Raw genomic sequence first — 72,089 nt, 5'->3', positions numbered from 1 at the left:
TTCCCAAACTTTGCAATTTGCAAATTGAAAACTTTGCTCCCTACAAATAATATTGCTAACATACACAATACTAGCATAACAATTATTCTCCCACTAGCATAACAATTATGCTTCCACTAGCTTAACAATTACCCAGAAATCAACTGGACTTCTAGAAATCAATACTTTTGACTTTCTTACTAAAGTGCAGATTTCGGATACATGATGCTTCAATAAGTCTCCAACAAGACTTCTTAAGCTTATACACCTTCATTGGATAGCTTACATGTGTGTTTAAACCCTTTCAAAACTTATAGATATATGTCTTGAAAGTTCAAACAACTCCTTGCCATTTCTCACAATTCAAAATACGAAGAAGGATGTCGTAATCATATTATGAATTTGAGAATGCAATTAACATAACCACTAACCATGTTGATCTTTATCAGATCTTTAAAATCTACTAGGGAAAGTGTTTTCTCATAATTATTCTCATAAATTAGAGCGAAACCTTTTGTCACCTAGATTTTATGGTGTATACGTTCCCATCCATGTGAATCTATCATTTCCAACCTATAATCACAAGATAAGGTTAAGGACAAAACCAAATTCAAATTTAGCTTTCCTTCATGTACTGAACTTCATTATTCTAAACTTATTGCCCTATAGTAGCACAAGGTCCTACATGTGCTTCCATGTTCTTAACCAGCTCACCCATATTGATCAATGTACTTTCATTGACCAACGTGCTTTGCTTTTTGCAGTCAAATAAGAACCATAGAACCCATAAGCATTTCCAACTCAACTGGAAGGTGCACATAAACAATAATGTGTCAACTTAACACGATAGGTTGTCAACCTCAGGTCGTGTGCTACTGATAACTAAATGGTTTATTGTCGACTGACTCTTGTAACTCTCAAGATCAACAAGACTCCCACTAACTTCTTGACATATAATTTTCTTTCTCAAGGAACATTCATTGACGAGCTAAAATAAATATTCAAAAGTTAGTGTGGATTCCCGACAAGAAACACTTCATGGAATTGGTCTTAGTTCATCCTTTGTTTTAACCAAAACATCACAACTTCCAATTCCAAATGTGCTAGAGTAAGAAAAAATTATTACTCCATATGTCATGAGGTGTTATAAACCTACTTAGTATCAGAGCCTTGGTTTGAGTGAATTGGAGGAACACTTGTGTGAATCCAGTATCAAACTAAGGAAAGGATTTTCAAAATGGTTTTCAAACGATTTTCAAAATACTACAAGAGGATGCGATGTGTACGAGCAGCCGAAGCCAGTAAGTAGACCCCAAAATACCATGCTATTACTTGATATTGTGATATGTTAGAACATCATGCTAGTGATAGGCTAGGGATCTTCAGGAATTGCCTGATTATATGATGCCTGATAGCGTAGGGTCTTTCTTTTATGAAATTGACATCATTAAGGGAAAGTCCCATGATGGATCCTCTTCTAGTGGGACCAAAGTTGGTTCTGACAAACCCTCTTCCAATCTAAAGGAAGCAGAGTGCTTCCATTGTCATGAAAAGGGGCACTGGAAACGAAGCTTTCCCAAATACTTGCAGGACATAAAGGATGGGAAGATCAAGCCCACCTTCGCAGGTATTTACACTATTCTGTCTAATAACTCATCACATGCTAATTCTTGGGTCCTTGATACAGGATGTGGTTTTCACATTTGTTCTGATTTGCAGGGTCTAAAAAGAAGTAGGGATGTAGAGCACGGGAAGATGAACTTGATCATGGGGAATAGGAAAAAGTCGTCTGTCACCAAGATTTGAGTTTATTCTTTATTGCTTAGTAGTAGTTTAAATTTAGAATTGAAGAATTGTTGCTACTCGTCTGATATGGCGAGAAATATTATTTCTTTTCATGGTTTGTATGAACAAGGTTTTACTTTTTCATTTAATAATGAGATTGGTAGTATTAATGCTTATTATAATGGTAAATTTTATTTTAAAGCATTGCCTTGTAATGGTATATATGAAACTGTGATGGTTGTAGATAACTTAGGAAATAATGTGTTGCATATCGATTCGTCCAATGGTTTGGACAAAGCATGCTTATGGCATTGTCGTCTTGGACATGTCAACAAGAAGCGCATATCCCAACTCCAAAAGGATGGAGTCTTGGAGTCATTCGACTTAAAGTCGGATGACACTTGCGAATCTTGTTTGCTTGGAAAGATGACCAAGTCACCCTTCACTGGTACTTGTGAAAGGGGTGAGGGTCTGTTGGATTTTATACACACCGATGTGTGTGGACCCTTCAGATCCGCCACAAGGGATGCTAACCGCTTCTATGTGACTTTTACTAATGATTACAGCAGATATGGGTATGTCTACTTAATCAAGCATAAGTCAGAAACCTTTGAAAAGTTCAAAGAGTTTAAACAAGAAGTGGAGAATAAATTGGGCAGGAAGATAAAGATGCTCCAATCCGATCGAGGTGGTGAGTATCTTAGTATCGAGTTACAAGACTATCTTAAGGAATGTGGAATTGTTTCACAATTGACGCCACCTAGGACACCACAGCTTAATGGTGTGGCTGAGAGGCGCAATCGAACCTTGTTGGACATGGTTCATTCCATGATGAGTCAAGCTTCGTTACCTATCTCATTCTGGGGGTATGCCTTAGAGACTTCCGCCCATATCCTTAATCTAGTCCCAACTAAAAAGGTTGCCAAAACACCTCACGAAATGTGGACATGGAAGGTTCCCTCGTTAGAACATATCAAGGTTTGGGATTGTGAGGCTTTCATAAGACGAGAGACTCACGACAAACTCGAACCTCGTAGTGAGCAATGTATTTTCATCGGCTACCCACAGAAATCATTTGGATATCTCTTCTATAGACCGAGTGACAATGTTGTTTTCGTTGCGAGGAGAGGGGTTTTCCGCGAAAGAGAACTCATATTCCAAGAGGACAGTGGGAGGCAAATTGACCTTGAAGAGCTTCAAGAGTTAAGTGATGAAGCAACCTCAAACACTAGCGCTCAACTCGAGGAGGAAACCCCTGTTGAACCTATTGACGAATCCTTACCTATGAGACGTTCCAGTAGAGTTAGAATGGCACCTGAGTTTTATGGTTACCGTATTACTACTGAAGGTGATACATTTATCAGTGATAGTACACTGGTAAATTTGGATGAACCTAACAACTACAAGGAAGCCATGGCAGGCCCCGAGTCTGCAAAATGGAAAGAGGTGATCGACAGCGGGATTCAGTCCATGTATGACAATCAAGTTTGGAATTTGGTTGACAATGTACCAGGTCGTAAGACGGGCGGGTGCAAATGGATCTTCGAGAAGAAGACCGACATGGATGGGAAGGTACACACTTATAAGGCGCGATTGGTTGTAAAGAGCTTTACTCAAACTCCTAGACTTGACTATGATGAGACCTTCTCACCAGTGGCTAAGATTAAATCTATGAGGGTTATGCTAGCCATAGCTGCATTTCATGATTATGAAATATGACAAATGGATGTCAAAACCGCTTTCCTTAATGGGAAGTTGGCTGAAGATGTTTACATGAGTCAGCCAGAGGGTTTTGTCAATGCAAAGTACCCTAATAGAGTGTGTAATCTTGAGAAATCCATTTATGGATTGAAACAAGCATCTCACAGATGGAATCTTTGTTTCGATGAGAAAGTCAAAGAGTTTGGTTTTTCAAGAAGCGAGGATGAGTCCTGTGTATATGTCAAAGCTAGTGGGAGTATAGTCAGCTTTCTTGTATTGTATGTAGATGACATACTACTCATAGGAAACGACATCCCAACCTTGCAAGAGTTTAAGTCCTGGCTTGGGAAGTGTTTCGCTATGAAGGACCTCGGAGAAGCTGCTTATATTATGGGGATAAGGATATTGATAAATAGGAGTAAAAGACTAATAGGACTTAGTCAAAGTACCTACCTGGACAAGGTGTTGAAACGTTTCAGCATGGAGGATTCCAAGAAAGGAGAATTACCTATCCAGAGCAATACCAAACTGAGTAAGACTCAGAGTCCGAGTACCGATGCTAAGATAGCAGAAATTAGTCGAATACCATATGCTTCTATAGTTGGCTCGATCATGTATGCTATGACATGTACTCGCCCTGATGTAGCCTTAGCTTTGAGCATGGTTAGTAGATATCAAGGGAACCCTGGTAAAGCTCACTGGACCGCAGTAAAGAACATTCTTAAGTACCTGCGAAGGACTAAGGACTAGGTCCTTACCCTCGGTGGGAGTGATAACTTGAGAGTGACAGGGTATAGTGACGCCAGCTTTCAGACCGACAGAGATAATTTCCGCTCTCAGTCAGGCTGGATATTTACCTTAAATAGAGGAGCAGTAGCTTGGAAAAGTTCCAAACAGGAGACTGTAGCTGATTCAACGTGCGAATCAGAGTATATAGCAGCAAGTGAAGCGTCAAAGGAGACGATATGGCTAAAGAACTTCATCGGAGACCTTGGAGTTGTACCAGCTGTAAAGGAAAATATGGAGATTTTCTGTGACAACGAGGGTGCGGTCGCCTTAGCCAAGGAACCAAGGGATCATGGCAGATCCAGGCATACTGACAGAAAATATCACTTCATAAGACATCGAGTAGAAGAATGACTCCTCGTAATGAACGGGTATCGTTAGAGGAGAACCCAGCAGATCCCCTTACGAAGGGATTGAGTATGGTTAAGCACTTGCAGCACGCTAGGAGTATCGGGCTGAAGGACGATATTAGTTTTAGTGATTAGATAGATATTTATAAACTTGTAATAGTTTAAATGTAATTGACATTTGATGATTGAATAAAATGAGTTTTTTATTAATAAGTAAAGTTACTATCTTGTGTCAATTGTTTTGCTATTGTTTCATTTTGCATGTTTTGACTTCCAGAATAATAAGATTATTCAAACCATCCACAGTCGATCATACTTTGGAAGTAGGTTATGAAAGTAGATTGTTATGAATGGGTTTTTGTAAGATTGTCTAATGTGTTAGACATAGCAAAGTTTGCTACAAACATTCATGAATGCTCTTGAAATAAGATTTGAGTATTGTACTAAACCCACACTCACATGAATCACTTCATGGAATTTATCACGAGTTATTGTGAGATGATAATATCGTATAGTCTTCAAACCAAGATATATGAGTTGTTGATTACGAGTTGATTGTGCATTGATAGTACGAAACGGCATCAGTAACTTGATGTTATAAAACGTGCTATTGTGTATGATTTAAAGAGTAGTTAGTACAAGCATATAAGTCTAAGTTTATCTGTTCCTTTTATCCTAAGAGAATTAAAAGCGATATCTTGGGCCCCTCGATGATTTTGTTTTGACTTATGTGTCGGGCCCGGTCAGGACTCAATTGTGTGTTCAGTTAAGTTATATGTCATACAAATCAGAAATCAGGAAATAAACTGTTGGACAATGAGTATGACTTTATTCCATGTCTTTGTCCACACGATATCTTGAAGAACAGAGGATTATATGATCCCTTATCTAATGGACGCGTCAGAGTTCGACAACAGCTTTTTGAGAGCTACGATTGCTAATTGGATTTTGAAGTTACATTGGCAGTTATAGTTATTAGACTGTTGGATTAGGTGTCTAAGCCATAACTATAATTGGTATGTACTTGACCCGATAGTAGCATGGTCCATTTCGGGTTGCCTTCACCAGAACAATTTGATAGCTGGATATTTGAGAAAGAGGTTATCTGTGATTTATTAATATATTATAAGAATAATATATTAACTGAGGAATCATATTATTTAATTAGTATTGATCAAGAATTAATTTGGAATTAATTTAGTGATCAAAAGAGACTAATTAAATTAACGGGTACTGATTATGTAAATCAGTGATACATATGGTTTGGGCTAATGATCCATGATTGATTTGTGATGGGCTAAGCTTATGAGTTAATCTATGAAGTGTTAGTCCAAATCAATTGTTGGATCATAAGCTTAAGTGTAAGAATTAGGGTTACATATGACTCTTGGAATTCTACACTATAAATGTATACCCTAATCCCTAAAATCGGATACACTTGTATTCCAAGAAGAGCTAGCCGATTTTAGAGTCTCATAAACCTCTCTCATATTCATCTAATTGTTTATTGGTGTTTGTGAATTGTTTGAGGCATCACACTTGGGTAGCTAAGCTCTCTTAAGGCCAAGATTCTACAAGCTACTACACAAGGTAATCTTCTAATTAGTTTTTATGATTCAAATATCACCTTTGCATGCTATTTAGGCTTCATGCTTTGGAAAATGAATATTGCATGTATAATTAGAGAAAACTTAGATCCAAAGCATTAGGGTTGTATGTGCTCCATAGGGATGTTAGAGTACATAAAACCCATCATTTTCAACCAAAGGTAGATCTTGTCCCGAAATAACATCTTAAGTCTTAAAGTCTCCAACTTTATGACTTTGCATGGCTAGGAAGTGCTCAATACCAAAAACCCTAACTTCTTAACTCATTAAGACATCCTAGAACATGCATGGACAAAAACTAAGGACCAAGATGACATTTTTATGGTTCCTAATAGCTTCATAATGGATAAAGTTTCCAACTTTATCCATTAGAATGGTCCAAACCACCAAGATCTAGTCTATAAGTCTCAAAGGGACCAAAAGAGCATCTTTTTCAACTTAATCCATTAAGTCCAAGACTCAAACCTTTATATCTGAATCAATATGATGTTTAGATGGATAAAGTTTCCAACTTTATCCATAACAAGGTCACAAAATATCAAGATCTAAACTTTATGCACTAAAGTGACCAAAAGCTCATAACACCCAATACTAGCTAGATCTAACAAATACATCATCAAGATTCAAACTTTATACCTCTAGAATAAAGATCAAGGTGAACAAAGTCTGGATCTATAAGCTCCATTACAACCAACATTTCTCCAGTAAGCTCCTTCTTCTCCAAGATGCACCAAGAACACTCCAAAGCACTTACAAACACCTTCTTTTTGCTCACGAGGCTCAAACTAGGGTTAAGGTTTCAAGGGAGGGTGTTGGAGAGGTGGAGGCTGATAATGGAATGGATTTGGGGAAGTTAAGGAGATTAAATAGGGCACAAACCATGAAAATAGGGTTTGGACACTAAGCGCTTACGCCCAGCGTACTCAAGAATACCCTAGTACGCCCAGCGTACGCGGCTTAACCCACAATCGTCCTAACTTCAAACGGTCATAACTTTTTCGTTTCAAGTCCGAATTCGATGACCTTTATATCCACAAAAAGGTATTGAGGAGATCTACAATCCTATATAATTACTTTTAACTTAAAACATATCAAACTAAAATCCCTAATTCATAAAAGAAGTATGGAACACCACTTTTCCCATTATACCCTTGGGCTGCAAAGCACAAACTAAACTCTTGGACCACATAATCTACATTACCCACATCCAAATGGGTCTAAACCTCTCATTCCCCAAGGCCTGAACCCTTATGATAATTGATCTTTGGGTCACGGCCCCAAAATGTGGAACGACTCGAAACAGGGTGTTACATGTGTCATCAAGGCTATGTGCACACACCTATATATTTTATAGTTGCAAATCATATTTGTGGGTGAGGTCGTCTTTATGTGAATAAATTTAAAGAAATATCGTTTTTTCTAGTTTTTTGTGATCTTCATAAAGGACTAGCACATAATTGTTTTATATTGGTGTTTTTAGTGTCACCAGGCATTTTGTGTAATTAGAGCTAATATGTAAGCTAAGGGGTTTACTATTTGTACTTTATATTATATCTTTGGTGAATACGGAGTGCATGCATATATAAGATCGAATTGTAAGTCGGTACGACAGAATGGAAGGGGTCAAGGGGGTCACACCCTCTTCTAGTGGAGATGGTTGAATCAATCTTAGAGTTGACCACAAAGTTCAGCAAACTGGACAAGTTTAAAGGCAATGATTTTAAGCGTTGGCAGAAGAATATGCTTTTCATGCTAACCATGTTGAAGGTTGCATATGTGTTGAGTACTCTGAGTCCAGAAGTAGTTGAGAACGAGACAATAGAAGAAACCAGGAAGAGGAGCTAAAAGGAAAACACTAACTAAAAATGAAGCATTGGAAAAGTTCAAAATATATAAAATCGAGGTGGAATTGCAGGTGGGTAATCTAGTTAAATGTCCTAGAACTGATTGGGGAGGTGGATATATGGATCCCATATACTACCAATCAGTGGGTATCATTCATGAAACCACATCACCATACTCGCCCCAACAAAACGGAATTATCGAACGCAAAAATCGAGTTTTAAAAGAAATGGTAAACTCTATGATTTCTTACTCAGGATTGAGTGAGGGATTCTGAGGAGAGGCCTTGTTAACGAACTACTATTTGCTTAATAGGGTTCCAAATAAAAAGAACAAAATGGTCCCATATGAACTTTGGTTCAAGAAAAATCCAAATTTGAGCTATTTCCGGGTTTGGGGATGTCGGGGAGTTGTAAAACTCACCGAGCCCAAAAGAAAAACTTTGGGATAACGTGGAATATATTTTATATCAATTGGATATGATGAACATTCCAAGTCATATAGGATCTATGTAATATAATCTAATGATTCGATATCGATTGACACCGTTATCGAGTCATGGGATGCAATTTTTTAAGAGATGTGTTTTTCATCAATTCAAAGGCCTAAGTATCTGACTTTTGGTACTAATGAAGTGCAAAATTCATAAATTCAAGATGGTGTTGTTATACCAGAAACACAAGAGCTTCATAAAAGCAAAAGAGGCTGAATTGCGAAAGATTTCGGTTCTAACTTCCAGCTGTATTTGGTGGAAGATTCAAGGGATGAAATTGGCCTTGAATACTCTTATTTTTATAGTATTGAGGATGATCATAAGACATTTTAAGAGGTCATGGAGTCTCAAGATGTTGTCTTTTGGTAGGAAGCGATTAATGATTAAATATCGTCAACTCTTGAGAACAACACTTAAGTCTTGTCTTATTTGCCTCCAGGTTCTAAACCACTTGGTTGCAAATAAATTTCCAAAATAAAAATGAATTTTTAATGGGACTATTTGCAAGTACAAAGCCTGATTGTTCATTCAAGGTTTTAGGCAAAAACCCGGTGTTGGCTATTTTGATACGTACGCTCCGGTTGTGTGTATTTCTATTATTAGAATGTTAATTGCTTTGGAAAGTATCCACAATCTGAGTATCCATCAAATGGATGTTAAAACAGCATTTTTAAATGGTGAACTTGATGAAGAAGTTTACATGAAACAACCATAAGTTTACGTTATTCCCAATAAAGAGTATACAGTATGTAAACTAGTGAAATCTTGATGAAGTTATTTTATCCTTCGGTTTTCAAGTTAAACCAATGTGATAAATGTGTTTATAGTAGATTTGATGATGTTATTGGTGCATGAGTGATCATTTTCCTATATGTGGATGACATGCTGATTTTTGGTATTAACCTATATCAAATAGATGAAACAAAGAAATTGTTGCCGTCTAAATTCTCCATGGAAGACTTGGGAGAGGTTGGTTAATTCTTTGTATAAGGATTAAGAGGTTGAACAAGGGAATAGTAATGATTCAAATTCATTATGTTAAGAAAATTCTCAAACAGTTCAATTTTAGTGATTGTTCTCCCGTGAGCACTCTCATAGATTCTAGTGTGAAATTAATGCCTAACATTGGCATTCCTATTTCACAATTAGAATACTTTAAGGCTATTGGTAGCTTGATGTATGTTATGACAAGTACTAGGCCTGACATTGCTTTTGTTGTGGGAAAGTTGAGCAGTTACATTAGTAATCTTAGTGCTCAACATTGGCAAGCAGTTAATAGAGTGTTTAAATATATCAAGGGAACCATGGGTTATTGGTTGAGTTACTTGGGAAGTCCTTCTGTTTTAGAGGGTTATTCGGATGCAAGTTGGATAACCAACATGGAGGATCATTACTCAACTAATGTTTGGGTATTCTTGCTTGGGGGATGTGTCATTTCCTGGGCTACCAAGAAGCAAACTTCCATTACAAACTCGACAATGGAATCTGACTTTGTTGCGTTAGATGTTGTTGGTAAAGAAGCATATTGGCTAATAAATTTAGTCTATGAGATTCCTTTGTGGTCAAAGCCGATAGCACTCATATCTATCCTTTGTGATAATGCAACTGCCTTGGTTAAGACGTACAGCCAGGTTTATAATGGCGAGTCTAGACACTAAGGTGTTAGATATAGTATGATTAGAGAACTAATCATGAATGGTGTGATTTTGGTTGAGTTTGTGAAATCACAACAAAATTTGGCATATCACTTGACTAAAGGTCTGACAAGAGACTTAGTGCATAAGTCTGTTATTGGGATGGGATTAAAGTCCATCTAATTTTGTAATTGTGAGAAACATAATTCCCTTCTAATATGATATCAGGAGTTGAATTCAATGTAGAAATCTCACACTTGTAGATTAGAACACATAAAGTATACATCCTAAGTATGTGTTCAGTTTTATAGTTGACCAGGTTGAAGTTTAACTTCTTAATAATTCCTTTTGATGAAATGTATGTGCAGATATATGAAGTAAAGGAATTACATATGTGATTGTGAAGTGTAGCCGCATTTCAAGAGGTTAGAGCTTGGCCTTGATAATTCAATCGTCTCGAAATTTTCATTTATGTACTGGTTTGGTTTGTTTAGATAATTTTATGTTATTTCATGGGTTACACTAAAATGGGGGTGGGGGGGATTGTTGGTGATTTTGGTGTCACCAGGCATTTTATGTAATTGGAACTAATATGTGAGCTAAGGGGTTATTATTTGTACACTATATTATATGTTTGGTGCATGCATATATAAGATCGAATTATAAGCCAATACGACAGAATGGCGGGGGTCAAGGGAGTCACGCTCCTTTGCAAGGTTCGAGAGGCAGCACCTCAAAAGGTCTTCGGGAAATTGAATTAGTTTCTTTATGGAAAATCAGAATTCTAAAGGGTGATTATGGTAGATCGACAAATCTCGTTAGTTTTGGAAACCATTAATTAAGCCATTAAATTTGTGATTCTCTTAACTAATTTAGAACATGGAAACCCTAATCTATCAAAGTATAAATACGACTCCTCTATTGAGCCGTCACTAGAAGTCTAGAACCTAACGAAGCTCTCTCTCTCTCTCTCTCTCTCTCTCTCTCTCTCTCTCTCTCTCTCTTCTAGAACAATCTTAGAACTCACTAGCAATTTTGGCTCACGTTTTCTATGCCTAGATTCGTGAGTGTCCCTTTGAATTATCGTAGAATGAATTTCTTGTAACTCGGATATAAGGTAGAAATATCAGTTCACCATAACCCTACTATACGTCTATACCTCCAACATCTTCTTGGATCCCATTTGTTTACATATACCATTAAAGTGGAGCAGATCAGTAAAATTCATCTACATCCTATGGTTGTTTAACTTTAACTTATATCGGTCTAATGATCTCGAACGGAGAGGCTTATTTATCTTAATATATGTTATGTATTATTATGTGCTTATCCCAAATAAATCCCAACACTTGTAACATGTTTCTTTAAGGGCTTTGACATAGAAAGAACCAACGTGCCTTGTTTCAAAAGATTTGTTGAATTGATGTCTTTTATGGATAGTGATGTCAATCATAACTCAAAACACGATAGTTGTTCCTCGTCGTGCAAAGTCTTGTGTGGTTTTAAAATGGCAAATTCTTATGCCATCCTTTTATGCATTTGCACATATTATTCTAGGAGATTAAAAAATATATAAAAAAACAAAACACTAGTAAATTATTCCTTTCACCATTCAAATCAAGATAATTAATAAGCCTTTTTACGTGGAGCTCAAAAGTAGCTCACATGACTGTTTTTCACTTGTGAGAGTAAAAAGTTATAATAAACAGAAACCATAAACCCTCCAAGATAATTAGTGTCAGATATCAAACCATTTTGATCGCAAAGTTAAGGGTCCATCTTTTACTTACAAGAGTAGAACTAATAAAGTACGCACCTCATATTTATAAAGAAAATACTGATTGTATTGGTCCACAAAAAAATCTACATTGTAAAATACACACACAAATTCAACTTGAAGATTAAAGTATAATAATAGACAAGAAAGAAATACCACATTAATGTGGTGTAGCTTTGCTAATTAAATACCCATGTTGAGTTGATAGGAAAAGAGCATATATAATTAATTCTTTTAAAGGCTTGACATGAAGAACTAAAAGTTGGGGAACATATTGAATCTTTCTCTATGACTTTGGGCTACGAATAGCTCTATTTAGTGCCCTACAAATCCTTGGAAAGAAGTGAGTGAGCAGATCTTGACAAGAACCCATTAACAGATTTCGCTTTTGTTTAATCAAATCATTCTTTACTCCAATATACTTTGTTCCATTCTCACTAACCATTTATGTCGTGTTTTCTCTTGCGTTCGCTTTTCTCTCAATTCCCTAGTTCTATTCCAATTTTCGAAGAGAAGAAAAAGTAGGGGTGACATTGTGTAGCTACAGGTAGATAAGAGAGACCCTACCAATTTATATGATAGTCCAATCATACATATAGCTAACATAATGGTTCTCTTTGTCATCTAAGTCAAAGTAAAAAAGGTCATTCATATAATTGGATGCCATGTGGTATTGTGTACATATAGTTTACAACACAAAAGTCTATATCAAACAAGTTTCAACAAATTTTACTATTTTATTTTACTGGGTGTTTAGATTGTTCTGTTTTTTATTTCATATAGATTGTCCCATATTATAAGATCCGAGAAGTAAAGGGTTTGGTGAAACATCCCTACTAGTTTACTTGGCAATGTGAAAGTATGAAATCGGTGCTTTTAAATTATAATAGATCTTGGTGGAAAATAAACCTGAAATTGTTATGTTCAAAGAATGTGATCCTTACAAGATAATAAGAACTAAAAGTGTAAATATATGTGAGGAGCCAAAGATTGTCTCTACAAAAAAAAACATATAGAGAAGACTCCAACATATATATAGCCACTTATAAGACCATGTCGCACCAATATGAGATATACTAACAAAAAACTAACTACCGATAAGCTAGCTTGATCAGGCAGCTCAAGTCATTCAAGTCTCACTTGAGACATAGACGGTAGTTAGAGTAGATTAGTTTGTTGTTTACAAAAATAAGGTTAGGAATATTATACATTGTAATTCAAATGATACCTAACGTGTATGAATAAGAGAAATATATAGGCACTACCATATTGTGTATAACTTTAGCCATTCGAAAGCATATCTTTGTGCCTTTGTGTGAAAACTGTAAAGTTGGTGTCAATGGCTTTATTTATGTGTTTCCTTTGTTTTTGCTTTAGTTGGACCCTTGGAATCCAAACCAACTGTAGTAGTAGCATACAAGCCAATAATCAAATAATCGGGAACAATACTAGAAAGTGGGCTCATACTGTAATTTGTCACATGTTTTTTTACGGGCTATGGTAGCAGACTAATAATAGCATCCTCAACATAAAATGTCAATGTATTATGTTGATCCCTTGGATTTTTGTGAAGCTGAAAATATCAGTTGTCAGAAAACGCGTATTCTTGATATTGTTGCATATTTAGATTACAGTCGATGCTATTTTTGAATTGTAACGAAACATGTAAGGTTACCTAAAAATGTTTTACTTTATATGTATAAAGATTTAGATTTCAAAAATAGGTCTATATTCCAACATTAGCTTTTAAGTATTTCCGACTTTCTATTTTCTTGATCTATTCTTATATTTTATATATTAAGATCGATTTAGATTTGTGTCGATAGTTTTCATAATTCAAATGTTTATAATTTTGGTTTCAAACATTGTGTAGAGTGGTATATAACTATATATAGTACAAAATTCTAGTACTTAAATTTGTCATATAAGGTAGAATGTTGAGAAACATTTTGTACTTTTTTTCCTTAATGTTATTACATTGTGTTGGAAAACTTGTATTTTCTTAATCACCAAATACGGGTTTATTATGCAATGGATCACATAACATCTAGTTAGAAGTTTGAACTTTGAAGGATGTTTTCTGGTTACTGTGACTTTTGAGAAAAGTTTGGAATAAATCTCAGTATAATATGTTTGTGGTGTTGTTTCCTCGAAAACAGACATGCTGTGTAGTACTTGTATTTCTGCCTTTTTGGTTTGATCATATTTTCTTTATAATCTTAATTGTAAGCAGTCTAGAAGAAATGTGGCAAAAAAACATTTTAGCAAAACATATTATATATAATTAAAAACGATTTCATTGGATTTTTTTCAATATGGAACAACAACAAACGAATGTTAAACAGGTATTTGCAGCACAAGAAGTAGGAACTACATGTGGTTATAATTATGTCAAGAGACCATAAAATTTCTAGTGTAAATGTGTGATTTAAAATTGTATCCGACAATATGTGGCAACAGATACTTCCGTCACATTTAATTTATTGTCAACATCCTGATTTTTTCAACCCATATCGCCAGTTTAATGTTGAAGCATAATAGCTGAAGAGATACAAAGCTTATACTCGATGGCACATTTAATGTAATGTACCTAAAAAGGAGGGAGTTATATATGCTGTATATTCTTATAGAACATCAAAAATTATAAGCTAATATTCTAAAAAGTTTAAACCAAAAATAAAATTCAAAAACAAATCTAACTACACAAATCCAAACCCATATTTTCAAAGTTCAAACCTCACAAAAGACATCAAGATTTTCGCCACCTTCAATTCCCCTCACTCACTCACTTATTTTACTTCTGCTTATGATGGCTGCAAAAGCATAAATAAACAATGAGATCTTAAACACTCGAAAATATTATTTTATTATTTATATAAAATCCCAAAGTATTAAGACTAACCGAGGAAGGAGCTGAATGAGTTAAGCCTTGGACTGGAGACTGGATATTGTAGACCTTAATATCTCGTCCCCAACTATTGATCTCAACTTCTTAATAAACTCTTCACGGCTTGTTTTCTTTCCCTACATATAAAAAATCATTTATGAATTCAAAATGATTTGATACAACAGATGATGATGAGTGTATTTGTACATGTATGTACATACCCTAAGAGATTCATACAAGATACGGACTAGCTTCATGTCAGCTGGAGCTACTTTATCTGAAATAGCTTCAAAAAGCTTTGAGAATGGCATCCATGGGGAATTAGGAGCCCTAGAGGTGCTTGATCCAACACTAGCCCCCTTTTCTAAAGACATAGGAGACGCTTTCCCACTTTGAAATTGCATTTCATTCTTTCCCTAAAAAAAATTTAAAAAATAAAAAATAATAACACAAAAGAATAGATACAATCTTGAAAATATGATAATATCACCTTCCAGTCACACAGATTTTTAAAGGCTAAATAAGCTTCCAGTCAAAAATGTTTAATGTTATCTTGTTACCCTTTAGCAAGTCAAAATACTCACCAATTTAAGTGGGGAGGAATCTATCTTTAAGGGTCCATGGGGAGGTTGAGTTGTTAACTTTGACATGTCAACCCTACTTCGCTCTATAATCAGATTCCCTGTTGTATTATCATTCAGGAATATAATTAATTATAAGGTCTCGCCTCTCGGATGATATACTGATGGGTTATTTTGTATTCATATTCATAATTTAATTATAAAAAATAAAAAAAAATAAAAAAAAAAAATACTACCTTGAGCAGTAAGACTAGGAGACATCTTAAAAGTGAGTGTGTATTCCGGATAGATATGTGTATTCATATTCATATTCCAAACAACAAAATGATTTGGATTTTCCAGATTATCAACTCCACTGTCAAAGCACTCATCACTCGGGTAAAATTGTTTAGACCCCGGTAAAACAACTTCCATATTTCCCAATATTACACGGCATAAAACCATGCACTGTATTTGTATTTCTACCCCTTTTTCGTCAACATCACAAATAATATCTTCACTGAAACACCACCAAAACATTAGATCTTTTTCTTTCTCTTTTTCTTTTTCTTTTCTTTTTTTTTAAATAAATATCCCAAATAACATAAAGCTTATAATTATATAACACCCGTACCTGTTGTGGGCAGAATGGACAGCTGTAAAGTGGACCCCATAGCCATACCTTCCAAGTTTTAGCCCATCATGTCCTAGCCCATAAACCCCAGTGGTGGAGGTGGAGGTGGACCCCACAGGGCTTGCAAACCAACCGTATCTGACATTCGCGTTTCCACGTACTTTTTTAGTAATTTCAGCCTGTGCATGGAAAAGATCTAGCTTCGATTCCATAATACCACCACTACATTTCTTCACTTCAATTATATCAACCTTCAAGCCTTGACTTTGACTTTGACTTTTCATAAACATATTTCTCACTGTTTCTTGATCCAAAGTAGGGGATGCAGCATCTTCTTCATCAATCTGTATTTTCTCAACACATTGGTCAGCTTTTGCATCTAGATGGTTTTTTGTTTGACCTTCCTGGTCAATTTTGACCCTCTTAACGTTTGACTCTTCCACACATTCTTCCAAACTATTGTTACTTATTTCGTTTAGTTCGATCTCAACATGCAACTTAATTTCAGGGTCTATTTCAATTTCACTATCTTTCTGAATTTCATAACTTTCAGGGAAAAAACAGCTACCTTTTTCATCAATCCATGCTATCGGTTTTCGGGCCCCGTTTTTCAAATCTACTTCATTCATATGTAAAATATCTAACATTAGCTGACGCCCATTAAACTTCACCTCAAAAGCTGTTGTTTTTGCCATGAAGTGTTCTTTAACCAAGTCAATAACATCTTGGGAGAAATCATTCCATTCACCACCTTCAGAGAAAAGGACACGTTGAGGGAGTCCACTTTTCATAAAATTTGAGTAGTTTTTTAGTAAAATTTTTGAGGAAGAGGAGCATGTGGACTTGAAGCTATTATTATTGTCTCTCTTTCTCTTTAGATTCTTGTTCAATATTGATGCAAAACCAGGCCTCACAACACCTAAAGCCCAGTTGCTAGATCTGGCTATTTGAGATAAGTGCTTCCTCTTTGAAGTAACAATGACCCGACTACCAGTGTTGTTGTCTGATACTTTAACCCATTTTGATGCCATTTTACCTACACGCTTAGTAGTTGTAGTAGTAGTAGTAGTAGTAGTATTTACACAAGTCAACCTAAAGTCACCTATCTAGAGCAATTTACTATACTCAAAATGAGGTGGAGAAGGAATTGCAAGTCCTGCATAAACAGAACCCATTACAATGAGTTACTTTTTAAACTATAGTGATATAAAGAAAAAACAGTGTCAATGAATGATGTACAATTGTCTGAAGAATGATAAGACAAAGTGAAAGCATAAAAGAGAAAGATGAAGCTAAACTTTGCCTAAACAAAGAAGTTGGCAGTGAAATTTCATTTTTTTTTTCATGTTATAAAAATGCTACACCTCCCAGTAGAGAAGAAAATTTATTTTAGTTATTTATTTTTTTAAAAAGTGGCAACTGAAATAATATGTGTATGTATCCACAAAGTAATCCTGCACATAAAAGATACTCGGTTAGAGCATATACAGAGCAAAAGTTGAGCTTCTGAGAGTTTAATCACTAGCAATAAAAACTCTTTATACAGGAACAATTGCTTTGAAGAACACCTCAATAAAGACAAAAGTGATTAATTACTATTATAACCAAAAGATGATCAAAGGAAAACATTAAATTAAGCAGATTGAAGTTAAGAGAGCATACCATTTCTTAAAATTGGCTTCAGTTCCGCATAATGCGGCCATTTCCCTTCCATTGCTTGAGATCCACAAATTCTTAATCCTACCATAAAGTAATTACAGCTCTAACAAGTACTACACTAAAACACAAAACTTTCATCAGCACATATATGTAGGAAAATGTTAAATTGAACCATGGCTCCTTATGTTGAAGTTAGGAAGTCTTGGTGTGAAGAATATTTTGCAGATTAAATTGTCTATGTCACTGGGATTACAAAGGAATCATGTTAAACAGTTGTTTCAATGTGTACACTTCTTTTGAGAAATATTATTTTAATGAAAACAAGCATAAAACAGTTGTTTCTTTTTGATGTGATGTCTGTAATCCTCCATTTAATTCCATCTATGTCAAATTAAAGCCACACATATGTGGATCCAACTCACAAATAAGTGGCATCGCTAAATTTTACACTATGACTCGCAAAAACAAAACAGCAAACAATAATAAAATAATTGGAAACATCAAATTTTCATCTTCCTAACCCTAGAAAAATCTTGGACAACAGTTTACCCACATAATTTTTAGTCAAACTCAAGGATAAGCTGATACTAAACAAAAACGAAAGAAAACAATAGTTTAAATAATTGTTCAACAAAAAATACTGAAGGATTCATTTGATTTAATCTGGGAAGAGTTTGATAAAAAAAATTATATAAGCTGCCGGTTTTAGTGACGGATCAAACCATATCTTCCCACAAAACACTCAGATATCACATTAAAACACAGTTCAGTACGGATCTGTCAAAGATCCTAAGCAATACCATCGAATCCGGAAAAAAGGCATCAATTCGATCAAAAGAACTTACCAACAAAAGAACTATATAGCCTCAAGCATAAATCACCTACTTCCGATGGGTATCGATGAACAAGATCAATCTACAAATCGATCGTTAACTAGGTCGTCGTTTCTGCAAACGACTAAAAAGCCCAAAGTTGAATTTTGGGAAGCAGAACGCCAAGATAACAAGACAGCGACGTTAGAGCGGAGATGACTTGGAATTGATTGGGGTTTATGTATGTATGTTTTGTGTGAAATTATTGAAAGGGTTTTGCTTGGCGGAAAAGAAAACAGAGGAGAGAGAAACGTCGGCGAGGTCGCAATTCGGCCTTCGGGTTCCGGGGAAAATTATGTGAGATGATTTAGGGGTAGTTGTGGAAGAGACGTGACACGACGACGTTTCAATGTGTACTAATTACCAAACAGGCCGTTTCTGACTTTGTAAAGATTACCTTTCACAAAATATGGAGTAAACTACAAGTTTTGTCCTTTTTTGTAGAGTTTATATTTTATGTGCCATGTGATACAAAAATAAATTGTGTTACTATACTTATGATTATGGTTTTTTTTATTTTAGATTTGATTCCATGAGACTTATTCCATCTACCTTCTCTTTATTACTTATGAAATGATCATTTTTTTATTATATTTTTTATAGTTTTTAGACTAGATTACAACTTTTGTTTTTATGGAATATGGAAGTGAATAAGGTTCATATGGAACCAAATTTATAATACCTAACTAAAAAAGGGGTTGATTCTTTCACAAATCAATCCACCGAAAAATTAATGTGTATGCCCTTGTTTAAATTATATAGATTTTATGCATATGTTACCTCTTTAGGTTTGTTTGAAAACGAAGATGCTCCATGAGTCCATTCTTCCTCCTTTGTCCACGGATTTGTTTCCTAACATGACTCTATCAACTCTTTTGTCTTCTACTCCATTGGTGATGCCCCATACACGTCGATCTTCTTCCTAAAATACGTTATTGATCACCATTCTACCATATCCTCTTCTGCTCTCGCTTATTTACTAGATTTCCAACAAAGGATGGGGAATAGATGGGCTCATTTGAAGCTTCAGTAGCAACACATGCACTCAATCACGTTATCAAAAGTATGTATTACGGATCCCTTATACCCTTATGTTTCTGGTACATCAATTATGATTTTCGATTTAGATTTCTTTCGATCTTAGGTTTTCCTTTGCTTTTTTATTTTATTCTTCAGGGAATTTTTATGTTTTTGTTACCTTTATATTTCTTCAACACCAACTACAGGATTAGAGTGTTGATAAGGAAGTGTGAGTTGAAAAGTGGGTTGATCATGGATAAGAAAGAAGTTAAAAGGCAAAATAATAGATTGATGGTATTAGGAGGATGTGTTTTGTGAAATTATTGGGATAATAGAGGGTTAAACTCTTAAGAATAATCACATAAACGACCGAGGATTTCACCCACACCTTGAATGTGCATTAAAGGCTAATACCAAAATCTCACACCAAAATAGTGGATCTTCATGGTGCAATATAAATTTAAATTAATAAGGGGCATAATTGTTATTTTATTGAAAACTTCGGTGAAAGAAGCAAAAGTTGTTATGGAAGAATCAGCTTCCCTAAAAAAATCATATAAAATATTGAATGTTTATTATGAACATGGGTATGTTCATAACTGATGTATATATGTTTAAATATGAACATGTTTGTTCAGTTTTCAACATGAGTCAATTTTATGTGGTTTTTATGATTATGTTGTTATATGTTGAACCCTCTCCTACTAAAGGTTATGTATTTCGTCTAAATATTCCATTTCTTGCACATATAGTTTCTAAAGTGATTCATATCACAAGGTTTTTCGTGGCATTAATCACATTTAAAATGGACGTCAAGTCCAAAGTAAAATATTATATTACCTTCATTTTTTCCATTTCAGCATATTCATTTTCTTCAATTGAAACCCCCAAAGTATCTTCATCTACCACCACCAAGTACAAAAAAATTGGTCATCTGACCCCACTCCTCCGTATAATTGAAATCACACTTTTATGTATAGTTGAAACTAGACACTTCCCTTACTACATCACCATGTATCTTTATCATTGCACCATTTGTTGGAGTTTGTTAAGTGGTCAATTATATTTGCATATTGAACTACATCATCTCAACCACATCATTTCAGCATATTCATTTTCTATTACACATAAGGATGTTGTAATAGAAAATACTTCCATAGAAATTCATCATAAGCTCTTGAAGTTCTTCAAAATAAACCAAACATTCAAAGATTTCTCCTAATATCAACCAAGATTAATTTAGCCTAACATAGTGTGACATCCCCAAATTTCACGGCCAGAAAAGACTGATTTGTTTATGCTTTATTTGAAAATCATAGTATATTTTAAATAAATATATTGCAGAATTTGTTCCCAGAAAAACATGATAAATATATTATCAAAGCATTTCCGAAGAAATATATTTTGTTCATATTAAAACTTTGGGATGTCATCGTCAATACTGAAACATAAGCATAAACAGACCTTACATTTATTTACACTAGTGATCTACATCTCCTTTAAATCTCTCAGTGTAAAGTAGTTTCGTATCGACACCTGTGATACAAATAAACTTGAGTGAGTCAGGTTGGGAAACCTGGTGAGTACATAGGGTTTTCAACCCACAATAATATAATTATTATATTTAATCATCAAACAATCAACTCAATTACTCATCCCCATTAACTTCTTTAATCTTAAGGATCTACCCTAAGAATCATTTATCCTTCATTCCTATGGATTATCCTAAGGAATAGGCACGAAGTCCATCACTGCCCGAGGTTTATACTACAAGCACTAACGAACGTCGATCCCCACGTACTGATCTTATACAATGATCTTACAAGATCTAGCCTAAAGGATCGATATGAACAACAAACTGACGAAGCTGCTTCGGAAATTCCCTAGCAGCAAACGAGGATCAATAAAGACATCAAATGAGGGGAATGGAATAAGTTTTACCACGAACCTTTGTTCGTAAAAGAAAGAACCACAAGACAATTAAGTCAGGGGTAGTTATCTAGATAACAATGCCTAGCCGTGGTCCGAATATCGTGAGGTATTTTACCCCCAGACTCACCCTATCCAGCATCGAACTTTGCCTAGCAGTGGTCTGAATATCGTGAGGTATTTTACCCCCAGACTCACCTTATCCAGCATCGAACTTTGCCTAGCAGTGGTCTAAATATCGTGAGGTATTTTACCCCCAGACTCACCCTATCCAACATCATAACATCAGACATACCTAGTAGTGGTCTATTACCGACACACTTCATTAGGCAGTCTACGAAGTTCCCTCAATTACTTCGTGAAAGGAAACGCTAACATATGAAGCTCGTCCGATCACTTCATAAAAGAAACAAAGACTCCAAAGCTCTTCAAAATAAAAAGTATAGGGAAAATACTAATAAAGTACTCCCGTACGCTCCCGTACCCCGACACGTAATAGTGTCAAAAAGAAGAACTTTGTACATGATACTTATCGGATGAACACATAGTTCAAAAACACCTAATGAACACATAGTTCAAAAACACCTAATGAACACTTAGTTCAAAAACACCTACAGGTTACGAGTCTGCTAACGTTCCACTGGACTATCTAGAATAGTCTGTGGTCGTTTTCTATACTCTGCTAGATGATTAAATCATCTTAAACATCGATACCTCTCATCAATTTTTATTTCATCACAAATCATCTAATTCATCTACTCATGTTTTACCCAACATATTTGTAGATATAAAATATATATACAGTTTAAATAAATTAAAACATGTATAAAATTGTTCATCCATCATAGATAGCAAGTATACAGATAATATGCACACATATCACGTAATTTATATAAAATACTTCATATCTATGTGTAAGATGAAAATAATATGCACTCACAAGATAAGACGATGATTGGACAGCACTTCGTCCCTTAAAACAATATTATTCGATGAAACCGGGATGTTTTCTCAAAAACCGGGCTTCACGCGGGCAGAGTTTCGACTCGAAAACTCTTTTTCTCGGGATCTTCGGGGGGTCGGGACTTGCTTCGGGTGTCGAGGATGATACCGGGGCTTCGGGAGGGTTAAAAGTGGGCTAAAGAAGGTTTAGAGAGTGAGAGATATCAGAATTAGCAAACAAATCCTGAAGGCTTCGTTTTCTATTTATAGGGTGAAATTTGAGATTCACGACGTGAACCATGTATGTTCACGTCGTGAATTCGATCCTGGTCACCCCTAGGCTTGCCATGTGTCTTCTAGGATCGAAACGTGTCGTTCACTGAGTTCACGTCGTGAACATTGTGTTCACGTCGTGAATGCAGTCAAATTCTCGAAGTTTGTGCTCCGAACTTCAGAAATTCATATCTTTCGCATACGAACTCCGTTTTTGACGTTCTTTATATCCACGCGTAGGTGAAGTTATGCTTTACAGCTTTCGTTTAGACTCCATCGGCTAATTTTGATTTTATTTTTAATATTATATTAATATTATATTTTTAACGGGCCGGGACAGGAAAAGTCCGTTAAAATTTCATAACTTCTTCATCCGATGTCCGTTTTCGTCTGTCTTTTTATCGTTACGCTACTATTAACGAGATCTTCGATTCTCGTTTAGGTTGTGTCGGCTAAAACCGCTCGATCTATTATTCGAATTTCGGGCTGCATACTGCTAAGCCGAAACTTCGAAAAATCATAACTTCCTCATACGAAGTCAGATTTGGGCGTTCTTTTTATGCACACTCTCGGTTTAACGTATTCTACGACTTTCTTTTAGATCTCTAAGGCCAAATATCGCTCTATCGTAAATTCACTATTTACGTCGCGCTGTGTCGTGCCGGTTCTGTCGCGAAACTTCGACGGGTCATAACTTCTTCGTTATAACTCGGATTTCAGCGTTCTTTATATGTACGGAATCCTTGTAACATATACTATAGATTAGTTAACATTACTCCTTCTAAATAATCTTCTATCAAAAAGTCATTTTCGACGCTTATCGTCTCTAAATTGACTAGCCCGAATCTGCGGGCGTTACACATAGCTAAGTTTAAGCAAAGTAAACACATTACTCTAAGAAAACAAGATGAAAATCCTAATCTTTAAGTGTTCTTCAAGGGTCTTCAAAGCTCCAACAACTCCATGAGAAATGCCCTAACATATGATCCAAGATTTCCCAAAAGCACCCACCAAACTACCTTCAAATAGCCATAAAAGTTGAAAACCTGAAATTGCCCCTGCAGGAGCCACGCGGTGTCTTGACCTGCAGTGCAAAATCTCACACGGCCTCGTGAGGTGTGTCGATCGAGAAAGCTTTTGTTATCCCCCTTTCCTCTTTGGTCCAATTTTTTCCTCTTGCTTTGACTTTTTTGACTGATCCAAAAGGTCCAAATGTCGATACCAAGGAGCCCAAAACACATAAATATAGCCCAAGAGTTCATAACCCAAAAATTATTCAAAGACCCATCAATTTCTTAGCTTATAAATTCCATCTTCCAATCCATCAAGCTCAGGTTTCTTCTATACAATCTTCAAAGTAAGCTCCAACGATATCAATCTTTAATCCAACTTTCTTTGATAACCACCAACAATCCCGATCATTCGCTCGAACTTCGTTTGTCTTCCGAATCTTCCTCCACGCTCCGCTCCATTTCTCCAAAATATATGCAATAAATCTCAAAAAAAAACTCGAAAGTGCCCGATATAGATATAAAAATAACGAAAAGGAAAAAATATGGATGAGGATTAACTGAAAATAAAATAAAATATGATAAAATAAACTATAAAAATAAGTAAATAAAATGACACTATCAAATCACCCCAAACTTAAACCTTACTTGTCCTCAAGTAAGACAAGACTAAAATGAACTCGGGATGAACTAACCTAAAAAGGAAAAAAAAAAAAAAGAATGAACATCCTAGGCAGAAATTCACGACAACGCCCTTAAAATAAAAATATATAATCCATTTTTAGAGATAAGAATCGCTTTAAGGGACGAGCCTTTGTTACACTCGTAGCAAGGGATACATGTTGAACGAGATACAAAACGAGCATGCATACTTCACTAATATGGGTTATGTAACATTTTGTTGTGTTCCAATCTAGCCCACAAACCATAAGAATGTGTTCCTCGGTTAGAATGTTCCTTACTTCCCACAACCTCCACCCCACGCCAAGGAATAAAACCTAGAAAAAGATATATCGGGCCAAAAATGGCAAGGAACGAGCTATGTACAAAGGTTTGAAAAACTACTGTTAGACTAGATTATTATTTATATATTGTTTTGTATTTATCTGGCCCATGATTCTGATTTGGGCCTAGTCCATGTATTTGCTATATATATTGTTCCTATTAATGAAAGGCTTTGGGGTGGGAATTATACCAATCAACTTGGTATCAGAGCTCTCCAAAATTCTCTCACCCTAGCCACATTCTTCTTTTTCCCTCCTGTTCTTCTCTTCCAAGTATATTCTCTGTTCTCTCGTTCTCATTCAATCTCCTCTTCTTTTTCTGTTATTTATCAACCATGGGTGAAGGACCATCAAACACTACACCATCAGAAAAACCATATGGCATATCCAACATCAAGGCTTCAATACCCATTATTCTTGATCTCGAAAAGCTGAATTATGACGCCTGGCGTCACCTCTTCCAAACCCACTGTAAGGGTTTTGGTGTTGCTGATCACCTCGAACCACCCAACGAAAAAGCTATTGCTGCTACAAACAAGGAAGAATGGGAACGTATCGACTCTATTGTCAAGATGTGGATGTTTGGCACTATCTCTGAGTCCTTGCTCCAGATGATCTTAAAGAAAGAGTGCTCGACATTCGAGATGTGGCAAGATTTTGAAGTGTTGTTCCGCTCCAACAAAGATGCTAAGGCGCTACAACTCGACCTGGAGCTCCGTAACATTACTCTCGGTGATTCTACCATTGAAGCCTATCTCACCCGTATCAAGACTATTGCTGATTTGCTTTCTAACATAGAAGCTCACGTGCCCGAAAAAAACCTGGTTATGTATGCTGTGAACGGGCTGTCTCGCAAATATGATCATGTTGCGAGTATTATCCGCCACAGTAGGCCTCTCCCGACCTTTCTTGAAACTCGTTCCATGCTTCTACTTGAATAACATCAACTGTTGAAACAAACCCCCTCTAATGGTGCCACTTCATTTTCTCCAACTATTCTTGTCTCGGAACAACAGCCAAATAACTTCTCCAATAATTTTCCTACCAATCGGGGAGGTTTCCATAATCGAGGAGCTCGTAATGGGGGGCGAAACGGAGGACGTGGCGGTAGAGGCAGAGGTCGTGGGGGCGGACGATGGTCTCATCAGCAACCGGCGGGAACATCTTCAACTGTTTAAACACCCCCTGGTTGGGGTTTCGGGTGGTTTCCGTTTAATTCCGTTGGCCGGGGCTTACTTTCATCTCCTGTTCCACAATCATTCCAGTCAGCCCCACAACAACAGTGGGCTGTGTCGCCTCAATTCCGCCCTCAAGTTCAACAAAGTTCATTGGTCCAACCAGATCATCAAGCATACTTTGTTCATCATACTGGCAACACTCCTGCTCCATGGGGTTGGTTCCAAACATCACCTCATACAGGCGCTCCTCAACCTACAGCTCTTCCACAGATGTTCAATGTCATGTCTCTTAATGATCCATCTCAAGATGGTTGGGTAATGGACACCGGTGCTACCTCTCACATTCATTCCAATGAGGTATACTTCGTTCTATTAGCAATAAAAGATATAATTTACCTTCGGTTTTGGTTGGTAATGGAACTAAAATTCCTGTAAGTAAGACGGGACACACTTTTTTATCTAACCCAAACCCATATCGTCCTCTCGTCCTAAAAAATGTTCTTATGACACCCGAAATTATTAAAAATTTGATTTCTGTTCGCAAGTTTACTCGTGATAATCTTTGTTCCATTGAATTTGATGCTTACGGTTTTTCTGTGAAGGATTTTCAAACCAAGCAAACACTCCTCCGATGTGATAGCACTGGTGATCTGTATCCGGTTACGCCTCATACACCTCAAGCTTTTGTTTCTGTTGACTCTACCGTTTGGCATCAACGTCTTGGTTATCCCGGTCAAGATGTTTTTAATCATTTATTTTCTTAAAAGTTAATTCCATGTAAAGACAATAAAAGTAGTAGCTTATGTCATTCATGTCAGTTAGGCAAGCATACTCGTTTACCTTTTCAATTATCAACTTCTGTTACATCTGTTGCTTTTGAAATTGCTCACTCTGATATGTGGACTTCTCCCATTCTTAGTAATTCTGGTCTCAAATATTATGTGTTATTTCTAGATCAATATTCTCATCATGTCTGGGTTTATCCCCTTAAAACAAAATCTGAGGTGTTTGACAAATTTTTGCATTTTCGAAATTATATTAACAATCATTTTAAAAGTGACATAAAATATTTCCAGTGTGATAATGGAAGTGAGTACAATAACGCTCAATTTCACACCCTTTGTAATTCTCAAGGCATTTAAATGCGTTTCTCTTATCCGTATACCTCCCAACAAAATGGGAAGTCTGAACGAATGATTCGATCCATCAATAACACCATTCATACTCTTCTTTTTCAAGTTCGTCTTCCTCCTACATTTTGGACGGAAGTTGTCTTCATGGTTGTCTATCTTCTCAACATAACACCATCTACCACCCTCCAAAATATATTTATATATCAAAAATTGTTCAACAAACAACCTTCATATAAACATCTTCGGGTCTTCGGGTGTCTGTGTTATCCTCACATTCCCACTTCACATAAACTTTCTCCTCGGTCCACCCCATGTATCTTCCTTGGTTATCCATCTCAACACAAAGGATATCGTTGCCTTAACCTTCACACCAACACGATTATCATTTCCCGACATGTCACTTTTGATGAATCAATTTTTCCATATGGGTCCTTCACACCAAATTCCGCTCCATCATACACTTTTCTTGACACTTTTGACTATCCTAATCCTGTTGCATCTCAATTTTTATCAAAGCCCATAACTTCTGCTCCGATCACCTCTCTTGACCCTACTCCACCGAGTTCGCCTCCTCCAGTGATTAACGAACCCTTATCGTCTGCTGATTCTTCTTCGTTCAATAGCCCCTACTTTACCACTGTATCATCTCCGTTGTCACCCAATAATTTTACTTCCTCCGCCACTTCCACTCATCCTATGGTTACCCGTGCTCGTGCCGGTGTAACGCCCCGTTCGAAAAGTACTTATTTATGAACTTCCGAGATCAAGAGTAAGGGCGCTTCGGTCTTTTATGGGCAATGGGTTTTATTCGAGAAGGTTTCGGGTCGGGGTGTGTTGCTAGAAGCATAGGGCTTCTCGCCACCTTTTCGTGGATATAAAGTTCGTCGGAAGCGGACTTAGAATAAAGGAGTTATGATACTTTGAAGATATTGACATTTATAGCCCTTAATGGGAAAAGTTGGCGAGGAAGGTCATGCATGCCTTTGGGACACGCGTGGGTACGCCCAGCGTAGGCTGGGTTACGCCCAGCGTAATAGGGTGAATGACCGCGGGTGCAAGGACGCGTACGTCCAGCGTACTAGAGTTACGCCCAACGTACGCTCAGAGTCTTAAAACCCTAATTTTAGGGCCAGCCACTATATAAGGAACATTATGGTTCCAACCCTAGCCTCCATATCTGCCCTCTTACTCTCAGAAACCCTAAGTAGCCGTTCTTCTTCCATTGTTGTGGATATTTGACCTTGTGGAGCTTAGTTTGGCAAAGGAAAGCTTAGAAGAAGAAAGAAGAGGTTGGCAAGAAGGAAACTTGGTGGCTGGAGCTTGTAGATCCGAGATAGCATCACCCTTTGCAACCACTTGAAGGTATAAAGCTTCTTTCTTGACATTCATTTTGTGTAGATCTATGTATGGTGAAGTTTTGACACCATTCTTGTCCCAAAAACCCCCATCTTGATGTATGATGTGGTTTGGTTAAGATGAGTTGTCCTTTCAGACCATTAGAGAGGTCTTGAGTAAGAAAAATGAGGTCCCAATGGCTTTGGTTGTCCCATATAAGAAGTAGGAAGGTCTTAATGGGTTAAAACCTTGAGTTAAGAGCTTTATGGACGTCCAAAAGGATAAAGATTGAGACTTTATGAGTCCTAGGCCCTTTTTGTCACTGGATCTAGCATATGGGCTTAAGTGCTTAAGCCATTAAGCACTTGGAAAGATTTTTGGGTACAGACGAGCGTACGCCCCGCGTACCAGAGGAGTGCGCCCAACGTACGCCCTCTGTTGGGTTTTTGATTTTGGGCCTTAGGTGATTGGGTTGTTTATGGGCTAGTGGGGCTTGGGCCGTGACTGAACATTATGGATGGAATGATTTAGACCCAATAATTATTATGGACCTTGGATCTAGGCCCATTTGGTGAGGTGGGCCCAATTTAGTAAATTGGGCCAATATTGGGCTTTGCATGAGAATTTGGTTTTGGGTCTTGGCCCAATAAGAGGATGATGGACTTAATGAGTGTTGTGGGCCCTTGGCCTAGAAAGTCATGATGGATTCTAATGTGATGATTTGCATGTGATAGTTGGGATTCCCGGCGGGTCAGCAGTCAGAGATTTGCAGGATTTCGGCAGCCACAAGGTGAGTTATCCTCACTTTATCGACAGGGTCTACGACACCAAGGACGGCCCTTTATCGGATGGGAATCCGGGTAGTTGTTGTTATGTTATTGCTTTGCTATGTTTGCATCCTGGTAGTTAGGATGGTATGCGTTAGAGACCTGGTTAAGGTCGGTACCCGAGATATAGGGTAATGTTATGCTAGTGACCGGTTTGGTCGGAATCATGGTTAGGATATTGATATGCTATGTGATCTGTTAGACTGCTTGTCTGGTTAGAGATTTGTTATGTGATTGATTGTTTTATGTGCACATGGTTGTTTGACGGGGGTTGGGTTGAGGTGGGTCCTGCTTAGTGCTGTAGGCCAACATACCCAGGGCGGATCGGATATTCCGAAGGCCCAGCGAGCGGTCCGGATAGGCTGAAGGCCCCGAGAGGGCGGACCAGACGTGCCGAGGCTCGGAGAGTGGACCAGGCCGACTGAAGGCCCGGTGTGGGCGGACCAGTCATACTGTAGACTCAGAGAGTGGACCAGGTGGATTGAAGGCCCAGTGCGGGCGGACCAATCACACTGTAGACTCGATGTACATGGCTAGACTCGGAGGGTGGACCAGGTGGACTGAAGGCCCGGTGCGGGCGGACCAGTCACACAGTAGACCCGATGTGCGTGGCTGTTCTATTTGTGATATGATATGAGTATGTTATGTGTGGTTGGTATTTTGGGGGTAACTCACTAAGCTTTCGGGCTTACAGTTGTAGTGTTATGTTTCAGGTACTTCAGGAGATCGTGGCAAGGCGAAGGTGTGATCGTACCGCTCCTCATGTTTTACGATTTTTATGATATGGTTCTGGGGGATACTCTGATAATAAACTATTTTGAAAACGAGATGTATGAAGTTAATGGTTTTTGAATGAATGAAAATGTTTTAATTTGACTCAATTTTTATGGCTGTTACAGCCGGTATCCACAAACCGGTTGTCAAATTAAATCTTTATACTCAGTCCGTCTCCTCTGTCCCTCGCACTTACTTACAGGCGTTTAATGATCCGAACTGGCTCAATGCCATGAAAGATGAATTTAATGCTCTTATTTCTAATAAAACATGGGTATTGGTTCCTAAACCTGTTGGCGCAAAATATTGTTAATTGCATCTGGTTATTTAAAAAGAAAGAAAATGTTGATGGTTCTTTAGCTCGCTATAAAGCACGTCTTGTAGCAAATGGTCGCAGCCAGCGACCAGGAATCGACTGTGACGATACTTTCAGCCCTGTAGTCAAACCGGCCACGATTCGCACAGTTCTCAGTCTTGTCGTGTCTCAGCATTGGCCGATTCGTCAACTTGATGTAAAAAATGCCTTTTTACACGGGCATTTACAGGAGACAGTATATATGCATCAGCCTCCGGGGTTTCGTGATCCATGTTATCCTGACCATGTTTGTCTTTTGCAGCGCTCTCTATACGGTCTTAAACATGCCCCACGTGCTTGGTTTCAGCGGTTTTCTCACTTTTTGCTTCAACTCGGGTTCACTAACAGCCATTGTGACAATTCCTTGTTTATTTTTAATCAGGGATCTCAGATTGCTTATTTACTTCTGTATGTGGATGATATTATTCTTACTGCCTCGTCTACAAAGTTTCTACATCAGATAATTGTTACTCTTGGGACAGAGTTTGCTATGACGGATCTTGGAGATCTCAACTATTTTTTGGGAGTGTTCGTGGTTAGAGATTCAAAGGGCATGTTCTTATCTCAGCACAAGTATGCTATCGAAATTTTATCTCGAGCCAACATGCTTAACTGCAAACCAGCTAAAACTCCTTCAGATACTTTAGCCAAATTGGATGACTCCGGTCAACCTGTCTCTGACCCTTCCATGTATCGTAGTCTTGCTGGAGCTTCTTCAATATCTTACGTTTACCAGGCCTGATCTTACATACGTTGTTCAACAAATATGTCTATATATGCATGATCCTCGAGAAACATTTTTTATAGCTCTTAAACGAATCTTGAGGTATGTTCGAGGCACTGTTGATCACGGCTTGCAACTATACTCTATGCCCTCTCATGGTCTTATTGCATATTCTGATGCTGATTGGGCTGGCTGCCCTAAGACGAGACGTTCCACCTCCGGTTACTGTGTCTTTCTTAGACAAAATCTTTTATCATGGTCATCTAAACGTCAAGGTACTATTTCTCGTTCAAGTGCTGAGGCTGAATATAGATGTGTTGCTAATGTTGTGGCAAAAGTTTCCTGGCTCCGTAATTTATTGTTGGAACGTCACTGTCCTAGTACTCGAGCCACTACAATGTCAGTACCGTCTATATGTCCAATAATCCGGTTCAACATCAACGCACGAAACATATTGAAATCGATATTCATTTTGTTCGTGACAAAGTTGCTCTCGGTGAGATTAGAGTTTTGCATGTTCCTTCCGCTTCGCAGTATGCATATATCTTCACTAAAGGTCTTCCATCATCTATGTTTCTAGATTTTAGATCCAGTTTGAATGTTCGGCAGTTGCCTCCCGTTCCAACTGCGGGGGGCTGTTAGACTAGATTATTATTTATATACTAGGCGAATGCCCGCGCGTTGCGTGGGATATAAAAAATATTTTATATTAAAAATAAGTAAATCATTGTTATTAACAATTAAATAATAATTTCATAAAAAATATAAAAAATGATTTTTAGTATTGTTATTATGTTGAACTATATTATAAGAGATAAGGTTGGAACTTGAAGTTGTTTTGCATATACAAAGTTATATGATTAAAATAGAAAAAAATAAATTTTTAAAAATAAATAAATCGTTATTGTTATCTATTAAATAATAATTTCATATTAAATTAAAACGTTTATATTAAATATTATCATTATGTAGAAAATACGATAATAGAGACATCTTTTTATCTATCTTAAATTTTATCATTCTGTACAACATATGATAATAGATACAACTTTTTATCCTAAATAGTAAAAAAAATGTTTTGTATCATAAATATTACCATAATTATATAGAATATATGATAATAATGACGTCTTTTATAAGGTTAAAACTTTAAATTGTATTACATACAGGGTTGTAAAACTTGGCTAACACAACCAAATACTCGGCATGTTACTTAAACTCGGCCTCCAATGGAAGCGAGTTTGCCTAACTCAGCCAGAAGACACTCGGATCCTTATTAAACTCGATCCAAATCTAAAAGATACGGTCCAAAATCATTTTCAAAATTCTGAAATTTAATTGGTCACTTGTCGACAAAGACAATCTCCCCAAAGAATACACTCAACGTCCTACAAGGTTAGATGCAAGGAAGATCTCATGGCTTAGTCCCTTTGAAATATTTCACAACCTTTCCTATTTATAGAGGAGAATACATTCTCTTGTTTACTCTCACGATCAATGTGGGATGAAGACATTTTAATTAATATCATTTCTTTATTTGCCAATAATTTCATTTTGTTAAATAAAATATTAAATAATAAAAATAAAACGTTATCCATAAAATTTATTGTTCAGTAGTTCCATTTTTCAGTAATCTCGTAAGTTGCTATAAAAAATTAAGTTTTTATTGAATAACTTTTTGTTAAATCCTAAAATCATAAATTCAGTTAGGTACTTAATACAGAAAGTTTGTTTATATGTATTTTCATGATTCAAAATGTCATTATAAAATGAATTCATTTATAAAATATAATCGAGTATATATTCCGTGCTTTTGAATCAAAGTGATTTTTCAAACAATTATAATTTTATGTTTAGGTAGATTTTTTTATATTTATATAACATTATGTAACTTATAATATTATTATAAACAATTTGAATAATCATGAGAGTTTCAAATGTATGTGGTGAAAGGAAAATGCTTCATTTATCGGTCCAAATTGATCAAACTCGGACCGATTCAACTTAATATACCAAACTACATAACACTTTTTCTATTGAAACCTGGTTTGTATATATTTTGTGTTTTTGAATCAAATTTATTTTTCAAACAATTATAATTTTATGTTTAGGTAACTTATTTATAATATTATTAGAAACAATATGAAAAATCTGTTGGATTAGTGTCTAAGTCCATAACTATTTTGGTATGTACTTGACCCGATTATGAGCATGGTCCTTTTGGTTTGCCTTCACCATAGCAATATGTAGGATGAATTAAGGAGAGAAAGGTTTAATTATGATTTATTAATATATTATAAGAATAATATATTAAAGGAGAAATCATATTGTTTAATTAATATTAGTCAAGAATTAATTTAGTGGCTAAAAGAGATTAATTAAACTTAGGGGACTGGATTTGTAATTATATGATAATTGCAATTGGGCTATGGATTACCTAAATAATATAGGTTGGACGAATTCTATGGGAAGCCCATAAGGAATTCGTCCAAGAGATATGTTAAAGGAGTCAATGGGCTGCTTAGGGCTTAAGCAGCCAGATTAGGGGTTCCTAGTTGTAAACCCTAATAGCCTACATGTATATAAAGGACCCTTAAGCCCCAAAAACATGGACAAGTAATCCTTTAGGGTTTCCAGCCGTTTTTGGTGCCTCCTCTCTCCTCCCTCTTCATCCAAGTTGCTTAGTGGTGTTTGTGACTCCATTAGAGGTGCAACACTTGAGGCACTAAGTTTTCTGAAGCCAATCAAAGCAAGGATTGATTGTTATTGCTATATAACAATCAAAGGTAATTACTAAACCCTTATTTCAGTTCTTATTTGATAGATCTAGGGTTTATAGCTTTGGATATTCAATTGCATGTTCATTAGACAAACTAGATCCAAAAGCTATTAGGGTTTGCATGTACACCATAGGAATGATGTATTGCTCGAAACCCATCAGTGGTATCAGAGCCTAGGGCTGTTTGTTACTGAATTTGATGCTTACTTGATCGAAAATTGGCTGAAAAACGATTTTTTTTGAATTTTGGGGCTGGACTCGCCGAGTTCATGACTGAACTCGCCGAGTCCAGTGCTGACTCGACGAGTCAACGAGTCTGGCAGCGTTTTTTTTGGCGATTTTGTTGCTGTTTTGGCTTGGGATACTTACTATAAACGTTTTTTATTAATAAAATCCGATTTTTATCAATATTTGGAGATTATCCTTGCCAAAATAGAAGATAATTGTCAAAATTTAGATAATCTTTTGTTTTTATTAGATAAAGATTGATTATTTGTAATTTAGATTTGAATTATCTTGTGAAAAAGTTTCAATTTTCCCCTTTAGGTTTCATAGTTTAAATTTGAACTTAAAAGTTTTGTTTTTGAAATTTGAATAGTTGAACCCTAATGTTTTGAAAGGTTTCAAAACTTGTCCTCAAGTTTTGGAATTTAAATTTAAGATTAAAAGTTAATTTTTGAAATATTTAAATTCTAAACCCTAATGTTTTGAAAAGTTCAAAACTTGCCCTCAAGTTTTGGAATTTAAAAGTTGATTAAAAGATTAATTTTGAAATGTTAAATTCTAAAACGCTTGTATTTTGAAAAAGTTCAAATTGCACCCTTATGGTTTTATTTATTAATTAAGGTGTATAATTAAATGAGATTTTATAAACCCATAAAGTTTTGGTTTACGTTTAATTAAATTAAAAGTATAATTTATTAAATTAGACCACCTAGTATTTTAAAAGTGTAAAATACACCCTATACTATATATAACATTAAAAGTCTAATATTATATATATGTATGAGTAAACAGTCAGTCTTACCGTTAGTAGGCCTCATTCACGAAGCTGGTCTATAAGGGGTGTTTAAGGAAATTGTCTATAAAATGGCGATTTAATGGGTATCCACTCTTACCCAACGCACTCTTGACTGGTGGAGGGTCGTTATCCGAATGGGTAGGATAGGACGAAACCTTTCATTATAAGTATAATGAAGTACAAAGTAACTAAATGCTTTTACAAATTCCCAAATCATAGTTACTTTAGGCAAAATATGAAATTATATGCTAATCCATGGAATTACACTTCGTACCCTTGTCAAACGTTAGTGGAGCGTGCGTGGTTAACCGACACACTAATTTGGGGTTGACATTGGTAGTGAAGGGTGGCTCGATGTTTATCATAGATCAATGGAGCGTGTGTGGTTAACCGGCACATTGATTAGGTGGTAGTAGCATTGAGTGCACCACGTAGATTCGCATGGTTATTCACACCTTATTTGTGATCCTCGGCATCCCAGTCACAAATAGAAGGGCATAATCGAGATTTAACATGCCATTGAAAAGTTCAATGAATCTCAAAAGATCTAGGCGTTTCAATTCATTTAAAACTTAAACTTCATTTTGTTTTTCATGGTGGGAATTGGTAAATCGTCATTTACCTACCTTCAAATATTCTGCAACTAGATTACGCATCCATCTTCTAGGTTGTAGAATGTTGTGTTGGATCCTAGCCTTGATGTTTCATTTGGGTGTTACATCAAGGATTCTTATCAACTAACTTGAATTTTCTCCCGTTTTGTAGATGTCTAAATCTTAAAATGGTCTTCCCAAGTCCCTTGGAACAAGCTTTCCAAATAAAGATGACGTTCCACGATACGATCAAGGAAATGAGAGTCATGCTTCACTTCCTCCACCTCCTCCAATTATTCTCCCTAACCCACAAGTTCAAAGGCTTGAAAAGTTCAAGCTCACTCAAGCCCTATTGGCAAGTAAACACGAAGATGGGAAACCTGTGTGTGCACACGTCTTGGAGATAAAGTCACACATTGACAGGTTAAGGATGTTGGGTGTCGAGATTTCAGGTGAGTTGGCTGTTGACTGGGTTCTTCAGTCGCTTCCTGAATCATATAGTGAGTTCGTTAGAGAGTACTATATGATGAACCATGACGTGACCCTCATTGATTTGATCTATTTGCTTATAGCTGCTGAATCAGCAATGATTTGGCGTGCTGATCAAGCAAATTTGTCTGGTGAATCAAACTCCCAAACTTCAATGGACATTGAAAATGGTGACATTGGAAATCCAGAAAAGGTAAATTCTGAGATAGTTCCTTGTGCCATTCCAAAAGAGTCCATTTGCTTCTATTGCCAAGAGAAGGGACATTGGAGACGAAGCTGCCCTATTTACCTGAGAGATCTGAGAGATGAGAGAGTCAAGACGTATGGCTCTACTTCAGGTAAAATCTATTAACTAACTCTATAAGTTCCTATTCTTTGATTATTAATACATGATGTGATAAGATTACATTTTGATGTTTTTGCAGGATCGAAGAAAAGAGAGGAAGTTTAAGGAAGAAGCATGCTGAATCTGATCATGAAGAAATGATTTCGATCGCATGGACTCGAAGATCAGATTTTTGAGCTGCTACTCTAGAGTTAGGATAAATTGATAAGAAATATGTAATAGCATAGTTTTTCAGTTGAATTGCATTGTAAGGACAAAAATTTTTCCGCAATAAAATAAATTTTGATTTTGTCTTATTTATTTATCCTTGCAATGGTGTGTATGAAAAATTGATGTTTGATTGTTTCTATTGTTAGCAATAATGGATTCTTTATTATGTTATTTGTGGAAATGTCGAGAATTTGCCAAATAAGGGAAGATTCTCATCGCCCAAGTTTCAGTTGGACAGAAACTTGGAGTCATGCAACTTGGTTGCGTGATGAATGAGAAACTTCATAATTGGAAATTAGACTAATTCTTTGACAAAGTGTCAAGAGAAGGACTAGGAGATCAAGTACACTAGGTTGTGCATTGATCAAGTCCACCGCAAGAGTGATAAAGATATTCGTCATGATTTACTAAAGTTTAGTAAATATGGTTATACTTATAAGATTAAGTATAATTCTGAGTTGATTCAAAGAGTTCCAATCATTAGCAGAACGAATAAGAAGAATCAAGTAGGCAGAAAGATAAAAGTTTCTCTATTCTAAGAAGAAGGGAGAGTACCTTTTATTGTGTTTTATGATAAGTCTTAATGATTAAGAACCATATCTCAATTGATCCTCCAAGTGAGTCTTAGTGCATTTGTATGTCTAAGAAGAGGAATCGAGAATTGTAGAAATGGTTAAAATCAAGAAGTCAATCATACTTCGTTCCAATATCAAGTCTTAGAGTTATATTCCAAGATTGTGAATTGAGTGACAAGTCTTAAGTAGGTTTATAACACTCAACAAATATGGAATTGGAAAAAGTCTTCTTATTCCTGCACATTTGAGATTGGTAAGTTGTGATGTCTTGGATAAGACAAAGACCAACTAGAACCAATTATGTGAAGTGATAGTCTTGATAAAAACTACACTAACTCTTGAATATTTGTTTTGTCAAGGAATGTTTCTTGACAAGAGAATCTTATATGTGAAGGAGTCAGTGGGAGTCTTAATGGTCTTGAAAGGTTTCAAGAACAGATCAAGAGTTAAACCTAGTTGATCATCACTAGCACACAACTTGAGGTTTAAAGCCTATCGTGGATGACATACTCTTTTTCTATGCCATTCCAATTGAGTTAATATGCATGTGAGTTCTATGAGTTCTCATTTGAATACATAAAGACAAAGCACCTTGATCAATGGAAAGTACATTGATATGAAAGGGTGAGTTGCTTGGAAGACATGGTGGGCATTCATGTTACCATGAGGCAAGAAATCGAGATTGAGCACGTTCGGTCCATATGAGTTTGGATTTGTCGCAAACTTTGGTTTTGACAAATTCACATGGATAGGAACACATACGCTTTAAAATCTAAGTGTCATGAGGTTTCCCTTCTTCATGAAAATGATTGTAAGGAAATGCTTTCACTAAGAGAGGTTTTAAGAAGATTGCAATTGTGAAAATTATATTCTCAAATTCGATTATGATTACGGCATCCCTCTTCATAGTTCGAATTGTGAGATTTGGCAATTAGTCTGAACATTTGGGACTTAGTAACATAAGTTCTGAATTTCTTTAGACACACATGTGAGCTATCTAAGGCAAAGGTGTATGAGCTTACAAAGCTTAGATAAAGGCTTATCAAAGCATTAGGTATTAGAAATATGAACTTAAGGAATTCAATAAGCATTGTTTTCTGGAAGGTTAATTGTTTTCTAAATACATGTCAAAGCTAGTGGGAGCATAACTGTTATGCTGGTAAGAAAATAATCATCATGTTAGTGGGAGCAAGATTATTATGGTAAGTATTGCAAGTTAGCAATATTAATTATAGAAAACAAAGATTCATTTTGCAAAGTTGCAATGGTTGAAAAGTTGTTTTGCTATAATTAAGGGAGAGAATATTATACTTCGTTTCAAAATTCTAAAGCTTAGATCGAGAAATGTTAATAAATTTAGTCAAGGATACATAGTGCATTCTCGAAATTCGATTATGATTACGGCATCCCTCTTCATAGTTCGAATTGTGGGAACAGAGCACATAAAATATTATGGCAGAAGGATGATAAAGTATCATGTCTTTATGTGAGACATTATGTATCGTGTCCAATACGCTTCGGGTATAGGATCGATTGCATATGCTATAATATTTGACCATTCTAAAATTTTCCAAATGCCTAGGGCATTAAGAGGGAAAAGGGACTAGAACTGGTTTTGACTAAAATAATTAAACAACTATCAAAGGACGATCTGAGGTTCACTGAGGATTTGTCGCTTGTGAGTAGTTGGAAGTATAGTACTGGATGGACTATATTGACATTATTATGAATAGATAAGATTCTATTAAGAATGAGTTGTCATATGGAAAATATGGAAATGTTTCCATTAATGGGAGTTGGATATTAAGAAATATGTCTACATTAGAAACTTTTATGCGAGAAGGATGTTCAAAGGAATGTACTTTGAATGTGAGACTTCACGTCTATGGAATTGTCTTGTAACAATTTCCGATAGAATACCTTGTAATTTCATTAGCCGGATCTTGGTGACTTTTGTGCTATGACATTACGAAAGAATCATTGCATAAAATGTTAGAATCTGACATATTCTAGAAGTGGCAAGAATTTGGTATTCTTATACTAATAATAAGGATTGGGGATTGTGAAATGAGCTTCATTGGAAAAGTTTTTCAATTGATCTATTTCACAAAGTATGGACCATAGGAAACCAAAGTGTGCATGCTTGGAGCATGGGACAATTGTGGTTATAATTCGAGTAATAAGTTGATTTTCTGAAACAGTAAGCAATGAATAATGAGTAATCAATATGGTGTTTAAATAAAAGTGTTTTTATTTACGCTCAAAAGTTTTGGGGCCATATAGCATTAATATTATTATTGTGTTTCACTTTGCATGTTTTGACTTCCAGAATAACTGGGTTATTCGAACCTCCACAGTCAGTCATACGTTGGAAGTAGGTATGAAGGAAGACTGTCATGAATTTGTCTGTAGATTGTCTAAAGTGTTTAGACATAGCACAAGTTTGTTGCAGAGTTCATGAGTGCTTTGATAAGATTAAAGTATTGGATTAAACTCACGCTCACTTGAATCACTTCATGGATTTATCACGGGTGATTAGTGAGACGATAACATTGTATATTCTTGAAACCGAGACGTGTAAGTTGTTATTTGCTGGTCGGTTGCACATTGATGATAAGTAAACGCACCGGTAAATTGGTGTTATAAAACTTATTGTTGTATGTGATTTGATTAGTAGGTGCAAGCAAGCATTTGAGTCGAAGTTTATCCATTCCTTTTACCCAAAGTGGGATAAAAGCGATATCTGTGGGCCCCTCGATGATTTAGTGATGACACGCTAAGCGCTTGGCCAAGCCGGGACTAATTTGATGTGTTCAATTTTAGTCTATTGTCAGTCGTCATAAATCGGAAGTCGGGAAATTGTATAGAGAGAATGATCAAATTCATGTCTTGTGTCTATATGATATCTTGAGAATGGAGGAATATATAATCCCTTATCTAAAGGACACACGTATCTGATAAGATCAGAGTTGACAGCGGATTTTGAAAGCTACGATTGCTGATCAGGTTCTGAAGTTATACAGAATAGTTATTAGACTTATCCAAGTGGGAGACTGTTGGATTAGTGTCTAAGTCCATAACTATTTTGGTATGTACTTGACCCGATTATGAGCATGGTCCTTTTGGGTTGCCTTCACCATAGCAATATGTAGGATGAATTAAGGAAAGAAAGGTTTAATTATGATTTATTAATATATTATAAGAATAATATATTAAAGGAGAAATCATATTGTTTAATTAATATTAGTCAAGAATTAATTAAGAATTAATTTAGTGGCTAAAAGAGATTAATTAAACTTAGGGGACTGGATTTGTAATTATATGATAATTGCAATTGGGCTATGGATTACCTAAATAATATAGGTTGGACGAATTCTATGGGAAGCCCATAAGGAATTCGTCCAAGAGATATGTTAAAGGAGTCAATGGGCTGCTTAGGGCTTAAGCAGCCAGATTAGGGGTTCCTAGTTGTAAACCCTAATAGCCTACATGTATATAAAGGACCCTTAAGCCCCAAAAACATGGACAAGTAATCCTTTAGGGTTTCCAGCCGTTTTTGGTGCCTCCTCTCTCCTCCCTCTTCATCCAAGTTGCTTAGTGGTGTTTGTGACTCCATTAGAGGTGCAACACTTGAGGCACTAAGTTTTCTGAAGCCAATCAAAGCAAGGATTGATTGTTATTGCTATATAACAATCAAAGGTAATTACTAAACCCTTATTTCAGTTCTTATTTGATAGATCTAGGGTTTATAGCTTTGGATATTCAATTGCATGTTCATTAGACAAACTAGATCCAAAAGCTATTAGGGTTTGCATGTACACCATAGGAATGATGTATTGCTCGAAACCCATCAAAATCTTGGGAGTTTCAAATGTATGTGCTGAAAGGAAAATGCTTCCTTTATCGGTCCAAATTGATCAAACTCAGACCTATTCAACTCAATATACCAAACTACATAACGGTTTTTCAACTGAAACTCTGTTTGAACCTAAAAAAATCTTGTTCAAAACCATTTTCGGGATTCTAAAACTTAAATGGACAGTTTCCAATAAAGACAATTTCACCAAAGAATACACTCAATATCCTAAAAAGGTAGGCATAAGGAAATTCTCATGGTTTGGTCCCTTTGAAACATTTCACAACCTTTCCTATTTATAGAAGAGGAAACGTTCTCTTGTTTACTCTCACCATCGATGTGGGATGAAGACATTATAATAAAACATGCTTTCTTGTTAATAAAACATTATTCAACTTATTTAGTAAAACACCCTTTCTCTTCTTTATTGTTCAATAGTTCCATTTTTCTATAATCTCGTAAGTTGCTATCCAAAAAAGTAAGTTTTTATTGAATAACATTTTGTTCAATTCTAAAATCATAAATTCAGTTAGGTACTTAATATATAAAGTTTGTTTATATGTATTTTCAAGATTCAAAAGTTCATTATAAAAAGAATTCATTTATAAAATATAATATGCGTATATATTTCGTACTTTTGATCAAATCGAATTTTCAAACAATTATAATTTTATGTTTAGGTAGATGTTTTTTTATATTTATATAACATTATGTAACTTTTTTAAAATATTATTGGAAACAATTTGAAAAATCATGGGAGTTTCAAATGTATGTAGTGAAAGGAAAATGCTTCTTTTATGGTCCAAATAGATCAAACTCGGACCGATTCAATTAAATATACCAAACTATATTTTTTTTTCTAGTGAAACCCGGTTTGTATATATTTTGTGCTTTTGAATCAAAGTGATTTTTCAAACAGTTATAATTTTAGGTTTAGGTAGATGCTTTTTTATATTTATATAAAATTATGTAACTTATTTATAATATTATTATAAATAATTTGAAAAATCATGGGAGTTTCAAATGTTTGTTGTGAAAGGAAAATGATTCATTTATCGGTCCAAATTGATCCAGCTCCGGTTTAACTCAATATACCCAACTACATAATTTTTTTCTAACTGAAACACGGTTTAAACCTGAAAAAATTCGGTTCAAAACCATTTTTAGAATTCTAAAAGTTAACTGGACACTTGTCAATATAGACAATCTCACCAAATAATACCTTCAAAATCCTACAAAGGTAGGCATGAGGAAGTTCTCATGGTTTGGTCCCTTTGAAACATTTCACAACCTTTCCTATTTATAAAAGAGGAAACATTCTCTTGTTTACTCTCACCATCGATGTGGGATGAAGACATTGTAATAAAACACTCTTTCTTATTTATAGAACATTATTTAACTTATTTATAATATTATTGTAAAGAAATTGAAAAGTCATGGGAGTTTCAAATGAATGTGGTGAAAGGAAGTTAAAAAAGGGGGTTTCAAATGCATGAGATTCAAGAAAAAATGCTAGCTTTATAAGTATGTATGATTGTTTTGTATTTATCTGGCCCATGTTTCTGATTTGGGCCTAGTCCATGTATTTGCTATATATATTGTTCCTATTAATGAAAGGCTTTGGGATGGGAATTATACCAATCAACTACTACAATCATCTACAAGTATAAGTGTTCCCACCAAAATGAGATTTATGTAGAGTGAAGAATCGAACACGTGATGAATAATGGGCGTCATTGTAGTTGCCAACAAAAGATGAAATCTAAACTAGAAATACATCAGAAAATAAAAACGAGCTACATAAAATAGAATCCAAAATAATCTAAACATCTAACGAATGAAAAGTGGATGCAACTCCTCGACCCAACCTTTTTAATATATATATATATATATATATATATATATGTTTTTTTTGTTTTTTTTTTAAACCCCAAGATACAATTACAATTACAAAAATAAAGACATAAACTATTGCCATAAAAACTTTTAACACAAAATGAGAAAAATACAAAAAACTTCTATCTATATTCACATTTTATGATTGCGAATCCAAGAAAAAGGCTTTAAAAACCAAAACCAAGAAAAATAAAACTTCAACTTTTCCAATGATCAAAATTTTGACTTTTCTAACATAAAAGAAAAAGTGACACTTTACATAACACATAACAAAATTTAGGCTTTTACCTATAATTGTTGAAAATTGGTGCAAAACTTTTTAAACAATGTTTTAAACAAAAAAACCTATGATTTATGAGACACCAAATAACTACAAAAAGGGACAATACTAGAAAGGGGTGTTTTTTTGGCTCACTTTTTTGGTTTACCAATGAGTTTTACATAGGTTGCATCACGTAAAAAAAAAGCACAACTATATACAAACTACAAGTGACATCTAAATCCAACCCAAATAAGAAACTAGACAACTAAATCGAGCAAAGCTAAGTGCAAAAGCTAAACATAACTAAACTAAGGCTAATTTGAGATCAAATAGGAAAATGTGTCTATATCATAAGATGATGAGATATGATATGAAATGTAGCGGATAGACACTAAGGATCTCAAAATAGCAAAGTCTAGTTCTTATTCCTTTCTTTAAGGTTTGATTGTGGCTTGTAAGGAACACACAAGTGGGGAACTAGTCGACTTGAGGCTAAGTTGTCCCTCTACTTATACCACACTTGCCATAAGTCGATTCATCGACATAACTACTTGCACTCTTTCCCCACATATATATAAAAGAAGATGTGACAACTAAAAGTCCCTATGAGTGATTCTTATTTGTTATGTGAGTTTCCAAAAGAATTGTGATTAAGGTGTGTCGAGTCTTTCAAGTAAAGATGTTCGAGGATGAGAATAAAGAGATAACAAAAATGCATGCATGCTAATGTCCTAAACTAAATGTTATGCAAAAATAAAAAGTGGAAAAGAAGAAAAAAAAATATTTTTGGAGCTTTTATAAAAAAAAATGAATGCAAATTAGAGGCTAAAATGCTATGCAACCTAACTAAAATGCATGAGAAAGCAAAAAGAAAAAGGGAATACCTCACCCCAAGCTTAAGAACAAGTATTTGTCCTCAATGCTTAAGGTAAGGGTAGAAATAACCTATATCATAGAGTCGGGAGGAGAAGAGGGGTGTTGATCCATTTTTAGCCGATTATAACTTTGAAGCGTAAATCTGAACTCCAATTTTGAACTGCACCATAAGCTTAGGCTTTTTCACTTTTCAATGACCTTCAACAATGTAAAGAATCGAGCCCAAAAACAATCTGGATTTTCTTTTCGGTGGGCCAACTGGTTTAGATGAAAGGAGGTGCTTCTTGATTTAATTTACTTGCTAAATGAAGCCCGATCAAGGTAGTCAAACGATGTAGTCAAGCGGTCAAGGACTTGGATTAAACATGGGCATGGTTGGGTCAATGCGGCCTCGTGAATTTCTGCGCGACCTCATGAGTTGTTGCGCGGCCTCGAGAGTTTTTTGCTTTTATTTTTGCACGGCCTTGTGAACTCAATTGAAGACTTGTTTAGTTCTTTGATCGATTTACGCAGGCTGAAAAAGAACCCGAGGCGCGGCCTCGCTAGGGACCCTACGCGGCCTCGTGAACTTCTACGCGGCCTTTAGAGCTACTTGTTTTCTTTCTTCTTGACTCCCTGGTTGTTTCACGCGGATTTAAGGAAAAATTTAAGTGTGGCCTCGTGAACTGAAGACATAAAACTCAAAAATTAGATTTTCCAAAAAAATATTTTAATCCCAGGAGGAATCCCGACAAGTCCCGGTTTGAAATTTTCAACAAAAATGGGACCCCGAACATTGGAAAAACTTGATTTTTCAAAAACAAACGCTTTTAAATTTTCAAAAATATTTAAAAAAAATAATTTTATTTGGTTTTTAAAAACGTGAAAGCATAATGCTCTCCAAAAATGCCCATCTTTAACGTATTTGGCAAGACGTCCTCCAAACTTTGCTTTAACACTTTGGTGCGTCCAAATGGACGATGTTTTGGATATTTAAATCGAATCCTTCATAGAACGTCTTCAATCGATGTCCATTAACCTTGAAAACTTGTCTCGTGTCATGGATTTCCAGCACTCCATGCTTGAAAATTTTCACTACAATAAAGGGACCATTCCATCGAGATCTCCCTTTTCTTGGGAAAAGTTTTAGTCGGGAACGATAAAGATGAACTTTTTATCCCGACTTGAAGTGTTTTCGGGTGATGGACTTGTTGTGAAAAGTTTTCACTTCCTTCTTGTAAATCTTGACATTTTGATATGCTTCGTTTATCGATTCCTCGAGATCTTCGATTTGTAACTTCTCATGCCTCCTTAATTGTCCTGTGTCCAACTTGTCAGCTTCTTCATCAATTTCCGGTTTTCAAGGGTGGTGTTCTACCTCCCCTATTATGTTTCTTTGATTATAACCTTTACTCAAACTCGTCTCTAGCAAATCATGGCTAGTCAATTCAAATAAACTTTGAGTTAAAGGTTCAACGACATCAACAAAGTACAAAGAAGATATATCTCTAGGGTATCTCATGGCATCATTAATATTGAATTTAGTTACCTCAACATCAAATTCCATTGTGAGGTTACCCGCATACACATCAATTTTTGTTCTAGCCGTTTTCAAAAATGGTATTCCAAGCAAGATTAGAACCGATTTGGAGGAAACTTGTTCCTCTAAATCAATCACATAAAAATCTATGGGAAAGATTAGTTTATTGACTTGAACTAAAACATCTTCTAAGACACCCCTAGGGATAACACTCGATTTGTTCGCAAGTTGAATAGTAACACCCATTCGATTTAAATGTGCGATATTTAACGATTCATATACCGAATAGGGCATGACATAAACAGAAGCACCAAGATCAAGCATGCCACTGCTAATAGTAACATCCCCTATCTTGCAAGGAATCGTAAACATTTTGGGGTCTTTGCATTTTTGTGAGAGTTTTCTTTTTAAAATAGCGGAAACATTTTCACTCATTGAAATCTTTTCATGTTCTTGAAGTTTTCTTTTGTTAGTGCAAAGTTCTTTAAAAAATTTAGCATACCTTGGGATTTGCATAATTGCATCTAACAACAGAATGTTTACCTCAACCTTTCGAAGGGTGTATAAGATTCCTCTTTCATCCTCCTTCTTCTTTGACTATGAGTGTGACCATCCTTGGAGCTTCGCCTTAAACTTTACTTTTCACAATCGTCTCTTGACTTGGGACGACCTCACCCTCATTTTCTTTAGAATCTTCCTTTTTGCTACCTTCTCCAGTTTCTCTTCAACTTCTCAATGTAACCATATTTACATTTGGGTTCTTTTCTGTTTGTGAATGTAATTTGCCACGAGACTCCAACTTGCTTATGTTGGGATATTTATGGTGTTGTGTCAATATTGATTATGCATGTATTTAGTCTTTATTATTATCGGATTGGGCATGTCCATCCGTCTTTATGGTGCTAGGGTTAGACTATAAATATACCATGCATGTATCGTTTTAGGGTTAATGTTTTTGTAGCCCTACATATCTTTACAGAGAAGTTCTTATCGAACTCTTCTAAGATATTGATAATTAAGCATTCGACACTCTTTCAATCACATTCAATCTTTGTTCTTATTGTTTGATTCAACTAAACTGTTTTGAATCCATCGACCATTATTTTATTGTTTCAACAAGTGGTATTAGAGCCAGTGGCGAGGGTTCGATTCTCTCAGGGAGCAGTTTTTGAGCGGGGGGGGGGGGGGGAATTGTTGGGGTCATAAATGGCATCGAACAAGTCCTCACACGATGGCTTGGAGTGCCGCAATCGAATGTCTGGTCCTGGAGGGCTGAATGCGTTATATGGTTAAGGTTTATCCCTTTCTAACACCAATTGGTTTTAGATCAACCGGTAGCACTGATGCTCAACAAGAAACCCTAGATTCGTGTATTTCCTTGAAAGATTGAGTGTGCGAGCTTGTATGAGCTTGGAAAGTTGATTTTGGTGATTCTTTGGAAGGAACTTTGAAGTTGGAAGTGCCTAGCTTGGAAGGAGGACCTTGGATCCAGAAATTCTTCTTCAATAGCAGTCTTTCTGAGGTATAAAGTCGACATCTTGCTTTCTTATCATCTAGATCTCTTTAACGGAAGTTTTAGCATGATTTTGGGTTTTTGGTTGGGCTAGCCAAGATGTTAAAGGTTCCAGGGGTTATTATGTTAGATCTAACCCCTTCATGACTTCTCATGGCTGAAAGTTGCAAACTTTATTAGTTCCAACTCCCATTCATGAAATAAGTCCCTCATTAAGTTCTTATTAAGCTCTAGAGTGTATTTCTAGCTTGCATGTACCTAAAGTTGGAAACTTTACGTGATTATCCAACCTTTGGACCCTAGATCTGTTTTGGGACTATATTGGGAGAGTTCAAGGGCTTAATGGATTAAGACTCACTCTAAAGAGCCTAGGGTTTGGGTTTGCCTCTTATTGGATGGTTCTTAAGGGTAAAGTTGGAAACTTTACCCTTATAGACATCATTTTGGATGAGATCTGAGATTTGGAGTCCTTAGATTCGATGGTATCAGCTTAATGCATTAAGAGGTTGGATTTCTGGCCAACTCGACGAGTTCATTAGTGAACTTGACGAGTTGATGGGATTTCCCCGATCTGTACGGATCATGGAGAAACTCGACGAGTTGAGGGATAACTCAGCGAGTTGGGTCAACTCAGGCCGTTGACTTTGACTTTTGACCTTAGTCTTTGACTAAGTTTGACCTTTAATGGATTTTGGGACATTTTGAGTTGTATTTAAGGGATTGTTTCTATTATAGGGTTTGTGTAGAGCGGATTTTTGGAGTCTCGATCTAGTCAGCTACCATTTAGTATTGAGGTGAGTCTTTTCACCACACTCATGGGTCGAAGGCACCAATGCCGGCCCATTACTGATTATGAAATGTTTCGTATGAGAATATGTGATTGTTTGTTAGTGGAATTATATGTGGACTATGTGCAGACCATGGGGGGAGCCCATGACACTTGGCAAGACCATAGGAGGAGCCCATGGCACGGGGATATAAGACCATGGGGGTAGCCCATGACATTCCATTGAAGACCATGGAGGGAGTCCATGGCAAACTTGTATGTATATGTATGAGCATGACATTATGTGATTATATGATTTGTTTGATTGGGAAACTCACTAAGCTTATGCTTACAGTTTTATTGAATGTTTCAGGTACTTCTATTAATAAGGGAAAGGGTTCGGCTTGATGGCGTGGCGTGCATTCTCCAGTGTTTTCACATTTAGCTTTTTGTACTCTGAATTCAAAAATAATATAGATATGTATTGGGATTTTTGTACTTCCTATGGATGATGTTTATAAAATTAAAAGTTTAATTTTTTTTTTCTGAAAATTGGGCTGTACATCCCCGTACGCCCAGTGTATGCGGCTTAACCCAAAATTGTCCTAACTTCAAACAGTCGTAACTTCATCATTCTGACTCCGTTTTCCACGTTCTTTATATCAACGGAAAGGTGTTGAAGAGCCCCACAACATTATCTAAATATCTTGGACTGAAAACTTCTCGAACAAAAATCCATATTTCATTCAAGAACCTGGCCTACGACTTTTCCCTTTTTTCCCTTCGGCTCAAACACAATTCAAGGGTTAAATCTCTTAACTATCATACCTCCTTCCACAAGGACTAAACTTTTCTTCCTTAAGGCCCAAAGCCTTACACAATCGACTTCCGACCCACGACCCTGAATCACAAAATGATCCAGAACAGGGTGTTACAATTAGCCAACAATTTAGCTATAACCTTAAACTTAATACCAATAAGACTAATAGGGCGGTAATCATTAATAAAATTGGGATTATCAACTTTTGGGATTAAAGTGATAAAAGAGGAATTAGACCCCGAGGAAAAGAAGGCTTCATATAAAATTCTTGAACAAAAGAGATAACATCAATCCCCAATATCTCCCAAAAGTGTCGAAGGAACCGAAATGTGAACCCGTCTGGACCAGGCGCACGGTCCAAACCACAATCCCAAACAACATCTTTTATTTCTTCCAGAGAAAACATGGACTCAATAAAATAAGCCAAATCAGGATGTATACTTCTGAAACTGTCGCTTCGACTAGATAAATGAATTCCATCAAATGGCTGGAATTTGGAAGACTAATAATCAAGAAAAGCTTATTTCACACTACTTGGGTCAGAAAGCCACTCCCCATTAAGAGAGATACATTTAATCATCAATTGGCGTATACGTTTCTTCAACATACCATTGAAAAACGTAGAATTCTCACCCTCTCCGCTGACCATGTGACTTTAGCTTTTTGGGAAACGTCCAAGGACTTGGCTTTTTGAAGCTTAGTGAAGTCTCCTAGAATAGAGTCTCCCATATATAAGACTTGCATTAGAATTACCAACATCTAACTCAATGTCAATCTCTTTTAACCAAGAAAAAAGTCTAGAATTCTCCAACCCGGTCTTAATTTTAGACTCATAAACCCAAAATCTAATCTGAGATTTAATGAACTTCAGTTTGTTTTTTCCTATAAAAAATAATTAGATTAGGATATATCATCAAATAGATTGCATACAGACATATTCATTTGGTTTTAAATACATATAACATGTTTTAAAATTAGTTTAAGAAGAATTATATATGATTAAAAAAAATACAAAATAGAAAAAAAGTAGATACGATCAAGTTTTAAGATAATTATAATACATAATACTTTTATTTATTTTCTAAAAATAAAAGAAATTGTTTAATTGAAGTTTGATTTTTTTAATAATATATATTGGACATTGTATAAATAAAAATAGTTTATAAGAATATTATTCGTGGTTCCATTTCTAAAGGAATGAAAAAAACACCTCTTTCAATGGAACTAATATCAACACACAAGAAAGGAATCATATTTCGTAAGTAATGCATTATTCTATTTATTCTATCATTTTTTTTATCGATTACCACATACCAATATAAAATGAAAATTGTATGAATAAAAACAAGACAAACTGCAAAAATGGTCCCTGTGGTATGTATTTTTTTTTTGGTTTTAGTCAAAACCATGACTTTTTTTTTCTGGCTTTGTGGTCTTTTTGGATTAGTTTGTATGTGAATATGTTCCCTCCAAAAATTGAAATTACTAAATTGTCCTCTTTGATATATTTTTTATGTTTTTTTCTATTTAATTTAATATTTTATTAATAATAAACTGGGGACCACACCCCATTCTCTCTCTCTCTCTCTCTCTCTCTCTCTCTCTCTCTCTCTCTCTCTCTCTCTCTCTCCTACCCCCTATCAGTTCGCTCTTGTTTACATCCCTTAACTACAAAGATCATCAATGGTTTTCCTTCACAATTAAGAGGAAGCCGACACCATTGCAGTCGGAGACACAACCACTGGCGACTCCCTCCTCCTTCCACATAACCATTACCACGATCGTATTTTTTTCCATACGAGTCATTGGAACTTTTTCTGCTTTCTGTGCAACCATTATCACCTCCCACCACTATGTCGGCCACCATAGAAAGATTTCACACCATCGACGCCACTACCGACGGTGGTGTTGGTGGCAGATAAGGGTTGTTTTCAAGGTCCGATTAAAAGGTTTTATGGGTTTTCAATGTTTGATTTCAAGGTTTTCATGTCCGATTTTGAGGAAGAAGACGGTGCGTAGTTGTTGGAGCTTCGCGTTTTCTTTTTTCTACACCAAGAAGTCCAATTTCAGATGCTGATAACAAGCTGCCATTCATCATCTCCCCCATCTCACGCACACAGTAAAAATACGATCTGTTCTACAAGGTTTTGTTGGGCAGAAAAATCGATTTATATAGGGTTTTGTTAGGGCTGACAAATCGATTTCTACAGGATTTTGTTAGGTCTAGAAGTCGATTTCTTTCTTTTGATAAGGAAGTTGATTTGCAGGTGTATGTGCATATGTGTGATTGTTCATCATTCGGTGTTGATTCTGGACCGTGATTGCTAGGGTTTTCGACGACTTATTGTTAGACAGTAAGTTGTCTTCTCTGGTGGTGGTAAGTTGTCTTCTTTGGTGGCAGTGGAAGGACATTGGTGAAGGGAAGAAATTTGGAAAGCTCGACCATTGCAGATGAAGGGGAAGAAAAGAATGATTTGAGGGGAAGTTTTGCATTCCTTTGATGCTGAAATTGGGAGAGAGAGAGAGAGAGAGAGAGAGAGAGGTACGTGGAACCTATTTTTAATATATATATATATATATATATATATATATATATATATATATATATATATATATATATATATGAAAAAATGGAAAATAAATATAATAAGGCAGAATTTCATATATGCCCTTATTAAACGTCTAAATATCGTATTTATCCAACTTAAAATCTAAATATCATATTTGCCTTTCTTAATATTTTAAAATATCGGATTTGCCCAAATCCATTTTTTTAATAGTTTTTAATATTTATTAATCCTTTTTATATTGCAAAATCATTAAAATTAAAAAAAAAATGAAATGGAGCATTTTACCCCTTGATTCTATATTGTTGGTTTTATGCGTTGGCCCTCTTCCTCACAGTCGTTCCTTGTGCATTCTCTACGTCTTCCTTTTTGCCTCTTGCCAATTTCATTCATTCAATCGACAATAAGCACCAGGTAAATATGAATTTTCCTTAATACCCTTCTTTTTGCAACAAATTCAACCAGGGGCTTCAAAATTTTTGAGAATGCGATTAGAACTTCAATATGGTTTCTTTAATTTGATTTTTCACAACTCCTTTACATATATACCTTTCATTTTGGCAACATTATCAACCAAGAGACATGTTCCTCTATAACCGTGAATGCTTGAAGTCTATCTATTAATTTCACAATTCCTTTTCCATATATGCCCTTCGTTTAGGTCATGACTCAAAACCACAGGCCTAATTTTGCTTCTGCACTTCTAATTTCTCAATGATATTGCAGGTTGTTCCTTAAATTAAAATGACTTTTGAAGTGTAAGATATTTGGTCCCAGTCTTGGCTTCTACAGTCATGTTTATGTTATTACAGTTTCTGGTATTGCTGGAAAAACGGGAATTTTTTGAAACCCCTGGTTGAATCTGGGCAAATTAGGAAAAAGTGCACAATTACATGTGCTTATCGGGATTGAAGGAATGAAGCTGGTGAGAGGGAAAAAGGAAGATGGCGAGAGTGAACAATGAACGATCGTGATGATGAAGCTAGAGCAGAAAGCCAATGATCTGTGAAGAATTCATGTGTTCTAGAATGAAGGGGCAAAATGGTCCATTTAGTTTCTTTTTAATTATAATGATTTTACAATATAAAAAATAATTATTAAATATTAAAAAACTATTAAAAAAAATAGATTTGGGCAAATCAGATATTTTAAAAGATTAAAAATGGCAAATATGATATTTAGATTTTAAGTCGGGTAAATACGATATTTAGACGTTTAATAAGGGATATATGAAATTCTGCCATATAATAAGGGCAATTTAGTCTTTTCAGTTTACCGAAGGACCAAAATCACAAACAAACTACCTCAAAAGGACCACCAATCAAAAAAAGCCGTGATTTGGAGTAAAACCCCCAAAAAATACATACCACAAAGACCATTTTTGTAATCGTCTAAAAACAATTTATAATTATAATATTTATGATTCCATTCCTAGAGCAATGAAAGAAAATACCCTCCCTATGAAATTACATTCAACACGTTACAAAGAATCAGAGTAAGAAATACTTTATTATATTCTTTCATGTCCACCAATCATGATTATTTCATTTCACCGTAATGTTATTTTTCTATTGATATCAAACGCTACCTGCAAATAAGAAGATGCCAATCGGCAAATTAGGGGATACAAATATACAATGAAGGGCAAATCCACAAAATTCATTAAGTTTATACGGAAATTCGATTTTGACATCATATTATTTATTGTCTCGACTAATGTATTCTGTTTTCCAATTTGTTTTAATGTTGACCGTTTACCCGATTGTCAAGACGTGACATTCTTTGATGACATAACACATGACATGAGATGCTGATGTGTCATTCTTTGGTAACATAACATTCTAGACGTCAAAATTGAAAAAAGATAAAACTAAAATGTAACGACTTTTATGATTGTTTATCCAAAATATAATGTCTTTTGTGCAATTTCGTATTATCATAAGCATAATAAAAATTCCAACGTTTGTAGATATTATCATAGGTCTAGAATGAAAATCTCACCTCCCATGCATGATTAAGTATGCTTATCCGATTTGTAAGTAGCAAACTTGATATATATATATATATATATATATATATATATATATATATATATATATATATATATATATATATATATATATATATATATATATATTTGATCCTACTGATTAAAGAACAACAGAAAGTTAACGTATATGGTTCTTGTGGAGGAGCGAAATGACACATAATTTGGACCCTCTTGGAGGCGTGGACAGAAATATAACCCTATGCAAAAATCTATGTGTGGTCTTCTTTTCTCCTTTCTGTTTCACGATCTTGTTGTACAATCTACACTTTCTTAGGTTTAATTGATCATAGTTACTATATAAGAGTTATAGTCTAAGTTAATAAATAAATTTGAAAATTATACTTCTTGTAGGTTTGCATGGGAAGTGCAATTTAAATGTTGGTCAATTGAAAGGATTATCTGTGTATATATGTTTTTTAATTGACTATTATGATAATAATATAATATATGTGAGGGTGTTTTAAATCAATATACTCACACGGACATCCTAGACCAATAATAATATTCATTAGTTGGAATTTCATTATTTTAACACCTAAAATGTGATGTTAGTAAAGAGTATTACGTTAGTTGACAATTGAATAAATGACCAATATTGAAACAAATTAGAAAAGACAGTGTCTCAATTGAGGTAAAAAATAAAATAATATCAAAATCAAATTTTCATATAAATTTAACTATTTTTGTTAAATATGTCCTAAAGTTAATAAAAAAGGAATAAGAGAAAATCAGCAGGTGACAAAGATGTAACGTCAAATGTAAGAAAAATAAAAGAATTGATACAAAAACCTAAAATTATGGCCCATGCAGGTCTCGAACCTGCGACCTTCGCGTTATTAGCACGACGCTCTAACCAACTGAGCTAATGGGCCTCGATGTTTATGATTTCAATATCGCATTAATAACAATTACAGAAGTGGTGTTTATGTTAAATACCTTTTAAGGGTTTCTGAATTTCACCATCCATTTCCATTGTGAAGGGAGAAAGAATACACTGAAACTGTTAAACAACGAGGAAGGAAGATGGGAAAGTCGACGGCGACGGCGACGACGAAAGATGATGCTCAAGCTCTTTTCCGCTCTCTGCATTCTGCTTATTCCGCTACTCCCACTAATCTCAAGGTTCTCCTTTTTCTGATCCATCTAATCAAATTCGCCTGTGTTACTGTTTTCTATTGTGTCTGTGCCCTAACGATCTAATCTAATTCCAGATCATAGATCTGTACGTGGTGTTCGCTGTCTTCACCGCTCTGATTCAGGTATGCCGTTGTTTTGGTACACAATCTGTTCATGATTCGTGAACCGTTCTTTACATTTTCAACGTTCTGTTTAAATTAATAGTCGTGGCTCATTGTGATGTGAAATTGATGTCGCCTTTCGCTGTTTGATTGATCCAGTTAGTGTTCTTTAGTGGGATTTTAGACCAATTTCGTTTCCCTTCGAGTCTCTTTTCTATTTTGAATGGTTGATGTTAAGAACTTTAATTTTTGGTTCGCAGTTGTCTTCAATGTTTACTAGTTGTCCTGTTTGATTTACCTCCTGTAATTTACTCTCCAAGACTCTTAGATTTAACATCAAAATTGGGCAGATTGGTGAAATGTGAACAGTAATTGAAGGCAGATTAGTTCCTTATGTTTGGAGTCCACATAGAAATGTAGATGATAGATACTTATGGTTTTGCTTTTATTATCAGGTGGGTTATATGGCCATTGTTGGCTCCTTTCCATTCAACTCCTTTCTCTCAGGTGTACTCTCTTGTGTAGGAACAGCTGTTCTTGCAGGTAATCTTATATGTATATTATATTCAACTTTATGCTTGAATACATTTCATTTCAATTAGGGTTTCCATGTTTAGAAAAAATAATTTCTTTATCCTTTTGATTACAACAGTTTGTCTTCGTATCCAAGTAAACAAAGAAAACAAGGAATTTAAGGTACGTTTCTTGTTCCTCTTTGGCTCTGTACTTCTAAACGTTTTGATTGAGATCATGCAATTAAACTGAGGAGGGCATTTACGTCATTTTTTATAAACTTATTTTTGCCATGTCATGTCATATCCTGTGTACCCTGATATCTGCTTATCAAATTGTTGTAGGATTTGCCTCCTGAGCGTGCTTTTGCGGATTTTGTTTTGTGCAATTTGGTGCTGCATTTGGTGATCATGAACTTTCTTGGATAAAATTAGGTCTCGAGTTTATTGCATCAAAAGATTATATAAACTAAATTTTCGATATTGAGGATTAGCTGAATATCTCTAGGCTCTTTGCTACATTATGCTTGATATGTATAACATTCAAACCTTTTTTATTTGCCAAAGGAAAACTTTTATCCCTTAATGCTAATTTACAAGAGTTTCAAAGTGTTTACATGAAGATACTTTAGACTATGAAGAATCCTATTACTTATAATACCGACTTCTATTAATGTAATCAGTAGATGGACGCCAACATCTTTCTCCTTTATGAAATAGTCAACTTTTGTATTTACAGATTTGAACCTAATATTTTCAAGATTCTATTTTTTGATTTCACAATTATTTTGTTTTGACTTTGAACACTTTATTCAGTTTCAAATTAAAAATGTAACTCAAACAAATGTCTCTTTCTTCTACACAATCAGCAACAATATTATAAGCCTTGTTGCAAATGTTATCTTGCAAGATTGTCAATTACATTGACTTTGGTTCATATAGTTGAAGGGTTGTTGATGTTGCTGTATTGATTAGTCATAGTGGTTGGTTCTCAAACCATCAAACAGAAGTGGATCCATTTTTTTTTCTTCCAAATTCTGTGTTTTTTAAAAATACCATATATTTGAGAACCATTGTTTAAACAACATGTCATTTGCATTAAAAATTGTATTTAGGATTCAGATTCTTTCATGTTACAACTTGTTTCTTTAGAGTTATTAAACGTTAACAAATGTTCTTACAATGAAAGAAACCTATCCACAATGCTCAAAATTTTTTGATACAAGCTATGAGCTATTTACTAAGCAAAAAATTTCTAAATAGTTGTTTTGAATGCAACCATTGAATATGAAAGCATTGCAAGACAAATAAATACAGCCATTTAATAGGCCTATTTTTATTAAGACGTAAGCTTAAAGTATGAAATTATGTTGAATTGTGGAGTTCGATTATTTCTTGATCTTGCCGCTATTTAGACATAACAAGGAAACCAGGGATTTTGGAGAATAGAAGTCTCGTCTCTGGTAGCTTGGCATCCCTTTGGGTCGTTTTGCGTTTCTTGGGTATCACATGTTTAGGCCCATTTTTTTGTGTATATATAGATCTCATACATCTCAAAAACCATAATGTTCATAATTTAATAAGACATTCTTTTATCTATAAGAAAAAGGGAAAGGAAAAGGTAGGAGGGTATGCTTTTAAGGTAAAGAAGAAACATATTATAATTAGTCATTGACGTTTTCCTTTTCCATGTGCTAAAAGCGCAAAGATCCTAAAGGGCTTTTAAATAATGATTCATATAATATTCACTAAGGGTCAAATGAACATGATTCCCTTCTTAGAGATCCTATTATCTCCAAAGTGGTTCTAACTTCTAACATCATATCATCACGACATACTATCAATTGACAATTAGGTATGGTAGATTGTTTGATTTATGTGATATAATGTATAAAAGTAGTTTACAAACCTTAAAGGCTTTGTATGTCATTTTTTTTCTGAATCTCTTTGTATGCAAGTTGAAAAAGAATAAATAAGGGGCATTTGCTTTGTGAAAATATGATGGATTCTATTCAACAAATAGGCCAATAGGGTCACGTAGAACTGTTTGATTTGAATTCGATTTCTTATTGTTTGGTTAAAAAGGAAGGATCTTGGAATTAAAGGTTTCTCAAATGAGAGATTACAACGTTCCATTACTTTGACGAAGGATTTTAATTTCATTCTTTCCTATTGTTTGTTAATTCAAAATACTTTATAAGTTCTTTTTGTTTCAAAACTTTGTGACATAGGTGTGCTTGACAAAATTACCTGGAAGCTGAAGCATTTAATTGTGTATAAATGTTTGGTATAAATTCAGATACCACCAAACCGTCTAGATCATAAAAATTAAGAGATTGCCTCTTAATTTTCCAATTAAGAGGCAAACAAATAAGGCTAAGAACTTTTTCAACTTATTTATATTGCAAACAATTGCATAGGTTCGAATAAGAACAAAATATAAAGTAATAACACTTGCGAGCCTTTGATCTAAACTCAACCTACAATTATAAATTTTTTAGAAAAAAACAACATCATATACTCTTTACGATACTCTTTTTGTCTCATAAACTACGATTATAATTAATTGTCGATTTCAACTGGGTATTTTTGTTTTTTTTTTGTTTTTACTTTAATAAACACCGTATAAAATATACATGTTTTTTTAAATGTGGAAGTAAATTATAAAAAGTCAAGCATTTACTAAGATTCTGTTTCACACTTGATCATTAATATCTCTCAAGAGCAACTAATTTACAAAAAGAAAATAAAAAATTCAACCTTTACATGAATAGAAATCGGAAATAAAAATCGATAAACAAAGGTTTAACAATAACTTTAATAGAGTAATGAATTTTTCAACCCATCAACACTATATAGACATAAATTTTTACTAGCAAAATTTATTACTCGTTGCATGACAGATACATAACTAATATATATTAAATATGAATATAGATATCTACATTTAGTATAAGTAGATCATTTCCCACGAGAGGAAAATAGTTGATGCAGTTTCCATCTTAACGACAATAAAGAAATTCTAGACCAACACGTTTCAGCAAACCAGCAACCACCAGTTGTCAAATTGTTTATACTTTTAGATTTTATATTTTCCAATAATATATTAAATTAATCTTAAATCGTTTAAAATTCTGATTTGCCGATAGCCCGAGACCGTTAATTATTCAAATTGTTCCTTTTTTTTTTCTTTTATGATTTGAAAACACTTTAAATGGGTTAAACCCACTTAGGAATGGTATGCAGAATTTTTTGGGTCGTACGATGGAATGTTGAAATCCTTTAGTCAAAGGATTTTGTGATTTTCAACAGAAGTCAACTTCATACTCATTTGCAACCTACACGTGATACAAGTGATTGAATTTCAGTAGTACCGAATGTCCGAATCTGCAAGGCAAACATCACCGAGATCACATATCAAATAAGATATTTTGTCTTTCTTGTCGCTCCATCTTCACATATTTTGGGTTTTCTATTAAACTAGATTATGACCCGCGGTAAAACATATAAAAACAATACATATAAAAATATAAAAAGTTTGCACAATAATTAAAAAGAAAGTAACAGAAATAGAATTAGCGTTATTGGTAACATTGAAAAAAACAATGAAATGTTTGAATATCTATAATCGATGAATGACCTCTTTGTAAACAACAGTTTTTGTTTTATTAGTTGGACGACCTTCTTTGTCACATATGAGTACCTTTAAGACTATATATTTTTAATTTATACTTTTCTTAGGTTCGGGAACCAATGTCAGTTGTCTTTTTTCTTTCTTGTTGATGTATTAATGAATGAAATACAAATTGGTACTACAAACGAAGCTTGTAGTTCTATCAATCGATTTGTTAATGATCTTCCAGTAAGTTCATGTTTTTTTCTAAAAAATTACAACTTTTTATATTTTCTTCGAGTTAATGTTTTATTATTGATTTGTAATAATAATAATAATAATAATAATAATAATAATAATATGATTGGTGTAGGAGGGTCATCAAACACTTGTAGGAATTACATTTGACTCATTGCAATAGGTTATTTTTTTTTCTAAAATTAACCTTTCAAAAAGAATTATTCCTTCAAGCTCTTTTGTATTTTTTATTACAACCATTGATGTTCTTAGTTCCAGACATACATGATGTTTACACTATCTCCCCTCTGATTGTTCAACTTTCTAAGGTACAAAGACTGATGTTAACGATCATTGGACATTAGCAAATAACATAAATGTTTTTTTAAGAATCTTGTAAGTAAATCTGTTTCTAACTCAAGTTATGACAATACCCTTGTGTTTGTCTGTTGTGTATTTATCATAACATTTATTAAAGGTATTGGTATCAATTTATACATATCTCCAAATATAAGTCAATTTTAATCAAAGGGCAAAATGCACCTTTTTATTGAGTTGGCAAAAAACTTTAACCTCGAGAACACAAGTGCGACCTATATAAAAACTGTCAAATGTCCTCTAGAATCTGAAATGTCATAAGTTGTCTTTTTAGTTGAATTATCTGTCATTTTTCATTTTCATTTAAGTTCTTTTTGGGATTAAACAAAAGGAAAAACAACACAATTTCGTTGTATGAAAAAAATTCAAAGTATAAGGCTACAATTGGTATAAAACCCAACAATGATAGTTCATAACATTGGCCTAACTCATCTAATTTTGTATCATACACTAAAAGAACAAATAAAAGAATAAAAATCAGCTGCAATGAAAACCTTGTTTTGTGTCTCAATAAGTTGGCATAAAACTCAATAGTTCTTGAATATAGGAAGAGTCTACTCTTCAAAAATGAAATTGGAAACTCTAATAAGTAACCAGTTCGTGTAGATGTGCAGTCCGTAATCAAATCCAACCGTCCGAGTATACCTCAAGGGCTAATTTTCTTATGAGAAAACATGACAAAATCACCGATGAGAAATTCCTTTGGTGGCAAGTTAAAAAGCTTTTTGAATGTCGAATTCCTATGAGGTGACTTCAGATTGAGCTGTCAAGAAGTTAGAATAATTCGTATAGATGTGTAGTCTGTAATCAATATATTGCAAAAGTTAAAAGATTTTTACAAAAAAATGAAAATAAAAAGCCCTAAAAAAAGAAGTGTAAAAGGGTCATTTACCAAACTTTAGATGGCTGCAAAAAATAAACGCTCTTTGTTCATACTTACTTCACACAGACATCATTTTAATAATGCAAATGTCAATTTACCTATAAAGAAATTAAAAATAAATAAATAAGCCAAACATGAGATCCTTTTTGACAACATATGCATCCGACTCAATTATATTGGATCTTGAAAAGCAAATGTATTGGTTAATGCAAGTGAAGGATATCGAATGGATTTTCCAACATCCATTTTTGGTAACATCCACTTTCATATCCCTTTTACACATACTTCTATTCTCATCATGTGTGATTCTTGCTTCTATTAAAAAATACAAAGTTATACAACCATATAAACCAAATAAGAATTACACTTTTAGAAAGCATGTATATTATGAAATAAGGTTAGAACATGTTTGGTCTTCAAATGTAAGAATCTTAAGAATGACCTAACTACAAAGATTCCCAAGTATAGTGTCCCACGGTTGGTTGTTTATTCCAGTGAAGGTGATTGTATCCCAGTACATCGATGGTATATTATCTAAGAAAGTAAGAAATAAGGCTAAATGGAACTTGATGGCAAAACACCATTCTGTTGTTGGTTATACTGAAAAATATATAAATTTTATAAATTCTTGGAAGTGGATATATTTTGTTTTGATAATCAACCTTTGTTAGGTTCAATTTGTGCACCTTTTTGCACACCTTTTAGTCTCATTTCATGCATCTATTTAGCATAATTGTTCTTCCTTTTTCTTGCATTTCATCATATTCATGTTAGTCTCTAGAACAACCTTATTTGCACACTTTCATGTCTTTTTCAGGTAAACCGGAGCTTAGAATGCGCTTTGGGAGGTGCCGGGAAGCATTGGTGAAGATTTCGGGATGATCGGGCGAAGAACGAAAAAGTTGGAAAAATCAAGTTTGGATTCGGAGTCAGAGGGGTACACGGGCCGTGTTGGATTTACACTGCAAAATCAACACGATCCGTGTTGACCAAAATGGGAGCTGTTGACCATGCTGAACACGGGCTGTGTTAGTTTAGTGCAGATCAACACGGGCTGTGTTGGCTGCTGAACACGGGCCGTGTCAGTTTAGTGCAGATCAACACGGGTCGTGTTCGACCCAAAAACCAACTTTTGGCAGTTTTTTCTATCTTTCATATTACGGGTTGATGGCCATTTGGGGACACACACAACATATCAGAACACATTTTGAAAGGGGATTTCAAAGGTTTTTGCAAGTATTTGATCATTTATCATTTGGAAACATTATTTCTCTTATTTGTAAGTTGTAATTGCACATTAATTCCATCTTTTGTTCTTGTGATCTTGTTCTAGCCATGTGTGGCTAAGAAACCCTAGTTTCTAGTTCTTATTCAAAACATGTTGATTGCTTTACTTGAAGCATATGATTTGATGTTTGATTTGTGATTCTATTCTAGTGATTATGTTCTTGTTTAAACTAGAATCCTTAAATTTGATTTGTGTTTGATTGGCCACTTTCATGAATTGAATTTTTGTGTAGTTAATTAACTTTTAGGGCACCTAATCGTTCTATAAAGTTAATGGTTGGTAACAAACAATAGGTTTTCTTATTGTAGAACATTTATCACATGTTTTCACACTTCCGAGCGTATGAGAAGAAATGAACATTGTTGGGAAGCTTGTACAAAACTTAATGCAGTTTTTCAATACAATCTAAGAGCGTGTTTAGGTTGAATTAGTAAAATTAGGTCTAATCAAAGAGCGTGTTTTGGTTAGATAATTTGGCAAGCGAGAGGTATTAGAGCGTGTTAATATCTTTCAGTACCAACTTAGAATAGTAATCACAAATTACATCAAGTCATAATCAGGTTAAATGACAACATTGAGAATTAGAACTGGAAGCACTTTTACAGCTTGTTTACAAATCTATTTCATTTTCTGCATGTTTCAAGGTTGATTGTTATTTTCATTATTTGACTTTTGCAGACAAATCCCCCTTTGTGACCAAAGTACCTTGCGCAAAGAGGTATAGACTTTTATCCCGTGTCTCTGTGGTTCGACCTTGCTTGCCTTGTACTACCTTTTTAGTGCATTAAAGCAGTGTATTTGGAGTCTGTTGTACCCCTTTATTTGTTGGGTTTGATACGCCTAACAAATTGGCGCCGTTGCCGGGGACACGGTGTTACTAATTTTTTATACCAAGATTTTTGTGAGCAGGTACATCTCTATCAAAAAAAAAACAATAAAAAAACAATAAAAAAAACAAAAAGTGTGGCTCGGAGATGAACACTCCTTACATTAAAGACCAACTTTCTGAGCTAGCCCAGATTGTTTTGATGATTGAAAATGACCAAAGTATGCAGCCCACACCTATTCCTTGTGATTTTTGCACTCAAAATGGACATGACACCAATATGTGTCCATATTTACAAAGGGAATGGGAAGAAGTGCAGGAAAGGGGAAGCTACTACTGGCCAAATCAATGGAGTTATGATCAACCTCAACATGATCAATGGTGGGAAAACAACCAAGCTTGGGGAAACAACCAATGCCAAAACCCATACCAAGCTTGGGGAAATGACCAATACTAACTAACTCGACAGTTCCAACCACCATATTCTGCACCTCCCCAACAAGCTGAAACTTCGAGCATGTCCTTGGAAGACATTGTGAAAAGTATTGCCACTACTACCCAAATCTTCCAGGAAACAACCAAAGCTAGCCTCAAAAGCTTAGAGGAACAAATTGCACAACTTGCTCAATCTGTGAGTATATTGGAAACTCAAGGCAAATTACCATCGCAGACTGAGAGGACCCAAGGCATACCGTTTCTGCCTTTACCTTGAACGATGGGAAAAATTTTGATGACCCAAGATTGTAATTTGAAGACCGGGAGGAGGAGGAAGAAGAAGTAGAAGTGGAGAAGGTTGTCAAGGAAGAAGTAGAAATGGAGAAGGATGACATGGAAGTTGTAGAGGAGGTGTTGGAGGTTGATAAAAAAGAGGCTGAGCCACCCACTACCAATGTGAAACTCCTTTCACCGGTAGACCAACCACAAGATCCGAAAACATTAAATTTGATGGACCCTTCAAAGGATATGTACCCCGAGAAAGAAGACACCCAACCGGTCATCAAATCAACCACCTTATCAAAGAAGGAAGATTTGACCACCTTACCGGACAAGTACAAGAAAGGGGTCGGCTTGACGATTGTTGTCATTAAGGGTCTAAGTCCAACATGGTTCCCACGTAAAAAGAAAGTCAAGTACAAGATAAGTGTTCCATTGAAGGAGGTGGCGAAAAGTTTACTAAGTTGGAGAGCCCCACATACTTAGATCAATGCATATTCCGGGGCCAAGTCGAGCCAACGACTTAAAACAAGGGCAGCTAACCGGGAGGCAACTCGGGAGTATTTTTGTCTTTTTCTTTAAAAACATTTACGTTTCTTTGAAGTTTTTAGTTTTTAATGTTCCAAATGTGTTGCAACATGTTTTTATGCCTAGAAAATGAATCTCGGGCTCCAAAAAAATATTTCACTGATAGCTTGGGGAAGATAAAGAGGAGGTTCTCACCACAATTGCATAGACTCCAAGAACGATTCGGTAAATTCTTTCCATATCTTTAATCGTCCATATTTTGCTTAAAATTTCAATTTGTGTGCACTTGTGATTGTTTGGACTCTTACCCAACCGGGCACCACCCGTCTCCTCCTCCGTAATAGGTTTTTCCGCCCTCTCCGATCATCGGGGACGATGCTTATCTTTAAGCTTGGGGAGGGGTAGAGTTTTACACTAGGTTCATTCATGCATTTTCAAAAAAAAAAGATTTTTATTCCATGTTTGTTTTGATCCAACCCAAGGCAACCTAATCTTCTAAAAACAGTTGAATTGGTAAATGAGTCGTATGCCTTGAGATTAGACTTGTTCTTTTTATTGAAAAATCTAAAAGCAAGCTAATTGCATATGAACACACCTCCCGAAGCTACTCGTGCAAAACAGAAAATGAAAAGGTTGTCAACACCGGAGCAAAACGACAGGTATGAGTCAATCTTTGGGACACGTGACCGGTCTTATGAGTAGTAAGTGCTCAATTGGTCCCAAAATGCCAAATTCAAGAAAACATAAAAAGAATATAAAATCTCAGTGTCCCGAACCTTCCAGCGCTCTAAAAAGTCCTTTCTACTAATTCCTTTTTATATACCTTGCTTGGGGACATAGTTTCCAACTATACTTACGGGTCTTTGCATGTTGACTTCAGTCCCCCGAAAAATGTCTTAGAAGCCCCTCACGGTAATAGACCGTGAGATGTCCCCATAATAGAAAAGTCAAGGACGGAAATATAAAGAAATAAGCCTAGAAAATAATAATAATAATAAATAAATAAATAAATAAATAAAAATAAAAAAATTTTATTAAGTTAATCTGTGACCTTTGGAACTCGAATAAGTAAACTCCGAGGGGTGTTCTACATCTAATCGCCTAAAGCTGAATTGTTTGGGACTGATTGGGTTGAAAGTTCGCTACACGGGTTCCATAGAAAGTCATGAACTTAATAATAACAAAAATAAAAAAAAAATTAGATATGTATAGGTATCCAAATAAAGCTAATTTGTGGCCTTTGAGGTTCGGGTGAGTAACCCGCGAGATCTCTTTAAATCTAGCACACTAAGGTCATATGGTCTGGATGTGTTGGTTGGAAGTCCGTTACATGGATTTCAAAGAAATCCATGAGCTTTATTTGTAGGAAAAACATAATTAGATAGTTTGTATATATTTATTTTTATAGTTTAATTGAATAATATATTTAGGAAAAATGCTTGGCTGCAAAAAGATTCCCTTGGTCTTGGACTTGAACTTATGACATTGGGACTAGCTGTTAATTACTTTGACTAGTGTAAGTGGTTTGAAATTTGTAACCAATCTGGGAAAATTTTAGGGAATTCTTAGAAAATATTTTTTAGAAAAGGATTGTTGTTAATCAACAAATAGCTAGAGTCGGTCATTGTTACATTTTGTAAAACAAAGATGATTGAGCATATTTTTGTCACATACATTTTCACGAGAGTAACACCATAATGTGTTCCATGAATCGACTTGATGCTATTGAAAGGGAACAAGTGTTGTGATCTTTTATTCTGTTGAGTTGCGTTAGGGAGCGGTCAAAGTCTTATTTCTATTGTCATATAATATTTTGAGACCAATGCCAAGTTGACTCAAGGCACGACAGATATATTCTCAACTATGCTACAAAAACGAGGTTAATTGGGTTGAATCTTTTTCATGATTGTTTTGATTTTTGCATTAAGTTTCAAAAGGTTCTTGATTTTGATTTTGTTTATTTTATTTTCTTTTATTTTCCCCGGTCTAGATCTTTCTTCTTCTTTCTTGAGGACAAGAAAGGTCTAAGCTTGGGAAGATTTGTTAGGTTCAATTTGTGCACCTTTTTACACACCTTTTAGTCCCATTTCATGCATCTATTTAGCATAACCGTTCTTCCTTTTTCTTGCATTTCATCATATTCATGTTAGTCTCTAGAACAACCTTATTTGCACACTTTCATGTCTTTTTCAGGTAAACCGGAGCTTGGAATGCGCTTTGGGAGGTGCCGGGAAGCATTGGTGAAGATTTCGGGATGATCGGGCGAAGAACGAAAAAGTTGGAAAAATCAAGTTTGGATTCGGAGTCAGAGGGGTACACGGGCCGTGTTGGATTTACACTGCAAAATCAACACGATCCGTATTGACCAAAATGGGAGCTGTTGACCATGCTGAACACGGGCCGTGTCAGTTTAGTGCAGATCAACACGGGCCGTGTTGGCTGCTGAACACGGGCCGTGTCAGTTTAGTGCAGATCAACACGGGTCGTGTTCGACCCAAAAACCAACTTTTGACAGTTTTTTCTATCTTTCATATTACGGGTTGATGGCCATTTGGGGACACACACAACATATCAGAACACATTTTGAAAGGGGATTTCAAAGGTTTTTGCAAGTATTTGATCATTTATCATTTGAAAACATTATTTCTCTTATTTGTAAGTTGTAATTGCACATTAATTCCATCTTTTGTTCTTGTGATCTTGTTCTAGCCATGTGTGGCTAAGAAACCCTAGTTTCTAGTTCTTATTCAAAACATGTTGATTGCTTTACTTGAAGCATATGATTTGATGTTTGATTTGTGATTCTATTCTAGTGATTATGTTCTTGTTTAAACTAGAATCCTTAAATTTGATTTGTGTTTGATTGGCCACTTTCATGAATTGAATTTTTGTGTAGTTAATTAACTTTTAGGGCACCTAATCGTTCTATAAAGTTAATGGTTGGTAACAAACAATAGGTTTTCTTAGTGTAGAACATTTATCACATGTTTTCACACTTCCGAGCGTATGAGAAGAAATGAACATTGTTGGGAAGCTTGTACAAAACTTAATGCAGTTTTTCAATACAATCTAAGAGCGTGTTTAGGTTGAATTAATAAAATTAGGTCTAATCAAAGAGCGTGTTTTGGTTAGATAATTTGGCAAGCGAGAGGTATTAGAGCGTGTTAATATCTTTCAGTACCAAATTAGAATCGTAATCACAAATTACATCAAATCATAATCAGGTTAAATGACAACATTGAGAACTAGAACTGGAAGCATTTTTACAACTTGTTTACAAATCTATTTCATTTTCTGCATGTTTCAAGGTTGATTGTTATTTTCATTATTTGACTTTTGCAGACAAATCCCCCTTTGTGACCAAAGTACCTTGCGCAAAGAGGTATAGACTTTTATTCCGTGTCTCTGTGGTTCGACCCTGCTTGCCTTGTACTACCTTTTTAGTGCATTAAAGCAGTGTATTTGGAGTCTGTTGTACCCCTTTATTTTTTAGATTTGACACGCCTAACAACCTTCTATACATAAAAATCCCAAATCTTCCCGATGATAAACTTTGATAGTACATGGTGATTACAAAATTTTTGTCTCAATAGCTTAAGCATCTAATAACGGCTTGAGGATATGAATATAAACTAAAGAACTACATACAACACATACCTAATAACCTTTAATGCTCATGAGCTTCAAATATTCTTCTCATACTTCTTCTCTCAACTTTTACATATTGACGACATGTCTCCAATGGGTTGAAGTGCTTGAAGACTTATGAAATTGTTCATAATCTGCAATGATAACAGTATACTTTTTAATCTTAATCCAAATACAAATTCTATTCGAGTACCTAAAAAACTACAGTATGGTGTCCCAACTTTACAATATTAGAAAAATAAATAAATAAAATTCATTCCTTTTTTGCAACTTTTTCATAAATTGCATGAAAAGATCTATCAATTTTTTTCTGGGCAAGGATTTGATCTCCCTCATCATACCAAAATCATAGTATATTAATGAATCATGATTTATCCGAGCCAATTGCAAGGTTTCTAGGATGAGGATCAACATGAATGAAATCGGTTGGTATCTATATAAAATAGGAAAATATATTAAAAATTCAGTAAAAAATAAAAGCATTTTTTTATTTTTTTTAATGGGCGTGTTCATTTGAGTGTTGGACGTCTTATTTTGGGAGTTTTTCTAAGTTTTGTGCCCCAATATACTCTTTTTTAGTCCAAAAGAAAAGTTTCATTTTATTTTAGAGGCAAAATTATAAAATTATTTGACCACTTCTATTTTTTATGATCATACAAATAAATGTTGACCACTTTTTTATATTATTTATCAACTACTCAATCAATGTGAACTCTGGAACTAATAACTCACCAAATATCTTTTGACGACAACATCTATGTCTATTCTATCGTTTTCTACAACTAAAAGCAAATATGAAAAAGAGATATATTTAACTATCATATTACTTGTTCCATCACGAACAACAAAAAAATCTAACCAAAAACATATTTGAAGATTGAATTGCTACCCGATGCAAATCGACTCCTCTTTTTTATTCCCTTTTTTTGTTTATTTTCATATGACGATACCATCAAAAAAGGGTATTTGCAAGATGGTGTTAGATGTTCTTGAGGTACTGGGTGAATGCCAGTTGACATCAAGAACACATATCATAGTTGTGTTCAACAAAAACCCAAAATCAACATCAAGATAGCCCTGAAGAAAAAAGTAAACACACAAAAGGTATATAAAAAAACAGAGAATGGTGAAGAAAGAAAACAGTAACAAAAATCGTATAAAATGCAAAGTAAGAGGTTGGAGTGGTGTAGAAAACAAACCTATGAACAAATCAAAAAGACGAACGCATTAACTATGTGTGTATGTCGTCTTTCCAGTTTTTGCAACAGATAGAAAGAGGGAGGTGGAGAAGGAGCGGTGATTCTCTTAATTTCTGAAAGCAAGTGTAGAAATTAGGTTTTTTTTCATCAAAATTGAGAAATAAACACCAGAAATCGAAACATAACAAATCAATTATAAGTTGTTGTGCGGAGAAACAAATAATTGACCGGAAGAAGGAGAGCCCTAGGTGAAACGCAAGAAATATGAAGCAAGAGAAGGAGACGAAATAGATGAGTGTTTGTGGTTGTGATCATAAGATGAAAGGGATTCGAGGTTACACAATGAGGAATCAAAGAGATAAGATTATGGATTGTTTGTGCATAGAGACATGGGAAGAGAAATTATTTCCGGATTCGAGGTCGTAGAAGGGAGGATCGATTGAGTCGTTGTGAAAGAAGACGTACACATCATTGAAATTAGTGGGAGAATCTTTCTTATATATCTTCTAGCACCATTGATCTTCGTATCTTCTTCCCTGCGATAAATTGAACAGAAAATAATGCCTGAACAAAAAAAATGGGTAATGAGGGGTGGGGCGGTGTATTATTTTATTTAATTTTTGTGAGATTTAATTGTCATTAATAGATTTCCTAATTTTAAAAGTAATTTTATTTTTTGTGAGATTTGATTGTCATTAATAGATTTTATAATGTTAAAAGTAACTGTCATTAATAGATTTCATAAAATTAGTAGACCAAAAAAAAATAGGGGTTGACTAGATGATGATATCAGCATAAAGATTTAAATGTGGAAAAGATAGGAATGAAACACAATCAACGACCCTGATTGTTGAAGGTGGTGTCACAAGGTTTCTCTTTAATAATTTTTAGAGATTTAACATGTACATGTTTTTATAATCAACTTCAAGTATTTAGTGTTCCTATTATTTGAGACCAATTTTATTTTCAAATAATTGATCTTTTAATAAATTAAGTAAAATTTTGGAATTAAAAATTTAACATCTTATTTACAGATAAGTAGCAAGTATTCTAAAAAGACAATACATCGACTAGAATTTTGTTTAAATTTTTTTCTCGAGAATCGCTTTAGTGAATCCTAAAAACATAAGTTTGGGTGATCTCGAGTGTAACACCCCGATTTTCAAATATCGATTAAATGACAAATAATCGTTCCAACATCTCCCAGGATCAATTCTAAACTTACTTATAGACTGAACTACAGCGGAAGCAAAATAAAATAAAATAAAATCTTCAATTGAACAACTTCGGGTGTTACGTCTTTGCAGAACTCCTTTATCGTATTGTTGTAAAATCCTTCTCATTGCCTTCTTACTGCCACTTGTTAAATAATTTCCTGGGTTGCGCACATTTAAATTTCTAAATGGGTAAGCCTAGGGCCTAGTGAGTTCATGTTGCACATACATGTTCATCACTTAAAAAAAACAAAAAGTTTTATCACATAGTTTCAATAAATCATACAACAAACATATCACCTGATGACATAATTTAGCGGAATGATTAATTATCCAGAGAAAGAACCAAATGTTCATTTCCTTTCCCCTTGAGACAACTCATCATCCATTGTACTCAAAAGTGTTTTAAATATCCAAGGAAATGAGTATGATTCTCAATTCTCATCCCTGCCGATCACACACATCCGTCATGCTCACGACGATTAAACACCCACCCGTTCCCGCTAAACATGTCATCCAAAAACACACACAGTAGATAACAAATCCAAAATAACATTTGTACGCAACCATACTTATCATAAAACATACTGTCAATAAATAAATAAAAACCACTTAATAAACGCTGATAAACATGTATGTGCGAGCAACCACAGAACACGAAAAACTCACATTTTTGTCGTTAGGTTTTACCGAAACTTGTCACACTACCCGCACCCTACATTCCATCAACAAGTATTATCTAAGGCTATAATCCTAGAAAAACATTCTATATGTTTGTGGCGTTTAGTTCAACTACCCGTATGTCTCGTTCGACCATCAAAAAATATATTTTAAAATGACTAACTTTGAAAGAAATTAGTTAATAATTATTTATTATATAAAATATACAAAACTTTAAGTTACCGTAGTTCAGGGGCTGTTAATGAAATCTAGAGTTAATTTAAGAAAGGAAAACCAAAAGCAACATATTTACAGAACCACAGGGACCGATTATGTAACTTCATGAAATAACTTTCAAAATTACGTAAGCTTTGCTATATGAGTTAAGGTCGAATCGCCCAAGGATTTTAGATGCAATAGAATTGCTGCAACATTCATGAGTACTCAGAAATTGAGATTTGAGTATTGGATAAACCCTCGCTCAGAGTATCACTTCATGGAATTCATCAGGAGTAATACTGAGACGATAATATCTTATAATATTGAAACGAAGATATATGAGTTGTAATTTACAAATCGGTCATGCATTGGTGATACGAAAACGCATCAGTAACTTCGTGTTATAAAACGTATTGTCATGTATAATTTGATGAGTAAAAGATACAAGCATATGAGTCAACGTTTATTCGTTCCTTTTGCCCTAACCGGAAAAGCGATATCTGTGGGCCCCTCGATGATTTGGTGTTGACTTATGTGCTGGGCCCAGCCAGGACTAAATTGATGTGTTCAATTAGAAGTCCTACATCATCACAAATCAGAAATCGGGAAACATAGATTCTGGACAAAGAGATTGATTACATTCCATGTCTTATGTCTGGGGATATCTTGCAGAACGAAGGATTATATGATCACTTATCTTAGGACACGTAACTGACTGGGTCAGAGTTCGGCAGCAGCTTTTGGAAGCTACAATTTGCTGGTCAAATTTAGAAGGCATACTAGCAATTATAGTTACAGACTTATCCAAGTGGGAGACTGTTGGATTAGGTGTCTAAGCCCATAACTATAATTGGTATGTACTTGAATTGATAGCAGCACAATCCTTTTGGGTTGCCCTCAACCTAGCAACTGGACAAGGAAATTATGAAATGAGAGATATTAATTTATAAGATTAATAAATTAATATAAATGATTTATTAATATGTTAAAAGATTAATATATTAATTAGAAATCATTATGTTTAATTAATAGTTAGCCAGAAATTAATCAGAATTAATTTTGGGGTTAAAAAAATTAATTATAAAGTGCAGGGACTAGTTTGCAATTAACTAATAGTTGAGTGGAAGGATCCAGAACCTCCTTGGAAGGAGGTGGACGAAATCCATAGGGGAAACCCTAAGGATTTCGTCCAAGGGGCTTTGGATAAGTCCTTTGGGTTAGCTTAGGCCCTAAGCAAAGGATAATTAGGGTTTTCCCTAAACCCTAGATCCCTCAGCTATTTAAGGAGCCTCCTGGCTCACATTTTAGGCCACTCTATTCTTTGGAAGATATCTAGGCCGAAATTGCATACTCTCTCCATCCTCTCTCCTTCTAGTTTCTTTCTTGCTAGCTCTTGGGTGTGATTCCATTAGAGGCATTACATTTGCGGTGCTAAGCTTCCAAGAAGATCAAGATCAAGATCAAGATCAAGAGGATTGTCAATTGTTTGCTATAACAATTGAAAGATATGTATCTCTTAAACCCTAGTTTACTATTTTCGAAAATAGCCTCCTCCTCTAGGGTTCTTGTTTTGCAATTCAAAGTTGTATGTTCAATAGTTAAAACATAGATCCAAAGTAGGTTGCATGTGAACTTAGGAATTGTTTTCTAGTTTATTTGTTTTATCTAAAACCCATCAGTGGTATCAGAGCCATTGTTTGTTTTAAAGTGAATTGCTATAATTG

At 35.1% G+C, this 72,089-nt stretch overlaps 4 protein-coding genes and 1 non-coding gene across 6 annotated transcripts; 2 read left to right on the top strand and 3 right to left on the bottom strand.

The window, feature by feature from the left end:
- Positions 1–14,492: 14,492 nt before the first annotated feature.
- LOC145165537 (inactive poly [ADP-ribose] polymerase RCD1-like) lies at positions 14,493–18,913 on the bottom strand. 2 transcript variants are annotated; one of them, XM_079084274.1, is made up of 8 exons: positions 18,540–18,913; positions 17,698–17,812; positions 16,036–17,191; positions 15,659–15,921; positions 15,426–15,523; positions 15,063–15,257; positions 14,857–14,978; positions 14,493–14,767 (listed from the first exon to the last, which is right to left on the bottom strand). In XM_079084274.1, exons 3-7 carry the CDS (start codon positions 17,064–17,066, stop codon positions 14,877–14,879), a joined length of 1,689 nt encoding a protein of 562 aa, XP_078940400.1. In that variant the 5' UTR covers positions 17,067–17,191; positions 17,698–17,812; positions 18,540–18,913; the 3' UTR covers positions 14,493–14,767; positions 14,857–14,876. The 2 variants fall into 2 exon arrangements, with proteins under 2 accessions (XP_078940400.1, XP_078940401.1); XM_079084275.1 differs by having other exon boundaries at positions 17,698–17,807.
- A 6,166-nt stretch (positions 18,914–25,079) lies between these two features.
- Positions 25,080–25,685, top strand: LOC145163439 (uncharacterized). The gene has a single exon (XM_079082279.1). The coding sequence runs from the start codon at positions 25,080–25,082 to the stop codon at positions 25,683–25,685; it is 606 nt and encodes a 201-aa protein (XP_078938405.1).
- A 19,627-nt stretch (positions 25,686–45,312) lies between these two features.
- LOC145163438 (uncharacterized) lies at positions 45,313–46,008 on the bottom strand. Its single transcript, XM_079082277.1, has one exon. It carries the CDS (start codon positions 46,006–46,008, stop codon positions 45,313–45,315), a length of 696 nt encoding a protein of 231 aa, XP_078938403.1.
- Positions 46,009–54,006: 7,998 nt separating this feature from the next.
- On the bottom strand, positions 54,007–54,080 carry TRNAI-AAU (transfer RNA isoleucine (anticodon AAU)). Its single transcript has one exon. It is a non-coding gene; the product is annotated as a tRNA-Ile (tRNA).
- A 95-nt stretch (positions 54,081–54,175) lies between these two features.
- LOC145162285 (dolichyl-diphosphooligosaccharide--protein glycosyltransferase subunit DAD1) lies at positions 54,176–55,544 on the top strand. The gene is made up of 5 exons (XM_079081471.1): positions 54,176–54,330; positions 54,420–54,467; positions 54,902–54,989; positions 55,099–55,142; positions 55,304–55,544. The coding sequence occupies exons 1-5, from the start codon at positions 54,232–54,234 to the stop codon at positions 55,385–55,387; spliced, it is 363 nt and encodes a 120-aa protein (XP_078937597.1). The 5' UTR covers positions 54,176–54,231; the 3' UTR covers positions 55,388–55,544.
- The last annotated feature ends 16,545 nt before the right edge of the window (positions 55,545–72,089 follow it).

The sequence above is a fragment of the Lactuca virosa genome, chromosome 3, assembly GCF_052849685.1.
Source record: "Lactuca virosa cultivar CGN04683 chromosome 3, Lactuca_virosa_CGN04683_v6, whole genome shotgun sequence".
NCBI classification, from domain to species: Eukaryota; Viridiplantae; Streptophyta; class Magnoliopsida; order Asterales; family Asteraceae; genus Lactuca; species Lactuca virosa.
This window is presented reverse-complemented; position numbering and strand designations above follow the sequence as displayed.

Excerpts from the sequence above, each read along its gene's own strand:
- LOC145163438 (XM_079082277.1), bottom strand. The coding sequence starts at position 46,008 with ATGCAAATCCCAAGGTATGCTAAATTTTTTAAAGAACTTTGCACTAAC.
- LOC145163439 (XM_079082279.1), top strand. The coding sequence starts at position 25,080 with ATGGGTGAAGGACCATCAAACACTACACCATCAGAAAAACCATATGGC.
- LOC145165537 (XM_079084274.1), bottom strand. The coding sequence starts at position 17,066 with ATGGCATCAAAATGGGTTAAAGTATCAGACAACAACACTGGTAGTCGG. Across the intron at positions 15,524-15,658 it reads TCCTAGTCTTACTGCTCAAG|GGAATCTGATTATAGAGCGA; the intron begins GTAGTATTTTTT and ends ATAATACAACAG. Across the intron at positions 15,258-15,425 it reads ATTCCTCCCCACTTAAATTG|GGAAAGAATGAAATGCAATT; the intron begins GTGAGTATTTTG and ends AATTTTTTTTAG.
- LOC145162285 (XM_079081471.1), top strand. The coding sequence starts at position 54,232 with ATGGGAAAGTCGACGGCGACGGCGACGACGAAAGATGATGCTCAAGCT. Across the intron at positions 54,331-54,419 it reads CTACTCCCACTAATCTCAAG|ATCATAGATCTGTACGTGGT; the intron begins GTTCTCCTTTTT and ends ATCTAATTCCAG. Across the intron at positions 54,990-55,098 it reads AGGAACAGCTGTTCTTGCAG|TTTGTCTTCGTATCCAAGTA; the intron begins GTAATCTTATAT and ends TGATTACAACAG.